Here is a 72089-nt window from a genome sequence, read left to right as displayed (position 1 = left end):
CAGCTCAAGATCGTCAAAAGAGCTATGCTGACAAGAAGCGAAGACCGATGACTTTTGAGGTTGGAGATTCGGTTTTGCTTAAAGTCTCGCCGTGGAAGGGACTTATAAGATTTGGTAAAAGGGGAAAGTTGAGTCCAAGGTTTATTGGACCGTTTAAAGTCCTTCAGAGGATTGGGAACCAAGCTTACAAGCTCGAATTACCCGAAGAACTGAATGGAATTCACAACACCTTTCATGTGTGTTATTTGAGGAAGTTCACGGGAGAAGTTCCCGATATAATTCCAATTTCTGAATTGAGAATTGATGAGAACAAAAGGTTGATTGAAGAACCAGAGGCAATTGTTGACCGAAAGACTAAGAAGTTGCGACGCAAAATGGTTGGGTTAGTGCTTGTCCGATGGAAACACACGAATGGGCCGAATCTCACCTGGGAGACGGAGAGTGACATGTTGAGTCGCTATCCGCATTTGTTTGTTGATGTGTGATTCCGGGGACGGAATCATTCTAAGGTGGAGAGAATTGTAACGCCTGTGTTTCGGGCTTGCCACTTTTAGCAATATAATAGTCTAGGTTAACCTTTGTAACCCGTTGTGAGATAATAATAATGTATTATTTGAGTATTATGTGTTTTGTGCTTAATTGCTTAATTATGTGGTTTGATTAATTAAGAATAAAAATAAGCGTCAAAATTTAAGTGTAAAATAAACTTAATATATTTGATTAATGTTGTAGTAATTGAAACGAGGTTTCCGAATATATATAGAACGCCCAAATCTGACTTCGTATGAGGAAGTTATGATTTATCGAGGTTCCGGCTTAGCGATATACAGCCTGTTTTACTCGATTTGAGATCGAGCGGTTGTTAGCCGAAGCAATCTAAATGAGAATCGAAGATCTCATTGTTGGTATTGAAACGATAAAAAGTTAGGCGAGAACGGACGTCAAACGAAGAAGTTATGAATTTATAACGAAAGTTTCTGTCCCGGCCTATTAAAAATAATTAATAAAATAAAGTCAAAATTTGCCGACGGAGTCTAAACGAAAGTCGTAGAGCGTGGTCTCACCTTCGCGTGGATATAAAGAACGTCGAAAACGGAGTTCGTATGAAGAAGTTATGAATTTCCGAAGTTTATTAATCATTTTGTATTTATATTTAAATCAAAATTCGGAAGCATTATCCGAAGGAGTCACCGATCTGATCCGAGGTACGCCCCGCGTACTCGAGTACGCCCCGCGTACTCCGAGGGATGTCGACACTCGCACTCGAGCACTTCGGATACGTAAGCAATGACGTTTTGGGCAGTACGCCCCGCGTAACGCAGTACGCCCCGCGTACTCCGAGGCTCCAGCCTCCTATAAATAGGATGCGAGGGTTCCGGGTATTTTTGCCAATTCTCTCTCGTTTTCGTGTCGAAGCTCTGTGCAAAAACCCCCGAAGCTACCCCGAAGTCCCGGTATCATACTCTAGCCCCGAGGCAAGTCCCGAGATCCCGAAGATCCCGAAAAGTGCGGTTCCCGAGTCGAAGCTCTGCCCGCGAGAAGTTCGATTTTCGAGGAGATCTTCCAGATCTGCTGTGGATTACTACTTCTATAAGCCGTAGTGCTGTCCGATCGTCTTCTGATCAAGTGAGTGTGTAGTTATTTCTTCTAATACAATAATACGAAGTATTTTATATAAAAACACGTGCTATGTGTATATATCTGGTTGTGTTATGTGTGAATGAGTATTCACTCTCTTCTATCTTATAGATCTGCTTATTTCTTTATGAGATACGTGTTATGTGTGTGTGCCTCATCTGTTATGGGATATATGTGTTGATTAAAGCATGCTATACAGGTTTTCTTTAAACTATGTATACAAATGTATATTTTTATCTACTAATATGTTGGGTAGAACATGGGTAGACCGTTGGTGTGTAATAAACAGATGAGAGGCCTCGTTGTTGTTTGATTGAGTCATCTAGCGGAGTTTAGATGACGACCACTGGCTATTCTAGACAGTCTTGTGGAAACATTAGCAGGTTCGCCACCTGTAGGTGTTAATGAACTTGGGTGTTCATTCGCTGTACTCCATCCCCCTCATGGTTGCCTTATTTGACTTATATTGCTGAGGTACCCCCGAAGCATGTGTTGTCGCCCCGATGAAATATTCTTAGACTAGGTCCCTTATGTTAGTTGTTTTAGGGACATTAAAGTGAGAATAACGGGAATGGGTAATTGGGTTATTGTTGGTTGGTGAAAATTAAATATGATTATTTATTGTGGGTTGAAAACCCTATATGCTCACCAGGCTCCCAAGCCTGACCCACTCAGTTTTAAATTGTATTACAGGTAGTGGCGGAAGGGCATGAGATGGATGAACCATCAAGTTGTTTTGTTTACAAGTCTGCATATGTTTATATTTGTTATATGACTTGTAATGTATTCGTTTATGCTTATTGGTCTGTATCGGAACATGACACCCCGAGTTTTGATTATAATGAAAATACATTTCTTTTATGAAATGCTTCGGTAAACAATGTTTTAAGTTGTTTTGTTTTTGGGAACAAATTCCGCAACTCTTTCAAATCAAAAGGATTTACTCTGAAAATATTTAAAAGCATAAATGAAAATCGGTCTTTTCTAGCCGAGATTTTGGGGATGTCACACATTTAAAACTAAATTTGTTTAAAATTTCGTTTTCATGGTGGAATTGTGTAACGACGTAATTTTCAAAACAATTTTTTTTTTCATTTTTAAAACATAGTTTCATTCAATATAAAACCCTAAAATCCAAGGTAACATGGTCATTATACAAAATATATCAAATCCCAAGATCAAAACATATCCCAATCCATCTGTATGTGTACGAGTCATGCAGGCGCCTTCCCACGGTCCTCGCTAGTACCTGAAACACATTACACATAAACACTGTACGCAAGAAGGTTAGTGAGTTCCCCAAATACCACTTACACACATACGCCTTTCCAGTCCATACTCTACACGACCTTCCGGTCCATGTGTCTCAGGGGACTTCCGTCCCAGTCCCGGTAGACCTTCCGGTCCTACTCATACCGACCTTCCGGTCCACGACTCCCTGACCTTCCGGTCCATGTCATAAAGCCTTTCGGCCCATATCATACATAGCATACATATCACATACATAACGCAAACAGAACATGCAACGCATAGCATATAGTACATGTATCTCATAGCATACAAGACCTTTCGGTCACACATAGGTACCTTTCCGGGTATAGTATAGTGAGAAGACTCACCTCGGGTAAATCTCGGACTCTGTGAGATAAGATCTAGCCTCCGCCTAATCATAACAAACACTTCTCATTAATACATTTCCCTAAGGCTAGATTCTTTCCTTTCCTATCATTCTCAGAAGGGTAGAAGACCAATTTACCCCTCTCATGGCTCAAATTCCCTAAGGTTGACCAAACCCTAAAAGTCAACAAAAGTCAACCTTCTGAGGTACGCGGCGCGTACCAGATCTATACCCTGCGTGTACCCGGAGGTTTCACAAAATCGGGGTATGCGGCCCCTTACGCCGCGCGTATTGGGATTACGCCCAGCGTAACTCCCATCTTTCTCCTCCTTTTCATTCAAGTCTTAATCGGTTAAGACTTGCGTCCAAAATCCAGACCTGACTTCTCTAATACGACTTAACCCATAAAGTTGGTGCCTTTAAGCCTTTGCATGGCTGTGGAAGTCACCAACACCCAAAACATTCCATTTCCATCCTTAAAAGGTCCATGTCTCATGCATGAACAAACTTTAACAACCAATACTGGATTTTTATCACATAAAAACACTAAATGAGCTATTATGGGATAGATCTCGGCTTCTAAGAGCTCAACTACTCAAAAAGCCATGAACTTGGGGACCAAAACCCAAAAACTTCTCTCTACCAAATATGAACAAAAAAGATGCAAAGGTTGAAGCTTTTTACCTCAAAATGAAGCTTCTTTCACTGCTAAACTCTGATCCAAAAGCTTGAGCTCCAACTCTTCCTCTTCCAAAGCTATCACTTTGCTCCAAATGGTCAAGAACACAAAACAAGGCCCTCCTAGACACTCCCTTGCTATATGAACGAGATTTAGGGTTTTGAAATGGTAAAGCTCTGGAAAAGGTGGCCACCAAAAGGGCCTTAAGGTTGCTTAAATAGGGAGGCTCAACATATTAGGGTTTCTCTTCTGGGCCGGGTACGCCCCGCGTACACATTGGTACGCCCCGTGTACCTGGCGACCCTTCCCGATCAAGACGCTGACGATTACACTGAGCGTACACCCCAGTACGCCCTGCGTACTCGCCAATCATGCATTTCCTTAACAACGGCCAAGAGTGCACATTGCTCAAAGATGAAGGTTCACAAGGTATACCTGATTTTGGGATGTTACAATTCTCCCCCACTAGAACCATACTTCACCCTCGAAGTCTCATGTTGCGAACAACTCCGGATGCTGCTCCCGCATCTCCGAATCTGGCTCCCAGGTCAGCTCGGACCCTTTCCAATGCTGCCACTGAACCTGCACCAGGGGCACTTCCTTGTTCCTCAGAATCTTGATCTTCCGATCCAAGATTGCGATCGGCTTCTCAGCATAATTCAGACTCGCGTCCACCTGGATATCCTCTAATGGTACCACTGGCGACTCGTCGGCTATACACTTCCTCGGCTGCGACACATGGAAGGTATCATGAATTTGGTCCAACTCCGCAGGTTGCTCCAAACGATATGCTACTCTGCTAACCCTTGCGATCACCTTAAACGGCCCAATATACTGGGGCCCCAGCTTGCCCCTCTTCCTGAATCAAATCACTCCTTTCCAAGGAGACACTTTCAGGAGTACAAGATCTCCGACCTGGAACTCGAGCTCGGATCGTCGCCTATCCGCATAACTCTTCTGGCGACTATGAGCGGTCAACAACCTTTTTCTGACCCGCTGTATCTGCTCTGTCGTCTGAATCGCTATCTCCGTACTACCCGTCACACGTTGCCCTACCTCACCGCAGCAAACGGGAGTCCGACACCTCCTCCCATACAACAGCTCAAAAGGTGGCATACCAATGATCTAGTGATGGCTGTTGTTATAGGAAAACTCAGCCAAGGGCAAATACCTGTCCCAACTCCCTCCGAAGTCCAATACACATGCCCGAAGCATGTCCTCGAGCGTCTGAATCGTCCGTTCACTCTGTCCATCCGTCTGTGGGTGGTATGCGGTACTAAAATGCAGCCTCGTACCCAACTCCTCGTGAAACTTCTTCCAGAATCTGGAAGTAAAACGCACATCTCGGTCTGAAACAATCGAGATCGGTACTCCATGTCGTGATACCACCTCCCTCACGTACAACTCTGCCAGCCTCTTAGCAGAAGAACTCTCACTGATAGCAAGAAAGTGAGTGCTCTTTGTCAACCTGTCCACAATCACCCAAATCGCATCGACACCTCTCGCAGTCCTTGGAAATTTGGTGATAAAATCCATGGTAATATGTTCCCACTTCCACTCGGGAATCTCCAATGGCTGCAACTTACCATGGGGACGCTGGTGTTCGGCCTTAACCTTGCGACAGGTCAAGCACCTCTCCACGAACCATGTGACGTCTCTCTTCGTACAGGGCCACCAATATTCCCTTTTCAGGTACAAAAACATCTTAGTCGCCCCGGGATGGATCGAGAACCTTGATCTATGTGCCTCCTCCATCAAGATGGTACGCGTTACGCCCATAAACGGTACCCAAATCCGACCCTGAAAAGTCATAAGTCCTCGACTATCGGTAACGAACTCCGATACCAGCCCGATCACCCGCTCCCTTTTGCGGTTCTCCGGTCTCCTGACCTCCACCTGGGCCCCTCGAATGGTGTCCAACACCAGAGTCATCATTGTCAATCTCATGCAAATGTCTCGTCTCGGGGTGTTCTCCGCCCTACGGCTCAAGGCATCGGCTACAACATTAGCCTTGCCCGGGTGGTACAAGATCTCACAATCATAATCCTTTACCACATCCAACCATCTCCTCTGGCGCATATTCAGGTTGGGCTGATCCATCAAGTACTTCAAACTCTTGTGGTCCGTGTATATGGTACACCGCACCCCATACATATTGTGACGCCAGATCTTGAAGGCGAACTCCACAGCCCCCAGCTCCAGGTGGTGGGTGGGATGCATCGTCTCATGAAGCTTCAGTTGCCTCGATGCATATGCTATCACATGCCCCCTCTGCATAAGCACTGCTCCCAACACGGATATCGATGCATCACAGTACACCATGAAATCCTCCATCCCTTCCGGGAGTGCGAGCACCGGAGCTTCGCACAACCTCTGGCGAAGTGTCTCAAATGAGGTCTGCTGCTCCAGACCCTAGGGAGAAGCGACACCCTTCCGGGTCAACTTGGTGAGTAGCACGGCGATCTTGGAGAAATCCCTGATAAATCTCCAATAATAGCCGGCCAATCCTAGAAAGCTCCTGATCTCGGTGGGCGATCTCGGCACCTCCCACCTCATGACCGCCTCAATCTAGGTCGGATCGACCAAAATCCCATTCTGGTTGACGAGATGCCCCAAGAACTGAACCTCTCGTAACCAGAACTCGCACTTGGAGAATTTGGCATAAAGCCTCTCCGATCTCAGAACCCCAAGGATCTCCCTCAAATGCTCCTCATGCTGCTCTCTAGATCTCGTATACACAAAAATATCATCAATGAACACAATCACCGACCGATCCAGCATCGGCATGCACGCCCTGTTCATGAGATCCATGAACGCTGCTAGTGCATTTGTGAGCCCAAAAGGCAACACCACGAACTTGTAATGCCCATAACGAGTTCTGAACGCCATCTTCTAGATATCTTCATCCCGAACCCTCATCTGATGATAACCCAACCTCAAGTCTATCTTGGAGAACCAAGATGCCCCCTACAACTGATCGAACAGATCATCGATCCTCAGTAACGGATAACGGTTCTTGAACGTCAACTTGTTCAACTCCCGGTAATCAATGCACATCCGGTGTAAACCATCCTTTTTATTGACAAAAAGAATGGGCTCTCCCCAAGGCGAGCTACTCGGTCGAATAAACCCCTTCCCTAGCAGCTCCTGAAGCTGCGAGGATAACTCCTACATCTCTGGCGGCGCGAGGCGATAAGGCGCCTTGGCGATAGGTGCTGCTCCCGGAACCAAATCGATACGGAACTCCACTTGCCTCTCGGGAGGCACACTCGGAAATTCCTCAGGAAAAACATATGGGAACTCGCACACTATCGGAACCTCATCAATCAAACTTGGCCTCCCAGCGGCCACTCGCGTGTCCATCACATAGGCTACGAATCCGCTGCAGCCCTGCTACAAACTCTGCCTCGCCCTGGCAGCCGAACAAAACGCTGACCCACATCGGGTTCCCTCGCCGTACACCGTAATTACTCCCCCACTAGGGTCTCATATCATCACCAACTGACGCTCGCAGTCTATAACAGCTGCAAATCGGCTCAACCAATCCATGCCCATTATAACACACACGTCCCCCATCGCAATCGGGACCAGATCTATCGGGAACTCCACACCGAAGATCTCAAGGATACATCCTCGAATCACATCCATAGCATACACCGCTCGCTCATCAGCTATAGAAACTCGCAGAGGTCGACTCAACACCTCTCGACGGATACTAATGTGCTGACTAAATGCCAAGGAAACAAATGACCTACTCGCACCCGAGTCAAATAACACCAAAGCAGGTACAGAACTCACAAGAAAAGTACCTACGCATATCATCATATAAGCACAATATCTCAACTCAAAGAAAAATAAATACGGAATACATATCAGCCATAACATCGGGCGCTACGCGGACCTCCTCCGCAGTCAACTGGAAATCTCTCCCACGAGCCTTCGGTGCCTCGGCCTTCATTGGCCGAACCTCGGTAACCCTAGCAGCAGGCGCAGATCCCTGTGCTGACCCCTGATGCAACTGCGGACACTCGGCCTTCCGATGGCCAGTCTGGTTGCAATGAAAGCAAACCATAAATCCCTTGGGGCAATCCTTGGCGATATAACCCTCCTTGCTACATTTGTAGCAAGCACCCGAGTGACAGACCCCCTCATGTCCCTTGCCGCACTTCCCGCAAGTGCGGCCCTTCTGGCCTCCTGTCCTTGAATCAACGTACTTTGTCTTCTTGGCTGTCGGCTGAGACAGAGCCGGCCGCCGATCCATCCTCGAGACTCGGCCTCCTCCCAGGCCTGAGTCTCCAACTCAATCTCCCTCTTCCAAGCATTTTCCTGGAGCTCAGCAAATGTCCGGTACGTCGAGTTCGACACGAACTCCCAAATGTCTCTCCTCAGAACGCCCAAATACCGACTCATATGTGCCTGCTCAGTAGACACCTGCTCAGGGCAGAACATCGCCCTCTCATGAAACTTCCTCGTAATCACAGTGACCGAATCAGTACCCTACTTGAGGCTCAACAACTCCTGAATGAACCGTTCCCTCTCCACCGGGGGAACATACTCATCTCTGAACATGGTGGTGAACCTCTCCCAGGTCACCTCTGAGATCTCTGCAACTGTAAAGCTTGCCGTCACGAATTTCCACCAGTCCTTCGCTCCCAAGCGAAGCTGGTTCAATGTGAACTGGACCCTCAGATGCTCCGGACATGAACACGTATAGAAGCATCCCTTAATATTAGCAATCCATCTCATCGCAGCGATCGGATCCTGCGTCCCATGAAACTCAGGTGGCTTCGTGTTGCTGAACTCCCGAAACAACAACGAGTCACCTCCCTGAGGCCTGGCAGCAGCCACAGCTACGGTAGCTGCAGCGGCTGCAGTCTCAGTCACCACGGCGTACCGCTCATCGAAAGTCTCAATCAGTGTGGTCTTGATAGACCCAAACATCTCCGGAATCTCGGCCCTGATCGCCGCCGCCACCTCATCGTGGATCATCTGACGAAGCTCCTCGTCACTCACACCGCTCGCCTCAGGTCTGTGATGTGTCCCAACCATGATGTCTCTGAAATATAACATAATAATATCAAAGACTCGTTCGAGCATGCTCACACTCGATAACTCAACCCTACTTGTTCCTTAGTACCCAAAGGATTCTTACTTAGAGTGCGCACTGCTCCCGTGTCTTTGGTAGTACGGGCCCTTATACTACCGTCTACACCGCATCAGTATTCACCCTAAGTCCTCCTCCTTGGATCCCAGATCACAAGTACTCTATATCTCACTGGCATAGGCTACCCTTTGGTAGACCTCTTATCAGCCCTTCACTACTACCTACTCGCTCTCAAGCATCACATAGCAACACACTCCTTCCTAGGCTAAGGCATCACAAAATCAGGCCACTCTAGTCCTAATATGAATACCTAGCCAACTCTAGCATGCATAACATAACATATCATATCTCATAACACATAACGTAAGGGCATTTTGGGGATTCATCATTTGGGCGCTGGCTGACCATACACACTGCTCCGCTCTGGTTGTCTCAAAATCTCTTGCTTTTTAGAAAAATTAGTTTTATCGTTTGAAAATTTTTCTCAAATCCTTAGTTTGAGTTCAAATACGCCCGTGGGTGCATCCGAGTCCCTCAAACCAAGGCTCTGATACCAACTTGTAACGACGTAATTTTCAAAACAATTTTTTTTTTCATTTTTAAAACATAGTTTCATTCAATATAAAACCCTAAAATCCAAGGTAACATGGTCATTATACAAAATATATCAAATCCCAAGATCAAAACATATCCCAATCCATATGTATGTGTACGAGTCACGCAGGCGCCTTCCCACGGTCCTCGCTAGTACCTGAAACACATTACACATAAACACTGTACGCAAGAAGGTTAGTGAGTTCTCCAAATACCACTTACACACATATGCCTTTCCAGTCCATACTCTACACGACCTTCCGGTCCATGTGTCTCAGGGGACTTCCGTCCCAGTCCCGGTAGACCTTCCGGTCCTACTCATACCGACCTTCCGGTCCACGACTCCCTGACCTTCCGGTCCATGTCATAAAGCCTTTCGGCCCATATCATACATAGCATACATATCACATACATAACGCAAACAGAACATGCAACGCATAGCATACAGTACATGCATCTCATAGCATACAAGACTTTCTGGTCACACATAGGTACCTTTTCGGGTACAGTATAGTGAGAAGACTCGCCTTGGGTAAATCTCGGAAATCTTGAACTTTGTGAGATAAGATCTAGCCTCCGTCTAATCATAACAAACACTTCTCATTAATACATTTCCCCAAGGCTAGACTCTTTCCTTTCCTATCATTCTCAGAAGGGTAGAAGACCATTTTTCCCCTCTCATTGCTCAAATTCCCTAAAGTTGACCGAACCCTAAAAGTCAACAAAAGTCAACCTTCTGAGGTACGTGGCGCGTACCAGATCTGTACGCTGAGCATACCCAGAGGCTTCACAGAATCGGGGTACGCAGCCCCTTACGCCGCGCGTACTGGGATTACACCCAACATAACTCCCAGCTTTCTCCTCCTTTTCATTCAGGTCTTAATCAGTTAAGACTTGCGTCTAAAATCCAGACCTGACTTCTCTAATACGACTTAACCCATAAAGTTGGTGACTTTAAGCCTTTGCATGGCTGTGGAAGTCACCAACACCCAAAACATTCCATTTCCATCCTTAAAAGGTCCATATCTCATGCATGAACAAACTTTAACAACCAAGACTGGATTTTTATCTCATAACAACACTAAATGAGCTATTATGGGATACATCTCGGCTTCTAAGAGCTCAACTACTCAAAATGCCATGAACTTGGTACATATTTATCAATCCACAAAAATTCATAATGTGTTGAAGGTTTCTACGCAAACAAATATAATATGAGTCAAGCAATACATAAGCCATGTGCATTTTAAAAAAATCACTATCCTAAAGACCAAGACATTAAATGAAATGTTTGCTTGGTTTCTTATTTCCTTTAGATGTCCACATATTTGTATCTTCACCATATCCAAACAATCACTTTCTACACCAATTACTTAAGTGTCAGATTGTCGCTTGAAAAAAAAAAGAGGAAGCAAAAGGTCGACTAATATGTGGAACAAAAATTATATTTAAAAATATCAAATACCCTTGAAAATATCAAAATATTATATTTACCTACCCTAAACTTTAAATATCATGTACACCTTCATAATCCTTCAATATATCAGATTTCTCAAACTCTTTTTTTTTAAGACACACACACACACATACACACACACACACACACACACACACACATATATATATATATATATATATATATACACACATATACATACACACTATCCTAAAGATCAAGACATTAAATGAAATGTTTGCTTGGTTTCTTATTGCTTTTAGAAATCGACATATTTGTATGTTCACCACATCCAAACAATGACTTTTTACACCAAATTAGTTAAGTGTCAGATTGTAACTTTAACTAAAAAAAGAAGAGGAAGCAAAAGGTTGACTGACCATTGATGGAAAATATGGCCATCTCAATTCTCACCTATGAACATATATAAGGAGAATTTCATAAATACCCTTAAAAAATATCAAAATATCATATTTACCTAACCTAAACTTTAAGTATCATGTACACCTTAATAAGCTTTCAATATATTAGTTTTCTCAAAAGAAAAATTAAACATATATATATATATATATATATATATATATATATATATATATATATATATATATATATATATATATATATATAGAGAGAGAGAGAGAGAAAGAGAGAGAGAGAGAGAGAGCTAGGTTTATAAGTTCTCACCAACTATTGTTAGAACGTGTGTAGACGGTGCTACCCTATGAGAATTGATGGGATTTTTAGGTTAAAATTAATCTGCACATGCTAAATTTCACTTAAATCTTAAGGGTACATGCAAACTAAATTGGATCTACGCTTTTTCTCAATTAATAGTAACATACTTATGAAACAAAAATTATAAACTCTATGAATGAAATTCCTGAATCGAACCACATGCTTAATTCAAAACAAGCTAATCAAATACCCTTGTAGTCTCTTTGAAAAACTAGCTACAAAAGTATGGCCGCCTCTAATGGTTCACGCCCAAAACTCAGGAAACCCTAGGTTTTAAGGAGAGAAGGGAGAGGAGGAGAATTTCGTTCTCCACCTTATATGTATGAGAATCCATGAAATTAGGTTCCCCAAGGGTCCTATTTATAGTTTAGGTAACTTGCAGACAAAGTCAGAGTTGAATAATTAAATAATAGATTTAATCCCTAATCAAATTCTATCCTTATCTGCTATCAGTAGGCTTTTAGAAACCCTAAAGAGGCTCTCAAAACCATTCAATCCTTGGTAGGTTCTAGAATTGCCTCTTTTGTTCAACTACTGAATAATTATTATTCACCCCTTACACCTTTAATAAATTCCAATTACTCATGGACTAATTGCATATTAATTTTGATTAATAATTAATCAATTATGATTATCTTTAATTAATTCATAATTAATTATTTACTATTTCTAATTAATTTATCTCTCTCTTTTAAGTTAATAAATCATTTATCTCTCTCTTTTAATAAATCCAAGCCATTTCCGAGTTGTGATGGAAACCAGCAAGGACTTTACTTTTATTCTTCAACATTACACCATTTAGTTAGGACCTTAGACACTTTAATCCAACAATATCCCACTTGAATAAGTGTGTAAGGACCTAATTTTCACATCCAAAAATTTCATTTTTGATTAAGTGATTTGCAAAACATTTGTAACAAAATATCATCCGATCATATCATTTAATAAAAACATGTATCGTATCTGAAAACCGAATCACAAAACATATTAATGTCAGAGTACAAATCCCAGAATATCTCATAGTGCGGAAAACAAAGAGCGTGTGTATGATGCGCCGCTACCGCGCCAACTCCTTCCCTTTTGCTGAAGAGGTACCTGAAACCAAAACTGAAAACTGTAAGCACGAAGCTTAGTGAATTCCCCCAACGTACCACATTCCATACAAACACATCACATACATACTGCCCGACATTTATGGGGTGCCCGACCTACCCGTTACGGCTATTCTAGGGTGTCGACCTACCCGTACGGCCATTCTGGTGTGACGACCTACCCATGCGGCCATTCTGGGGTGCCGTCCTACCTGTGTCAAGCCATTCTGGGGCGCTGACCTACCCATGTCGAGCCATTCTGGGGTACTTACTATCCTTCGGTCCTAACAACCGAACCTCGGGGACTATTTCACCGCCTACCACTACTATCACATATATCATAGCATAATCTATTGTAAGACATATCTGGGGTGTCCGACCTACCCTTCGGTCCTAAAAACCGAATCTCAGGGACTTTTCCTCCTCCTAATACCTCTATCTCATATAACATATCATGCTAGCAACTAAACATATCATAACATACTGTTAGACATATCAAGGGTGCCTAACCTACCCTTCGGTCCTAACAACCAAACTCTATCACTATCACATATCATATCATGCTAGCATATAACATATCAGGTAGTAGCAACACAGATGAATATCACAAAGACAAACATCTAACATACGATCCCTATTGGTGGGCCAACATTGTGGTCGTAGACCCACCGCTACTAGAAGGTAACTCACCTCGTAGTAGCTGCTGAACTATGCGGGAATCCTCTGACTGCTGCCGCTGCTGCTCCGGAAATCCTTCGGCTTTAATAAGCTGAAAATGGTGCACAAACTCGGATCCCTTTAGCCTCCTCTTGTTCCTTCAATCTTTTCCTTCCCTCCTTTGATCACAAAAGCACCAAAGTCACTCCAAATGCCCTAGATTGCTTCAATAACGGCTAGGGTTTGCTATGGGGGTCTTCTGGGAGCAAAATGGGACTAAGGAGGCCGAGTTAAGGTGTTTAAATAGGGTGCAAACCTTCGGATTAGGGTTTTTGTCCAAACAGGGTCTACTCGCCAAGTCCATCGCTTAAGTCCCGTGTCCCTTCTCGCTTCTACTCGGCGAGTTGGACCTTCAACTTGCCGAGTCCAAGGCCAAAATGAAAAGTATTTAACAAAAGAATACGTACCAAGAACCAGGTGCTACAAATCTCCCCACTTATTTTAGACTTCGTCCTCGAAGTCTGCTGCTCGATCCTGAAATGTTCCATCGTCTCATCCATCGGCTCCTACGAGGAAGTGTTGTGCATCTGACTGAGTTCGGCTGGCAAATCCAGCCTATATGCCACCTTGCCCACCCGGGCTATAACCCTGAACGGCCCAATGTACCTAGGGCCCAACTTGCCCCGTATCTTGAATAGGATAACGCCTTTCCATGGCGACACCTTCAGGAGAACCATATCTCCGACCTGGAACTCCAGGTCTGATTGTCGCTTATCGGCATAGCTTTTCTGCCGACTCTGAGCAGTCTGAAACCTGCTCCAGACCTACTGGATCTTCTCTGTCATCTTAAGCACTACCTCAGTGCTCCCCGTCACCCTCTGGCCAACCTCGCCCCAACATATTGGGGTCCTGCACTTCCTCCCATACAACATCTCGAAAGGAGGACGATCAATGTTCGCATGATAACTATTGTTATAGGAGAACTCTACCAATGGAAAGTAGGTATCCCAACTACCTCCGAAGTCTAATACGCATGCTCGCAGCATATCCTCCAGGGTCTGGATGGTCCGCTCGCTCTGACCATCCGTCTGCGGGTGAAAGGCGGTGCTAAAATGTAGACGAGTACCCAGCTCGTCATGAAACTTCTTCCAAAACCAGGAAGTGAACTGCACATTCCTGTCTGAAACCACTAACACTGGAATCCCGTGCCACGCCACTACCTCCCTGATATAGATATCGGCCAACCTTTCAGCTGAAATACTCTCCTGAATAGGGATAAAATGGGCGCTCTTGGTCAATCGATCGACGATGACCCAAATCGAATCCACTCCCCGTGTGGTCCTGGGAAGCTTTATGATAAAATCCATCGTGACGTCTTCCCATTTCCAAAGCGGAATATCCAACGGCTGCATCTTTTCGTGAGGTCTCTGATGCTCAGCGTTGACCTTCCTGCAGGTCAAGCACTGCTCCACAAACCATGCCACATCCTGCTTCATGCAGGGCCACCAATAGTCCAGACGAAGATCCCTATACATCTTCGTCAACCCGGGATGAATGGAAAACCGAGATTTGTGCGCCTCCTCCATCAGAACCTGGCGCACACCCCAGAGGTATGGAACCCACACCCTACGGTGTAGTGTCAATAATCCCCGGCTATCATAGTCGAAGGAGGAAACCTACACCACGATCCGCTCGTTGTTCCGATGTTCCTCCTTCATGGCCTCCTACTGGGCCTCCCGAATCCGCTCCAACAACGGAGTTACCACTGTCATCCTCAGACAGATATCCCTGATTGGCGCTGCCTTGCGGCTAAGCGTGTCGGCCACCGTATTGGCCTTACCCGGGTGATAAAGGATCTCGCAATCGTAATCCTTTACCACGTCCATCCACCGACGCTGCCTCATGTTTAGATTCGGCTGATCCATGAGGTACCTCAAAATCTTATGGTCTGTGTAGATGGTACCGCGAACCCCATAGAGGTAATGACGCCAAATCTTGAGGGCAAACACAACAGCCCCCAGCTCTAAATCATGCGTCGGGTAGTTCACCTCGTGAGGCTTCAGCTGCCTCGACGCGTAGGCGATGACATGCCCTCTCTGCATCCATACTACGCCCAAACCTGAGATGGACGCATCGCAGTACATGACAAAATCCTCCATGCCCTCTGGCAGGGCTAAGATTGGCGCCTTGCACAATCTCTGTCTCAGTGTCTCAAATGCGGCCTGCTGCTCACGCCCCCAATGAAAGACCACAACCTTCCTCGTTAGCTTGGTCAGCGATACGGCTATCTTGGAGAAATCATGAATGAATATCCGATAGTAGCCGGCTAATCCTAGGAAACTCCAAATGTCAGATGGAGACTTCTGAACCTCCCATCTCATCACGGCCTCCACTTTGGCCGGGTCCACTGAAATCCCGTTCTGGTTGACGCGATGCCCACAGAACTGCACCTCGCGCAACCAGAAATCACACTTGGAGAACTTAGCATACAAGTTCTCCCTCCTCAAAGTCTCCAGTACCTCCCGCAGGTGCTCCTTGTGCTCCTTCTGCGTCTTGGAATAAACCAAGATATCATCAATAAACACTATCAAAAAACGGTCTACACACGCGGTTCATGAGGTCCATGAACGCGGCAGGAGCATTGGTGAGCCCGAAGGGCATCACCACAAACTCGTAGTGGCCATAGCGCGTCCGAAACGCAGTCTTCTGCATATCCTCCTCTCTGACCCTAATCTGATGATATCTTGAACACAGATCAATCTTGGAAAACCAAGATGCTCCCTATAGCTGGTCAAAGAGGTCATCAATCCTTGGGAGTGGGTAACGGTTCTTCACCGTTACCTTGTTCAGCTCCCGGTAATCTATACACATCCGGTGCGACCTGTCCTTCTTGCTCACAAACAGAATCGGGGCTCCCTAGGGTGAACTACTCGATCTAATGAATCCCTTGTCTAACAGCTCCTGTAGTTGTGTAGACAACTCCTGCATCTCAGGAGGAGCCAACCGATATGGTGCCTTCGCTATCGAAGCCGCACCAGGGACTAGGTCGATCCTGAACTCCACCTGCCTCTCCGGAGGTATCCCTGGCAACTCCTCGGGGTATACATCCATAAACTCTCGCACCACGGGCACATCGCCCACTGTCGCCTTTCCCGCCTCCCGGGTATCCATAACATAAGTGACATATCCTGCGTAACCCTGTTGAAGGTAACGCCTAGCTCTTGCTGCCGAACATAAGGCTGGTCCTTGTTGTGGCCTCTCGCCCAGAGCTACCAACTCTCCCCCACTTGGGGTCCTGATCCGAACCAGCTGCTGTGTGCAATCTATCACTACCCTATTGGGGCTCAACCAATCCATGCCTATAATCACCTTGTTCCCTCTCAACGGAATAGGAACCAGGTCCACCAGATAACGCTCCTCGAATAATCTCAACACACAGTCTCGGAATACTGTCGATACTCGCACCGATCGGTCATCAGCAATCTCTAGCTCTAAAGGGCAATCCAACATGCCCGAAGACTCAGGAAACTTCTTGCTAAGAGCAAGAGAGACAAATGATTGGGTAGCACCTGAATCAAATAGTACCTGAAACGGGATACCGTTCACATGGAACGATCCTAAACAGAGCACATACATAACATATCAAAATCACAGTAGCATATCATAACAGCATAAATAAGAAGCCATACCCGTCACCACATCGGGTGCAGCGCGTGCCTCCTCGGTAGTCAACTGGAATGCCCAGCTCCTCACCACTGGATCCTCTGCCTTGCCCTGCTGGCCATCAGTGATGCGTAGGGTCGCTGGTGCTGGCGCCTTCACTAGCGTTGATGCTGCTATCAACTGGGGGCAATTGGCCTTCTTGTGGCCCCTTTGGTTGCAGTGGAAACATAGCAACTCAGACGTCTGAATAATTGGTGTAGGGGCAGTACAGTCCCTGCTGAAATGCCCCGTCTTGCCGCACTTGTAGCAGCCCAACGATCCCAGTCTACACGCCCCCTCATGTGGCCTACCGCATTTCCTGCAGCGGCCCAGTCCTGACTGGCCCTTCGGCCTACCATCTGATCCCTTGGGCTTCTTCCCTGAAGCCCCAGTCATCTGACCCTCCTCAGTCTTCCTCTTCCGGACATGCTCCAGATCAATCTCCCTCTCCCTAGCCCTGGAAATCATGGAATCTAGGGTAGGGCAAGCTGAAAAACTAACACGCTCCCGAATGTCGGCTCGCCGCATGTCATGATAGTGGTTCCTCCTCATATCCTCATCTCCTGCATACTGGGGAACCAACAATGCCCTCTCCCGAAACTTGGCGGTGATCTCTGCCACAGTCTCCGTAGTCTGTCTCATGTCCAAAAACTCTCTGGCCAGCTGTTGAAGCTCTACCGCTGGCACAAACTTTACTCGGAACCGGGTCACAAAATCCGACCAAGTCATAGCCTTAACAGCCGAGGCTCCTAATGAGTCACCAACAGACTCCCACCAGTCTCTAGCTCTGTCTCTCAAACACCCTACTGCATATCTCACCTTCGACCCCTCGGGGCAGAAGCTAGTCAGTTGTGCAGACTCAATGTCCACAATCCATCGTCTGGCAACAATGGGGTCCTTCTCCCCATGGAAATCCGGCACACCACTACCCCTGAAGTCCTTAAAGGACAGTGTGCAAGATCCTGACTGGCCAAATGCCATGTCACTCCTGAACACCCTAAGGCGGTCCTCCATCAACTCAACTATCCCATCCTTGATCGACTCGAAAATGATGGGGGTCGACTCAAGGATGCCTCTGGTGATCTCTGACGCGATGAACTTGCGTATCCTCTCATCTACTGGCTCGGAACCTGATCCCGAACCTGATCTCTCTCCTGAACTGCCAACTGCTGGCCTCGGACGTAGTACCACCATTCTGCAATACATACAGGCAACCATTAGTGATACTGATACCTCCAAAGGGATCACATCTATTACAAGTTCCCTGGTCTTGCCTCATCCCTCCTTAATTCGGGTACGGATCCTCTGCTTTCAGTAGTACGGGCCCATACTACCTTCCACATCTATCCGTACCTTCCTCAAGGACAGCTTTGACTCCACCAGATCCCTTTCACCACTACTGATCCTCTACTATTCCCATTTTAGGCTTGCCCTAGGGAAAATCTTTGACTCCACCAAAACCGGTCCTCAGCCGCTGGAGGCCTCCTTGTAATGCCAGTTAGCCATTACCGGAATACCATCACATGTGATGAGGCTCAGATATTTCTTCGAGTAACATACTCGTCCCTACAACGGTTAGACTCAAACAAAAGCTGCGCAATAGGGCCAAATCCAGCACTCTGAGATTATTCAACCCTGATCACATGTAATGTGACGTATTCACCTAATGACTAACTCCCATCACTCAGAGTCCCACAAAGCACAAAGCAAGTAGCATTCAGACGCAGGAAAACTACTCAAGCAAATCTTTCCTCATAATGAGAAGCTGAACTAGCGTATAATGCTACGCGCATACTACCAGGCACAACCTAAATTGGTTATCCTACTACTGTCTACTCAATACTAGCATGCAATTCTCATAAGCCGAAGCACATAAAGTAGGCACCTAAGGCATCATTCCTAGATCCTTAGTCCTATTCTAGCATGTTGTTCTACTAAATCTGATAAACATAGCATAACATTGTATGGGTACTTTGGGGAATACTTACTTGAGCTCGGCCGGTCGCGCACATCACACACTTGTTCTTTCTCAAAAACTCTTCTGTTTTATTCTTTAGAAAACCACTTTCTTATAAAATCTTTTAATCCCTCGGTTTGAGTCCAGACTCCCCCGAAGGTGTGTCCGAATCCCTCAAACCAGGGCTCTGATACCAACTTGTAACGACCCAATTTTCACGTCCAAAAATTTCATTTTTGATTAAGTGATTTGCAAAACATTTGTAACAAAATATCATCCGATCATATCAATTAATAAAAACATGTCTCGTATCTGAAAACCGAATCACAAAACATAATAATGTCAGAGTACAAATCTCAGAATATCTCATAGTGCAGAAAACAAAGAGCGTGTGTATGATGCGCCGCTACTGCGCCAGCTCCTTCCCCTTTGCTGAAGAGGTACCTGAAACCAAAACTGAAAACTGTAAGCATGAAGCTTAGTGAATTCCCCCATCGTACCACATTCCATACAAACATATCACATACATACTGCCAGGAATTTTTGGGGTGCCCGGCCTACCCGGTACGGCCATTCTAGGGTGTCGACCTACCCGTACGGCAATTCTGGGGTGACGACCTACCCATGCGGCCATTCTGGGGTGCCGTCCTACCCGTGTCAAACCATTCTGGGGTGTTGACCTACCCATGTCGAGCCATTCTGGGGTGCTTACTACCCTTCGGTCCTAACAACCGAACCTCGGGGACTATTTCACCGCCTACTACTACTATCACATATATCATAGCATAATCTATTGTCAGACATATCTGGGGTGTCCGACCTACCCTTCGGTCCTAAAAACCGAATCTCAGAGGCCGGCATTGTGGCCATAGACCCACTGCTACTGGAAGGTAACTCACCTCGTAGTAGCTGCTGAACTATGCGGGAATCATCTGACTGCTGCCGCTGCTGCTCCGGAAATCCTCCGGCTTCAATAAGCTGAAAATGGTGCACAAACTCGGATCCTTTTAGCCTCCTCTTATTCCCTCAAGCTTTTCCTTCCCTCCTTGGATCACAAAAGCACCAAAGTCACTCCAAATGCCCTAGATTGCTTCAATAATGGCTAGGGTTTGATATGGGGGTCTTCTGGGAGCAAAATGGGACTAAGGAGGCTGAGTTAAGGTGTTTAACTAGGGTGCAAAACTTCGGATTAGGGTTTTTTTCCAAACAGGGTCTACTCGCCGAGTCCGGGACCCGACTCGCCGAGTCCATCGCTTAAGTACCGTGTCCCTTCTCGCTTCTACTCGGTGAGTTGGACCTTCAACTCGCCGAGTCCAAGGCCAAAATGCAATACGTACCAAGAACCATGTACTACAAAGTGGCTAACTATAATTACAAGTACAAGTCCTAATAACCAGTAAAAAGTGTTTTCCAAAGACACTTCCAAACTTTGATTAGACATTGGTCCTAAGATAAGTGATTAACGATCCCTTCATTCTATAAGATGTCGTATGTAGATGAGACATGGATTAGAATCAATCGCATAGTCCAAGATTTTGTTTCTCGGTTTCCCTATTTATGATGACTAAATTCAGACTAGTAATTGAATACATCAATTTAGTCCAAGCTCGGCCAAGAACTTCAGATGGAGGAAACATATCATCGTGAGGCACAAAGATATCGGTTTTCCTGTTAAGGCAAAATGAACAAATAAACTTTGACTATATATTCATACATTTTACTCTCTAAATAATGCATGTAATTACATTTTATAATACCCAGTTATGAGATGAATTGGAGTAAACCAATGCACAACTGATATGTAAAATATGACATATATACTTGTGATTGAATCCATGAATTAATCTCTAAGCGCAAGTTTAACCAATAGTTTAAATCCCTATTTTCAAAGTACTCATTAATATTACAACAATCCCTATGAAATATCCAATCCTTATGGAAAATCTATAAACGATTCATGACAATCTTAAATCAATACATACTCTCAGAAGTATGACCGACTATGACATTTCAAATTAATTAATATTCAGGAAGTAACGTGTAAAATGAAGTACTATAATAAACTAATTGTTATATGGTATGACACTCTTTGAATATAAATAATTCCCTATTACTTAATCACCATAACAATAAAAAATTTATCTATTGTATAAATGTTTTGGGGTAATTTACTTAACAACTAAACTTGTCAACCATTCTCATGCCAATGCTCTAGGCATCCATATCATGTTTTCCTTTAGTCATCACTATTGTGAATGGATCATCAGAAATATATTCACTTCACAACTAGATCTCTATCCTCAACATTTTGTAGGATGTAGTGGAATCTCCTTATATGCATTGACCTTTCATGATCTCTAGAATCCTTAGCCAATATGACTACACTTTCACATAATATTTCTAATTTAAATTTGTTACTCAAAACAAATCCAAGATCACTTATGAAGTTTTCTAGTCCAAGTATGCTCATTGGATACTTCACTTACACTAATGTGGTCTTACCCACATTGTCAAATCTACCACCATCTCCTACATGATACTTTTAATGTTACAACTCAAAAAGAATATCCATTTAGACTATGACTCAAAGTCATCTCTAAATATCATGTCAATATAACTCTTCCCCAATCATGTTCTTTACTGTCTACAAGTAACCATTCATTAGTATCTTTCAATACTTGAGAATGTTCTTGATAGTTATCTAGCAATTCAAGCATTCCAATTTCTAACACAATCTCACGATTCTCAAAATATTTGAGGCCTCAGAATAGGAACAAGTCATTGCATTCATGATCAATCCTATATCCGAAGCATATGAGACTCGACTCATTCTATCATTTTTATGACCATAACAAATGGACTTTTGAGATTCACTAAAGTCCTTTCTATGATGCATATAAACAATACCTTTGGGATTTTCATGTTAAAACCTTCCAACACATTGTGCTTTGATGGAATCCTATTAAACATTTCAATCTAGACTTTTAGACGCAAAGACTAAGTATCAATATCGTTTCCTCATGTCCATCATAGAAAACAGTTCCTGAGTTTTTATACTTTGCAACTTAGAAACAATGTTTCCTATGAGCATTATTGTCATCAACATGCAATACTAGGAAGAGAACGACACTCACACTAGCTTTGACATGTACTCAAGACTTATCTGGACTTCTAGAAAGACAAAACTCTTTGACTTTCTCATTGAATAACAGATTCTTGCTACGTGATGCTTGTCTAAATCTACGAATAGATTTCTCAAGCATACACACCTTATTTGGATACTTAGTATGTTTAAATCTTTTTAGGATGTGTCATACATGTTGGAATAGTGTCTAAGGCTACAACTATATTAGGCAAGTATTTGAAACGGTTGAGCATGGTCCTTTTGGGTTGCCTTCACCATAGCGACTTGACAGGATGATTTATAATGAGAGAAGGAATATTATTAATATATTATAAGAATAATATAAGGAATAATAATATTATTATTTGATTAATATAAGTCATAAATTAATTAGGAATTAATTTGATGACTTAAAGAGATTAATTAAATAAAGGGGGTATAAACTGTCGTTTGTTTGATAGTTGCACTTTGGGATATATATCCTTTATGGATAAGGGTTGGACGATTTCTAGGGCTAAGGATAGCCATAAAATCGTCCAAGGCTTATCATGGAAAGGATTTGGATTGCTTAGGGCTTAAGTTATCCAATTAGGATTTAAGGGTGAAACCCTAGGAGCCTTACAAGTATAAATAGACCTCTAGGGCTAAGGGGATTCGTGACTTATGCTTTGAGTAGAAACCCTAGCCGATTTGATTCCCTCTCTTCTCTCCTAAATCATCTTCTTGCTAGTTGGTGTTTGTAAGCCATTAGAGGAGTGACAATTGTGACTCTAAAGCCTCAAGGACAAGAAGATCAAGCAAGTGATTCAAGGTAAACTTCTAATCTCTGATTTCATATTGTTGTTATTGTATATTAGTCATTAGAAGTCTTGGATTCAATGTATGATCAATTAGAGAAACCTAGATCCAAGCATTAGGGTTGCATGTGCACATAGGAATGTTCATATGGCTAAAACCCATCAGTGGTATCAGAGCCTAGATTGGTTTCTACTGAATTCATACTTTAATTGCTTCTTTGTTCCTGAAAAAATCATTTTTTTGTCCTCTGGCTGATGAACTCGGCGAGTCCCATGGTGGTACTCGGCGAGTAGCCTCAACTCGGCGAGTCCATCTGGGTACTCGGCGAGTTCGAGCGTCAGAAAATGGAAACTTCAGGATTTCTTGTTGTTTATCTTTGAGATACTTGCCTTAATCATATTAGATCAACATAAATCCGATTTTATGATATATATGAGTATATTCTTGACCTAATTGAAGATATTTATCAATTAATAAAATATTTGTTTCCTTATGTGATAATTGATTAATTATTTTACTAAATTGGTAAATTGTTTTGCAAGAAATTATTTAATAAATCAAATATGGATAATTATGGAATTAATTGTTAATTAAGATTATTTGTTATTTGATCCTCTATGTTTTTAAAAGTTTAAAACTTGCCCTCAAGTTTTGAAATTTATGTTTTGTGATTAAAAGTTTAATTTAGACAATTTAAATTTCAAACCCTAGAATTTTACAAGTTTAAAATCTAACCCTATACTAATATAATATTACAAGATTAATATAAATATATATATATATATATATATATATATATATATATATATATAATTAAAATGCTAGTCTTACCGTTAGTAGACCTCATTCACGAAGCCGGTCTATAAGGTGGGTATAAGGTTGCTGCCTATAAAATGGCGCTTAATGGGTGTACACTCACACCCACCACTTGCTTGATTGGTGGAGGGTCGTTAGCCGCACAGGTAGGATAGGTCAACCTCATCTCTTCATTAAAAGTATAATATGAAATACAAAGTAACTATATGTTTTTCAAAAATTTTCCAATCTTAGATACTTTAGGAAAAAGTGAATTGATGCAATCCCATGAAATTACACTTTCCACCCTTGCTAAGAAGTTAGTGGAGCGTGTGTGGTTTACCGGTACACTAATTGGTTCTAAGCAAAGGTGGCAAAGGGTGATTCATTGTTTATCATAGTTTGATGGAGCGTGTGTGGTTTACCGGCACATCAAATAGGTGATCGTTACAATGAAGGCACCATGTAAATTTGCATGGTAATTCACACCCACTTTGTGATCCTCGGTATCCCAATCACAAACGAGAGGGGCATATCGAGATTTAAACATGCCATTGAAAAGTTTTCAATGAATCTCATCCAAACCTAGGAATTCTCAATACATTTAGAACTTAAAGTTATGTGGTGGAGAATTAGTGAATCGTCATTCGCTTACCTTCAAATTGTTTGCATGTTAGATTACGGCATCCCTTTTCTAATATGTAAATATTGTTGTTGGATCCTAGCCCTAATTTTTCATATTGGGTGATAATTAGGGATTCATATTCTAATCTATCTTTGTCCTTTCTATTTGTAGATGTCGAACGCAAACAACGCTGCTGCTAGTTCATTCACATTGATGAGCCTTTGTCAAAAGGTTACTTTCGATGGGACAAATTTTAGCGAATGGATAAGATACATTCGCACAATTGCTCGCTATGAGGACAAGGAATATGTCCTAGATGAGAAGCTCGAGAAAATCAACCTAGAAATCGCTACTCCGGCTGAAATGACCGCTTTTGAAACTCACGAGCGTGATGCAACGAAGGTACATTGCATCATGATAGCCACCATGAATGCCGAATTCCAAAAGTCCTATGAGGACATGTATCCGTATGAAATGCACCAAGACTTGTTGGAGAGATACCACCAGAACGTGAGGCAAGAGCGTTAGGAGATTTTCACTAACATGATTTCCGCAAAAATGGGTCATAAAGAATCTCTTATCGTGCACCTGCAAAAGATGCAAAGGTATGTCGATCGTCTTCGCAAGTTGAATGTTGACTTTGTGGAAGATTTGGCGATTGACATGGTGCTTCACTCTTTGCCTCCGTGTTACAATCAATTTAGGATGACCTACCACATGAACAAGGAAGAGGTCACCCTAAGCAAGCTCCAAGGTCTCCTTAGGGTTGCTGAAAGCAACCTAAAGGACAAGTCTGTTGCACCCACTCCCAATCCACCCGTTGCTCCTGTTTTGGCCATTGGGTAAGGAAGAGGCAAGAAGAGGAAGGCTTCGTCTAAGAGCCACCGCAAGGGAAAGTCCCGAGATGGTTTCTCTTCTAGTGGGACTAAAGTTGATCCTGCTAAGCCCTGTCCTAACCCTAAGGAGGCAGAGTGCCATCATTGCCATAAAATAGGGCATTGGAAGAGAAGCTGCCCAGACTACCTGCAAGCCATAAGGGAAGGAAAGATCAAGCCATCTTTCGTAGGTATTTATACAATTAAATCTAACGATTCATCTCATGCTATTTCTTGGGTCCTTGATACCGGTTGTGGTTACCATATTTGTTCTGAATTACAGGGACTAAGAAGAAATAGGGATGTGGAGCATGGAAGAATAAATCTAATCATGGGGAACAGAAGATCGTCGCATGTGACCAAGATTGGAGTGTATTCTATAGTGCTTAGGAATGGTTTGTCTTTAGATTTGAACAATTGTTGCTATTCACCAGAAATGGCTAGAAACATCATTTCTTTTCATGGTTTGTTTAGACAAAGTTTTAGATTTTCTTTTAATAATGAGAATGGTTCTATTCTTGCTTATCTAAATGGTGTCTTATATTTTGAAGCTATACCATGTAATGGAATTTATGAAACTGTTATGATTGTAGATAACTTAGGAAATGATGTTTTATGCATGGATTCTTCTAATGGTGTGGATAGAGCATCCTTGTGGCATTGTCGTCTTGGACATGTCAACAAGAAGCGCATAGCCCAACTCCAAAAGGATGGAGTGTTGGAGTCATTCGACCTTAGGGAAGATGACACATGCGAGTCTTCTTTACTTGGAAAGATGACTAAGTCACCATTCACAAGTACATGTCAAAGGGGTGAGGGTCTATTGGACCTAATACATACCGATGTATGTGGACCGTTTAGATCAACCACGAAGGACGGAAACCGCTTCTATGTGACTTTTACCGATGACTATAGTAGATATGGGTATATTTACTTAATCAAGCAAAAGTCGGAAACTTTTGAAAAATTCAAAGAGTTCAAAAATGAAGTGGAGAATCAATTGGGCAGGAAAATCAAGATGCTTCGATCCGATCGAGGAGGACAGTACCTAAGTCTTGAATTCCACGATTATCTCAAGGAGTGTGGAATAGTTTCACAATTGACGCCACCTAGGACACCGCAGTTGAATGGTGTGGCAGAAAGGCATAATCGAACCTTGTTAGACATGGTTTGCTCTATGATGAGTCGTGCTTCACTACCTATCTCTTTTTGGGGGTATGCCTTAGAGACTGCCGCCCATATCCTTATCCGAGTCCCTACTAAGAAGGTTGCCAAAACACCTCACGAGATGTGGATAGGGAAAGCTCCCTCGTTGGCACATATCAAGGTTTGCGGTTGCGAGGATTTCGTAAGACGAGATACTCATGACAAGCTTGAACGTCGTAGTGAGCGATGTATTTTCATCGGCTACCCACAGAAATCCTTTGGATACCTCTTCTATAGACCGAAGGACAATGTTGTCTTCGTTGCGAGGAGAGGAGTTTTCTGAGATCGAGAACTCATAAGCCAAGGAGACAATGGGAGGCAAATCGAGCTTGAAGAGATTCAAGAATCGATAGATGAAGGAACCTCTACCGCTGGCACTCAACCCAAGGAGGAAACTCTGGTTGAATCAATTGACGAATCATTACCTCTTAGACGTTCCGAAAGAGTTAGAGTTCACCCCCAGTTTTATGGTTTTCATATTACTACCGAAGGGGATACGTATATTAGTGATGATACACTAATAAATTTAGATGAACATAATAGCTATAAGGAAGCTATGGCAGGCCCGAAGTCTGCGACATGGAAAGAGGCAATGGACAGCGAGATCCAGTCCATGTATGACAACTAAGTTTGGAATTTGGTTGATAATGTGTCCGGACGTAAGACCGTCGGGTGCAAATGGATCTTCAAGAAGAAGACCGACGTGGATGGAAACGTACACACATATAAGGCGCGATTGGTTGCGAAGGGCTTTACTCAAACTCCCGGAGTTGACTATGATGAGACCTTCTCACAAGTTGCGAAGATTAAGTCTATTAGAGTGATGCTAGCTATTGCCGCATTTCATGATTATGAGATTTGGCAAATGGATGTCAAAACTGCTTTCCTTAATGGGAAGTTGGCTGAGGATGTTTACATGGCTCAACCAGAAGGTTTTGTCGATCTGAAGCATCCGAATAGAGTGTGTAAGCTTCAGAAGTCCATTTATGGACTTAAGCAAGCGTCTCGCAGATGGAATCTTTGCTTCGATGAGAAAGTCAAAGAGTTTGGATTTGTACGAAGCGAAGATGAATCGTGTGTATATGTCAAAGCCAGTGGGAGTATAGTAAGCTTCCTCGTTTTGTATGTCGATGACATACTACTCATAGGAAACGACGTCCCGACTCTGCAGGAAGTTAAGTCCTGGCTCGGGAAGTGCTTCGCTATGAAGGACCTCGGAGAGGCTTCCTATATTTTGGGAATAAGGATAGTGAGAGAAAGAAGTAAGAGACTAATAGGACTTAGTCAGAACACTTACTTAGATAAGGTACTTAAACGTTTTAGTATGGAAAACTCGAAGAAGGGAGAATTACCGATACAAAGTAATGCCAACTTGAGTAAGACTCAAAGTCCAAGTACCGAAGCTGAAATAGCAGAAATGAGCCGAGTACCATACGCTTCCGCAGTTGGCTCAATCATGTATGCTATGACTTGTACTCGCCCTGATGTAGCCTTTGCTTTGAGCATGGTTAGCAGATATCAAGGGAACCCTGGCAGAGCCCATTGGATTGCAGTCAAGAATATCCTTAAGTACCTTCGGAGGACGAAGGAATGGTTCTTAGTCTTCGGAGGGAGTGATGACTTGAAGGTGCGAGGGTATAGTGACGCCAGCTTTCAGACCGACAGGGACAACTACCGTTCGCAGTCGGGTTGGGTCTTTACCCTGAATGGAGGAGCAGTAACTTGGAAAAGTTCCAAGCAGGAAACCGTAGCTGATTCAACGTGTGAATCAAAGTACATTGCAGCGAGCGAAGCGTCGAAGGAGGCAATATGGTTAAAGAACTTCATCGGTGATCTTGGAGTTGTACCCGCCATAAAGGAGCCCATGGAGATTTTCTATGATAATCAAGGAGTGGTTGCCCTGACCAAGGAACCGAGGGATCATGGTAGATCTAGACATATCGACAGAAAATATCACTTTATTAGACATCGTGTAGAAGAAGGACAACTCGTAGTGAAGAGGATATAATCAGAAGATAACCCAGCAGATCCGCTTACGAAGGGACTGAGTAGGGTTAAGCACTTGCAGCATGCTAGGAGTATTAGGCTGAAGAATGATATTAGTATAGATTAGATAATAGTAGAAACGTGTAATAGATAAATGTAATTAACATTTGATGATTAAATAAAAGAGTATTATTTATGAGTAATGTTACTGTCTTATGTTAATTGTTTAACTATTGTTTCATTTTGCATGTTTTGACTTCCAGAATAATTGAGTTTATTAAGAATAATCGAATTGTTCAAATTGTCCACAATCGTTCATATGTTGGAAGTAGGTATGAATGAAGATTGTCATGAATTGGTGTGTAGATTGTCTAAATGGTATTAGACATAGCAAAAGTTTGCCGCAACGTTCATGAGTGCTTATGAACTAGTTTTGAGCATTGGAACAAACCCGCGCTTGCTGGAATCACCTTATGGAATGTGATAAAAAGGGTGATCGCAAGACGATAATATCATATAGTCTTAAAAACAAGATATATGGTTTGTTATTTATTGATTGGTTGTACATTGATAATGCGAAACCGCATCAGTAACTTGATGTTATAAAACGCATTGTTGTGTATGGCTGATTAATGAATAAGTAAATGCATATAAGTCGAAGTTTATCTATTACTTTTATCCCAATAAGGTAAAAGCGATATCTCGGCCGCTCGATGATTTGATTTGACTTATGTGTCGGGCCCGGTCAGAACTGAATTGATGTGTTCGATTAAGTTCTATGTCAAATGAATCGGAGATCGAGAAACCACATGCTAGACAAATTTTTCCATAGAATTGTCAGCATGATATCTAAACAGAGGACTGTACGATCCCTTATCTAAAGGACAAGATTGATTAGATCAGAGTTTGACAGGGTCTTTGAGAGCTACGATTGCTAATCGGAATATACTTGTATATATAGTAACTAGACTTATCCAAGTGGGAGACTGTTGGAATAGTGTCTAAGGCTACAACTATATTAGGCAAGTATTTGACCCGGTTGAGCATGGTCCTTTTGGGTTGCCTTCACCATAGCGACTTGACAGGATGATTTATAGTGAGAGAATGAATATTATTAATATATTATAAGAATAATATAAGGAATAATAATATTATTATTTGATTAATATAAGTCATAAATTAATTAGGAATTAATTTGATGACTTAAAGAGATTAATTAAATAAAGGGGGTATAAACTGTCGTTTGTTTGATAGTTGCACTTTGGGCTATATATCCTTTATGGATAAGGGGTGGACGATTTCTAGGGCTAAGGATAGCCATAAAATCGTCCAAGGCTTATCATGGAAAGGATTTGGATTTCTTAGGGCTTAATTTATCCAATTAGGGTTTAAGGGTGAAACCCTAGGAGCCTTACAAGTATAAATAGACCTCTAGGGCTAAGGGGATTCGTGACTTATGGTTTGAGTAGAAACCCTGGCCGATTTGATTCCCTCTCTTCTCTCCTAAATCATCTTCTTGCTAGTTGGTGTTTGTAAGCCATTAGAGGAGTGATAATTGTGACTCTAAAGCCTCAAGGACAAGAATATCAAGCAAGTGATTCAAGGTAAACTTCTAATCTCTGATTTCATATTGTTGTTATTGTATATTAGTCATTAGAAGTCTTGGATTCAATGTATGATCAATTAGAGAAACCTAGATCCAAGCATTAGGGTTGCATGTGCACATAGGAATGTTCATATGGCTAAAACCCATCAATACATCCCTTGAAAGTTTCATGTTTAGGAAAGTCACTTAAACATCCACTTTACCATATCTTATACCAAAGAAGGCAACAACGGTAACAAATAACCAAATAGATCCTTTCTCAACTACTGGTAAGAATGTTTCCTCATAATCAAATTCCTGAGTCTAAGTAAAACTCTTTACCACCATACTAGCTTTGAATGTGTGTATGTTACTATATATGTTAGTCTTCACATTGAAGATCTAAACACAACCCACTGTCGTAAGACTAGGTTTAGGATCAACCAATTTTAAAATTAGTTATCCTTCATGCACAAAATTTTGCTATCCTTTGACTCTTCTAATGGAAACCATAGGGCCCACCATTTCTTCCTAGTAGTTATTAGTCTTATCCAAATTGATCAATGTTTTATCACTAATTAACGTATCTCCTTCCACAGTTAGATGATACTCATAAAACTTAGGAGGTGCTCTAACTCTACTATATCTTATGAAGAGGTACGACAATGTCATTTGACTCAACAGGTTTATCAACCTCAGGTTGAAAGCTAGTGTTAAATATAAGTCCATTTTCGGTCATATCTCGAATTTCTTCAAGATCAATATGACTCCCACTGACTTCTTGAAATGTATATGTTCTTTCTCATAAAGAAAATTCCTTTCGAGCTATAAGCATCACATAAAACAAAAGTCTTCAGTGAATACCTGACAATGTAACACTTCACATATCTCGATTCAAGTTTTTCATTGGTTTCTCGTCTAACGAACGACCTCACAACACTAAATCTGAATGTGAGGAAACTTTCTAACTCCAAATATGATGAGTTTTCATCAAACTTACTTAGTTGGATACAAGGTTCAAAAATATGATCTACTATTTTAATTGTATATTGCTAAAAATTTGTGAATGGTAGAGAAGCATGATTTATCATAGATCAAACCATATAACATTCGATTCTCCTTTTAGCGACATCACTACACTATGGTGTCCTTGGAGAAGCCAATTATGGAAACCATTCCATAATCTCTATGATGATCATAGAATCTGATACTAAGGCATTCTCCTTTCCTTTAAGATTTGAGATCCTTTATCTTCCTGCCTAACTGATTCCCTACTTTTTCCATATACTCTTTGAAATTTGTCCTGATACTCTCTGAAACTTTTCATAGTTTCAAAAGTGTTATTAATCAAATAAACATAACCATGTCTAATGAAACTATCAATAAATATGATATACTAGTATATGTCGTTTCTTGTGGCGTATTTGAAGGTTCCATATGCATTAGTCTGTACAAGATCCAATAATACTTTATCTCCATTACATGTCCCTGTGAATGTGACTAATTCGTCTTGCCAACATACAAGACTCGTATACATCATCCAACTCACATTCAAATGATTCTAAGTCCGATCCAACTGGAGCTTGGTGATGCGATTCTTACTTATATAGCCAAGGTGATTACGCCACAAGCATGATCATGTTTAAACTATTAGAGGAATCAATGTTCAAGTCATCACAACTATTATTAGAAATGCAAACTATAATTTTATGAATGCCAACTGTAAGAAGATGGCTTAAACATAAACCATCATCTTTATAAACTAGAATTGTAACCTTTCCATTATCAAATGAAAATTTAAATTCACGTTTATACAACACATAAAATGAAATTTTGATTTCTATACATCTATGAAGAATAATAACAAGTGACCAGATTTATCCTAATTCCATTACCATGATCAAAATCCTCAATCATTGAGACATGCGACATTCGTCCATTCTAATGATTGGGTTTAGCATTTGATGCTTAAACTTCCTTCCTCTATATAGATCCTAGAATTTCATCTAAATGTGATTTCCACATCGTGCATTAAGGTTCCATGAATCAGAAGTATTTGGAGTTTGATTATTGAAGTACTTGATGTAGAGGCAAACATTTGACTTTACTATCTCAGATACTTAGGGAAATCTTCATTTCCTATTATTCTTGTCATTGTATTAATTAAAACTTGCCTATATTGAATCATGGTTGCATGGAATAGAGGACATGCCAATTCCATTCCTTCACAATGGGAAGTTTTGGCTGAAACCATTCCTTTCCATTTAGGATTCAAACGGCTCCTCTTCTTTTCACCAACATTCAAAAGCAATAACTGGAATTGGATAATAAGTCTAATTCCTTTTCATTTTCCTCAATTTGGAGAAGGTATAAGAAATTCATCAATGTTTGTCTATACTATTCACATGATAAACCAAGTAGAATTTATCATAAGAACTAATGAGAGATCCAAGCACAAGATCTATAACAACACTCTTTTCAAGTGCAACATTGAGATTCTCAAGTTTATCTATGTATCCCTCATTGATTACATACAAAAGTGTTTTCTTCAATTCGAATGCAATTAGGAACTTTTGACGTTTTTCAAATCACTCTTACTTTTCCATTTGGTGAAACATTTCATATGTTCACATGTTTACAAAAAAAAAAACTTTGGAACATCGATGACATAAACATAATGATGCAAGAAACCTTTTTGACAAAACTACATGTTTGGAGAATAAAAACTTATTCAAATTTAATGCATTATTGATTTGAGAGATATGTTCGTTATGGAAATCTGTCCCAATATCAAAACCAAGGAAGATCCCATAATCAATGTGCAATTCCCCAGGGAGAACGTAGAGAAGCTAGAATTAGAAAGTGAGTGAGGAGGTGGGAGAGAATTGTAGCGCCTAGGGATTCGGGCTAGTCAATTTATAGATAATAATCATAAAAATGAATTTTGGTAGAAGGTTATTCAGGATAAATAACCTTAACGAGAGTTATAATGTATGTGACCAGTGGTTCCATACATATAAAGAATGCTAAAATCCAACTTCGTATGAAGAAGTTATGCTTCTTCGAAGTTTCACGATAAATTAATTTTTAGCCTTAGTAATCTAAACAAAAGTCACGGGAGTCATTAAACCAAGAGCATGCATATAGAGATCGTCCAAATCTGACTTCATGAGAGGAAGTTATGATTTTTCCAAGTTTCAGCATAACAGTATTTTGCTCAAAAATCAAATTTTAGATCGGTGGAATTTTTTCCAAAATAATCTATATGAGAGTTAAATATCTCGTTGTTAGAAGTCAAACGATAAAAATTTTGGCGAAAACGGACTCCGGATGAGAGAGTTATGCTTTTTATATGGGAGTTAAAAGTCTAAGCCTATGTACAAAATATAAATTCAAAATTAGCCGACGGAGTCTAAAGGAAAGTTGTAGATATAATTGAGGGATTTTCAAGGATATAAAGAAAGTCAAATACATATTTTATATGAAGGAGATACGCAATTTTGAAAATCTAAAAACTAGTCGCATGCGCGTCAGGCGCACGGCACGCCTGACAAGACCACGCAGCCCCACCCGCTTTGTGACACGTTTCAGGCCAGTATTTCGCAATGTCACTATGTCTTGACCAGGAGTGCGACACATCACCATGATGCACGACGTGCATTCCAAGAATTCAACATATAAATAATAGCCCATTCCTTCATTTCTCCCCACGCTATCCATTCAAATTCTCTTTGAAACTTTCGTTATTTAGCCCATTTTTCCTTCGTTTCTACTTTGCAACGAAGCCCTACAACACCCCTGAGTACTCATATGAGTAGTAGCTTCGAGTAGGTGATACCAAGTCAGTATTGTGCCCGCATACATCCCGGTTCTTGTCTATAGTACTTTTTAAGTGAGCTACAGTTACTTTGCCTCTGTGTAATTTATAATTATAAATATAAGTCGTTACTAGGAACGTATAAGCAAGATTTATCAATGATTCCAAGGCGTAATACTTCTTGATCTATTTATGGGAGTAATGTCTAGGTTGGATTTAGTGAGGTGTTTAAAGTGAGATTTCCAAACAGTATACTCTATATATACCAAACGGACCCTACCTTCGATATAGTCCTACCTGGTTATTCCTTATTCATATCTTGAAGTAGTATTTGGGGTTATTGAGGAATCTAAACCCTTTGGATAATAGACTAAGACTTAGTGTTATGTATATCTAGGTATTTTGGAAAATGTGTAAGGCAAAGCTCTACCCGATTCACCAATCACCACACACTTTTGTCAAGTGAGTGCATTGTTACTTTCAAACTTACACATAGATACAAGTATTCTAATTGCTTAAATGCTATGTGTATTATTTTTGTTGTGTTTAATATATTTGAACAATATGATATGATTGTTACTTGATCCAATCATATACTTAATAATATAATTGGGTAGTAAAGGGTTGTTCGTAATAATAAATGAGAGGTTGTGTTAGGGTCGTGTAAGTTAGTGGTGAATTAGTAAGTCGTGAGAGTTGTGTGAATTAGTAAGCCGTGACCTGTCGTGCCTATCCAAGTTCTTTTGTACTGTCGTGCATATCCAAGTACTATTGTACTGTCGTGCCTATCCAAGTACTATTGTATTGTCGTGCTTATCCAAGTACTTTTGTATTCTTGTGCTTATCAAAGTACTATTGTACTGTTGTGCCTATCTAAGTACTTTTGTACTGGCATGCCTATCCAAGTACTTTTGTACTGTCGTGCTTACCCAAAATGTTATCATACTGTTGTCAAAGATCCTTTAGGAAAGATCTATCGAGATCACCATACTAGGATTAGGAAGCAAGGATAACAGGAATAGGGTAACTGGGTTATTTAAATGTTGAAGAATATATAATTAAAGATTATAATATTGTGGGTTGAAAACACTATGTATCTCACCAGGTTACCCAACCTGACCTGCAGTTTCTTTGTATCACAGGAATCAATACAAAGTTACATACATGATGAGAGATTCAAGGAGATATAGACCATTAGATTATTGAGACATTATAAGTCTCCGTTTATGCTTATGTTTCTGTATTGACAACGACATCCCGAGTTTTATAAATAGAACGCATTTCTTCAAAAATGTTTTAATAATATTATTATCATGTTTTGGGGAAAAATTCCACATAATAAATCTTTTTAAGAATACTCTGATTTAGTAAGCATAAAAAACCGGTCGTTTCTAGTCGTAAAAATAATTATGTCACAAGGATTCGATCTAACCTAAAGGAAAAAGTTTAATAAGTCGGTTGAATCCTTAATTATTAACCCAATTTTAAATTAAGGCTAGGATCCATAAATACAGTTTGTAACATGAAGAGGGATGTCGTTATATCATGAAACTATTTTAGGTAGGTAAATCATTTTACCAATTTCAAACACAATGAAACTCATAGATCTTTTGAGATTCATTGAAAAATCAATGATATGTTAGTCTCGGATTATACTCTTCAATTTTGTGACTGGGATGTCGAGGATCACAAACAAGATGTGAATAACCATGCAAACCCGTGCGACACCCTCAATGTTGTTTATGATCTCACATTAACATGACAGTTAACGACACACGCTCCATCAATAATCATTAACTTCCAGAATGTACCATCATTTTTAACTTTTTAGTCCCACACTAATGTGTCGGTTACCTACACATGCTCCACTAACAACTCACAAAGAAATAATGTGCATTTTAATGTGATTATTGTCCTATCAAACCCTTTCGGCTAATGACCATCCACCACACAAAGAAGTGGTGGGTGAAAATGACACCCATTCAACTGTCATTTTATAGGCTATTTCTATATATCTCTCTTAGAGCATAACTTCGTGAATGAGGCCTACTATTGATTTGACTGACCTTTAGTAATATACAATTATACATATGTATAGGGTGTATTTTAAAGCCTTTTAAATCACAAGGTTCAAATCATATTAATTCAATTAACCTTTAATTAATATTGAACTAATTAAGCTTTTATAATTATCTTTAGTTAAATCTTTAATTAATGAATATAAATCTTATTAAGGATAATCATATTATCTAATTACCTTATAATTGGATAATTAGCTTTTTAAAAACTTCTTGATATTTAAATTAGGATTTCTAATTATCTAGTTATTATAATTTGATTTCATACATTTAAAGTGGTATTAGATAAATAATAATTATCCTATCTTTTGAATAAGGCAAAAAAAATCCTAAAATCAGATTTCAGGAAATTGTTACGTCGTGGCAGAGGATTGCGCACGATGTGGTCAAAACATATTTCAATTTTATTTGTTTTTTTGGTTTCATCTTTTATGCACTACTAATAGAAAAGGCATGGCTCTGATATCACGAATGAGGATTTATAGGTTCCAATTAATTTGTACATGTAGAATTTCACTTAACGTTTAAGGGTACATCTAACCTAAATTGGATCTACGTCTTTTCTCAATTAATAGCAACAAACTTATGAAACAAAAAGTATAAACCCTATGAATAAAATTCATGAATAGAACCGCATACCTCTTGCTTGATTATAAACAAGCTAATCAAATACCCTTTGTAGTCTCCTTGACAAACTAGCTCCAAAAGTATGGTCACCTCTAATGGTTCACACCAAAAACTTAGGAAACCCTAGGATTAAAGGAGAGAGGGGAGAGGAGGAGCATAATTTCATTCTCTACCTTATATGTATGAGAAGCAATGAAATTAGGTGTCCTAGGGTCTTATTTGTAGTTTAGGTAACTTGCACACAAAACCATATTTGAATAATTAAATAATAGATTTAATCCCTAATTCAAATCTTTTCTTTATCAGCTATTGGAAGGCTTCTGGAAACCCTAAAGAGGCTCCCAAAACTGTCCATGCATTGGTAGGTTCTAGAATTTCCTCTTTTGTTCAACTATTAAACAATTACAATTCAACTATTGTTAACGAGAGCTATTCTCGGATCTGATAAATGTTTGTTACCTAGAATTAAGCTTAATTTCCTGTAATTCAGGCTGTAATTTAGATATTAGCTGTATAAATGTATGTGATCTGTACATATTGATTCAATGAAAAATACAGAAAACTTCTTCCCCCTGTACTCGTACCTTTTGAACATGGTATCAGAGCATCACTGATTACCTCGAGAAAAAAACCCACTCGAAATTTCTGAAATCAAAACGCACCGATGGGAGAAAAAACCTCATCCTCCACAAACCCTGCGCATGTAATCGTTCAACATGAAGTGTCGTTCACCTCAGGGGGAATTACTCTTGATGACATAAACTATCCTCTGTGGTCCCAACTTATGGAGATGCGAATAGGGGCCCGAAACAAATCGGGATACCTAACCGGAAAAACGCCGAAACCTACTAAAGGGGAGAAGGAGATCGAAACATGGTTGATTGAAAACAACAAGGTGAAGAGTTGGCTTATTGATTCTATGAGCCAATCACTGATCAAGCGCTTCATCAGACTCTCAACAGCAGCCGAGATCTGGGAGGCGGTCGGAAAAACATTCTATGATGGCACAGATGAGACACAATTGTTCGAATTAAACCGGCGATCGTTTAATACAAAGCAAAATGGACGAAGTCTGCCTACGTATTACAACGAATTGATCTCCATCTTCCAAGAAATTGACACCCGATTGGAGTCACAAGAAGAAACAGTGACAGGAGCGGTCACAGCAAACAAAACAATGGCAAGATTAAGGGTACACATCTTCTTGGCAGGTTTGGATTCATCCTTCAATCAAGCCCGGTCAGAGGTCCTTAGAAAAGATCCACCACTTAGTTTGGAGTCTTGTTATGCATATATTAGAAAGGACCTCAGCCAACGGCAGACCATGGAGGAACCAAAACAGGAACCAGATAGTATGGTCCATTTGACCACCCGAAATCGCCCTCAAAAAGAAAAAAACTCAAAAAAAACAACTCATTTGTGTGCAATCACTGTGGAGAAGAGGGGCATACAAAACTCCGCTGCTATGAAGTGATTGGATACCCCGAATGGTGGGACTTTAACAAGAAACCTCGAAAGAAGATAAATCAAGCAGCTGTGGCTACCTCTTCCCCAACTGACAAAGCAAACAACCCCATGGCAGCACACACCTCTACTCCTCCAGGTACGTCACGAAATAATACTACCTTTATTGATACTTGGATAATAGATACAGGGGCTACCGATCACATGGTTAGTGATCCTTCGAAATTACTAAGCACACATACTCCAACTCAAAAAAGTATACACACTGCAAATGGGGGAGTATCTCCGGTTACCTGTGAAGGGCCAATGAAAGTAACGAGTTCCATGGAACTTGACAATGTCCTTGTAGTTCCATCACTCTCATCGAATTTATTGTATGTAAGCCAAATCACAGAGGCATTAAATTGCTATGTAATTTTTTGGCCAAATGATTGTGTATTTCAGGACATAGCGAGACATCGGATTCTTGGCTATGGTACTAGGTGGGGACGGTTGTACTATCTTGAAGAAAATCAGCAAAGTCAAGCTCTCCATACAAGTATTTCGCAAGCAAATAAGTTCGTAGCTTGGTTGTGGCACCGAAGACTAGGACATTTATCATTTAATTATCTTAGAAAGTTGAAGCCTAACTTGTTCTTAAATGTAAAGGACAATGATTTCAAATGTGGGGTGTGTGAGTTAGCAAAAAGCAAAAAAATTTCATACATTCCAAGTAGTAATAAAACAGTTGTTCCTTTCATGGTAATTCACTCGGACATATGGGGACCGGCTAAAGTAGCTACCCCAAATAGGGCTCGATATTTTATAACTTTCATAGACGAATGTACTCGAATGATTTGGATTTCTCTGTTGAAAAGTAAGGATGAAGCCTATGAGGCGTTTAAGGAACTATGTCATACTGTAGGTGCTCAGTATCGAACACAGATCCAAACACTACAATCTGACAATGGAGGAGAATATATTAATGCAAAGATGAAACAATTCTGCAAAGAGAATGCCATTGAACATCAGACCTCATGTGCGAAGTCACCCCAACAAAACGGATTGACCGAAAGAAGGAATAGACAGATTTTAGAAATAGTACGGGCCTCACTATTCGACATGAGTGTACCACGAGAATACTGGGGAGAAGCCGTGCGATCTGCAGCTTACCTAATGAACAGAACTCCTTCAAGTGTCATAGAATTCAAAACCCCATTACAAAAAATGCATGAGCTTACAAATCTTCATGAAAAAAGTAGCCTTGAACCAAGGGTATTTGGATGTAATGCATATGTACATCAAAGTGTTGGGAAGCTAGAACCTCGAGCCATTAGATGCATGTTTATCGGGTATGCCGATCATAAAAAAGGGTACCGGTGTTATGACCTGAAGGAAGATAAATTGTATGTTACTCGTGATGTAGCCTTTCACGAGAGTGTTCCATACTTTGGCGATGCTACTCCGCCTCAGGGGGAGACTAAAATAAATGATGCGAATACACATCACCAAAGTCAGGGGGAGTGGGTTTCACATAACCCTGAAATATCATAAAATTTGCAAAACAATTTGCAAGATGAAACTGTGACAGTTCAAACAGAAGATGATGAAAATGTTGTTGATTTCCACGGGGCAGATTTACACTTGGAAGATGATGATGAGGAAGTGACACAAGAAATAAATCAAGATAGTACAACCGAGCATATACCAAACCAAGAACAAGAAGCAGGGGTATCACAAACTTTAACTGACAACCCAAAGATCACCTATGTTCCTATTTTGCAGGATATTGAAGCTGAACCAGAGCCGAGACTGCCACCAAGAGTGAACCGTGGAGTGCCGAAAAAACAATACTCACCGGATCTCAAAGCAAAATCAAAGTACCCAATCAGCAATTTTGTATCAAATCATCGGTTATGAAATTCACATGCATCACTAGTAGAAGAGCTGTCTACCGTGACCATTCCCAACAACGTACACGAAGCCATGAATAACACAAAGTGGAAGAAGGCAATGAACGAGGAGATGGAAGCTCTACAGAAAAACAATATGTGGGAGATAGTCAAGCTTCCAAATGGAAAAAAACGTGGGGTGTAGATGGATCTACACAGTAAAACTGAATGAAAGAGGAAGCGTGGATCGGTATAAAGCAAGACTCGTAGCGAAAGGATACACTCAAAAATATGGAATAGACTATGGAGACACATTTGCACCGGTTGCAAAAATGAACACCATTCGAGTCTTGATCTCAATTGCAGCAAATAAAGATTGGCCTCTAAAACAATTCGATGTAAAAAACGCTTTCTTGAATGTGTACTTAGAGGAAGAAGTGTATATAGATCCTCCTCCGGGAATTGATTGTGGTGAAAGTGTATGTAAACTTAAAAGGGCATTGTATGGTCTGAAACAGTCCCCCCGAGCTTGGTTTGGACGATTCTCGAACTTTATGAAACAAATAGGATACAAGCAAAGCGATGCAGATCATACCCTGTTTGTAAGAAACAATGGTGGAAGGATAACAGCCTTGATTGTGTATGTAGACGACATGGTTGTCACCGGAAATGACCATGATGAAATAGCGAAACTCTAATTGTTATTGGCGAAAGAGTTTGAACTTAAAGACCTTGGACAATTGAAGTATTTTCTGGGCATTGAAGTGGAAAGGTCTAAGGCTGGAATTTCTATGAGTCAGAGGAAATACGTACTTGATCTACTTGCAGAAACCGGAATGATGGATTGTAAGCCGGTACAAACACCAATAGAAGTCAACCACAAACTGATGATGCACTCTGACCAAGTTCCCACGAATAAAGAAAGGTATCAAAGACTGGTTGGGAAGTTAATTTATCTATCACATACTAGGCCTGATATCGCTTACGCGGTAAGTGTGGTTAGTAGATTCATGCAGTCACCCAGTGAAGATCATATGAATGCAGTGTACCGGATTCTGAGGTATCTCAAGTCTTCCCCGGGTAAAGGAATATTCTTTGGGAAGAATGAAAGTAAGCAGGTAATTGGATACACAGATGCGGATTGGGGTGGAGATCATACGGATGGAACATCCACCTCTGGGTATTTTACCTTTGTAGGAGGAAATCTGGTTACTTGGAGAAGCAAGAAACAGAAGGTGGTTGCACGCTCAAGCACAGAGGCTGAATTTAGGGGAATGGTGCATGGAATTTGTGAGTTGTTGTGGATCAGACGGATTCTTAAGGATTTGGATATTGAACTGAAGACCCCAATGAAGTTATACTGTGACAATGAAGCGGCAGTTAAAATAGCAAACAACCCAGTTCAACATGATCGTACCAAGCACGTGTAGATAGATAGGCATTTTATTAAAGACCATCTCGAGAAGAAGACGGTAGAATTTCCACATGTAACATCGAAGGAGCAACTCGCAGATATGCTAACAAAGGCAGTATGTGGAAATGTATTTAATAACTCTCTTGGCAAGTTGGGAATGTTGGACATACATTCTCCACCTTGAGGGGGAGTGTTAACGAGAGCTATTCTCGGATCTGATAAATGTTTGTTACCTAGAATTAAGCTTAATTTCCTATAATTCAGGCTGTAATTTAGATATTAGCTGTATAAATGTATGTGATCTGTACATATTGATTCAATGAAAAATACAGAAAACTTCTTCCCCCCTGTACTCGTACCTTTTGAACAACTATTGCATCTTTAATTAATTCAAATTAACCCATAACTAATTCCAGATTAATAATTAATCAATTCTGACTATTTATAATTAATTCATAACTAATTATTAACTATCTCTAATTAACTTATTAATCATAGAACAAAATTAAAAAAAAAAAAACATTTATTTCTCTCCTTTAATCGATCCAAGTCATTTCATCGTTATAAGAATAACCCAAAAAAGACTTTACTTTTATTCATTAATATTATACCAATTTAGTTAAGATCTTAGACACTTTAATACAACAACAATGACAAAGAAAATAAGTTGTTTGGTATTGTGAGTACATTCAACATCACATAACTATTGTTATTATTACATATTTTCAGAAATTAAATGGTTTATAAGGGTAATATGATTTTTTTTATATTATTCTTATTTTGTCAGAATGTGTATAAAATACAAGTATTAAGAACACATTCTAACTGAATGACAACCATATAAAAAGTTTGTACTACCTTTATAAAGAATTTAATTAGTGAAAATGCATGCTAATGACAATAGTTATATGATGTTGAACATGTGCACATTACTAAACAACTTATTCTCTTAGTTATTATCATAGAATAACGTTGTTCACATACGTCCACACAATAGATGTCATCTAGATTTGAAGTTAGCCACACACACACACATGTATATATATATATATATATATATATATATATATATATATATATATATATATATATATATATATATATATATATATATATATTAGAATAATTATAATTATAAAAAAAAAAAAAAAAAAAAAAAGGAATGACCAGTTGACTACAATACTCCTACTTTCTAAACAGCCTTACAGCGACAACTAATTTCCATTATGATAAGGCTTATGTGGTTGTTGGGAAGTCGATGGAAAAGGTAATGTCTTTGTTTCACTAAACATATTTGAGGTTTAGAGGCTCAGAGATTCGTATAATTTATGTTCATTAACATTCTCCCTTTGTTTCAACACTCAGTGAGTTACATTTGAAATCCTTTGTCCTGAATGCAAACTTAGTTTTAATTTTGATATAAATTGAAGGGTAATTATGTCCATTATCGGCTTTTAATTTTGATTTTTTTTTCGTAGTTGTATGTGTTCATGTTTTGAATAGCTTGATTGGTTTTAGAGGATAGTGACCCCGTGCTTCAACCCCAAATAATATTTGGTTTTATAGGATAGTTACCATGCTTACATAATAAACCCAACCCCAAATAATAATTCTACGTAGATGCAAATAATAGTTTGGGTTTTTTAGGTAAAATGTACTATTTTACAAACACAAAATTGATATGATGTAATTGAATATTTAATCCAAAATTTTTCTTAATGCATACAACTCTTTTGTACTTGTCTTTTTAATTATTATAATTAAATAAAATAATTATTTGGGTAAATATGATATTTTAAATATTTATAAAAGATATAAATGAGAATTTTAACTTAGCTTTATAATAGGATATAACATTTATATGATAAAAAAGTACATATTTAAAATGCTTATAAAATGTTTAAGAAAATGATTTGTATAAATATCATATTTTGAAAGCTTTTGAAGAATAAATATATGAAATCTAGATATTAAGTTGGACAAACATAATATTTTGTTATAGATTACACCATTTAAGATATGTAAGATTGTTAATGTAAGATTATTAAAGCTTTATTGGGAACTTTGAGATCTTGCGATCGAGCCTTATCATCTCCATAATGAAAGATTATTAAAGCTTTATTGTAATTTCCAAGCAAATTACAATTTTTCTAAAAATTATTAACGCTGTGCGTGCACCAAAAACATACAAAAATATTGGTTTTAATAGATATAAAGAAATAATATAATAATTTAATTTTAACATAAACCTATAATATGCTAGTTTTTTACTTAAAAACATATCAATTATGCACATATACGATATGTTGTATAAATATGTAATATAATGTAGTTTAAATCGTTAATATGCCATTAATTATAAATTTGAATTTTCAAATATTTGAATTATTACAAAGAAGCTTCATTTAATCAAATTCTTAATAGACAACGTTAATTAATCAAATATTCATAATATAATAAAACAAATTGCATGATTTTTTTTAAAAAAATATAATTCTCTCTCTCTCTCTCTCTCTCTCTCTCTCTCTCTATATATATATATATATATATATATATATATATATATATATATATATATATATATATATATATATATTTTGAAACCCCCTTATGAATAGTGTTTTGGACCCATTTTTTGTTTTAGCCCCTGAACTTTTTCTGTTTGTGGGCTTTAAAACTTAAGTTTTTCCATTTGCTTTTGGGCCCCCTTTTTGAACAGTATTGATCAATGTACGTGCCTCTCACCGTCATTCATCTCCAATCAAAAGCTTACAGACCACGGTCCACCGACTGTCTAAGCTAACATAATTTTTGTTCCACTTTCTTCAGTTTCATTTGTTCTGCTTCATCTCACATCACTCTTCCTGATCTAGACAAGCCCATGATCGGACCTCCCCTCTATGCCGATTGTCTTCAAGGCACCAACATTACCCTCCACCGGCCCTGCACCTCTTCTACCACCTCGTTATTTCAATTTGATGTATCCTCCACAGATTTTGTCCGATGTTGGCAGGTGGGACTTGAAGACGGCACCATCGCTCAACACCTTTACCTACATCACGGTCATCCTCCACCTTCCTCCCTCTCTTTCTTCGTTCGACTATTGCCTAAAATTATCGGTGTTCGCCTCCTTTTTTTGGCCTATCGAAAATCGCACCACCGTCGGCCCACCGCTTATCCATCGTTCCTCTTTCGTTCTTCTTCTTCCACCGGCCGCCCAAATTCTCGGCCGTTTTCATTATTATCACTTTTAAACAAATGAAACACCATTTTGTTTCTCTATTCCGATCAACGAGCCCTAAAAACAATCTACTAAACCACTCTAGCGATTGGCGTTTGAACATGCAGAAGGAATTAACCAACTACTGTGTACTGTCAATCGCACCAATCCTTGGTCTTCCTTGTTTTTTTCTTTTGAGACTTTTCCGGTGCACCGACCTATATAAAATAATATAGGTTTGTGAAGTTGTGTATTTCTGATTTGAAGCATACAAAGCTTGATATTTCAGTTTGTTCTTAAAGCGATGCCAGATGTAAGTTTGGTCATCACCGATATCTCGTTGCTCTTCATATGTACATACTACGATGTAGGGTTCGGTATTCTAAAGCATTGAGTGGTTTCCTTCAATCTTTCAGTTAATGGAGGTCATTGCATCAAGAACATGGCCGATTGGGGTGTGTGTGTGTGTGTGTGTGTGTGTGTATATATATATATATATATATATATTAAAATTTCTAATATCCGTTTTCCTCAATCAAAGTAATCGAATGTGTCATTGATTTAGGGTTTTGTAACTTCTTTGTAGCTTGGAGGAGATTTCAAGCTACATAATGGCTTCACAGTTTCATGGGTTGATTACCAGGGTCAGCTCCAAAGGAACAAATTATACTACTTATTGTACAACTAACTACTTTGTTCTTCTACACACTTTCTAGATTACTGGTTCATTTCTTATTTTTGATTTCTGCATATGATACAAGGATTCTATTATTCCTATTGTGATGTACCTGAATTTTTCTGTTCTCAAATTTGTTTTTTTCTACTTATGTAGAAAACCTACACTTGTATTGAAGGAGTAGTTTCAGAGCATTCTTATTGTATAAAATTTGTAAGATATAACATTTAATGTTTTATATTTGTGAATGAGATTCAGGTTCCAATTAAGTCTGTTTCTTGAAACAAGTTGAATAACTATTGGTTGTTTTTAATGGTGTAAACAACAATCTAGATTTAATCTTAACGGTGACGTGCCAATGAAAATTTTGCCTTGCTGTATTGGTTCTTCCATTTCGATATCACACAGTGAAGAAGATGTTCATATGAGAATGAGTTATAATATATTCGATTCCAATTCATATTAATAAATAGGGTTATTGTCACTGTAGCCCAACCAACTTATGTGTTTTGGTTTAAAAGATCCCTCATGTTTTTTTCCTTCATTTTAAGGTTACAAATTCATGTTTTTAGAGTTTATAATATCCTTTTGATAAAAGTGATGGGATCACCCGGTGAACCCCTTCCTAATCAACAGGTTTAATATGCCATGTCAACTCCATCTCTTCTAAGCTCTCTAGAGGTCTTCATCTCTTTCAATCTATTATTCTCTTTCAACACAAAAAAAAACATTTTTAAAATGCCTTCATACATCTTCACGATCTGCCTTGAAAGAAAAACCCAAATCTCTAATAAAAGGGGAAATAGTTTATGGTGGTTACGATAATTGAAATAATCGGATTCATTGAGCTCCATGAATACAGATATAGAAACCAAGATACTCAAATAAGCAAATTCTGACCAAGCTTCGATGGTTAACAACAGACTCCCAAGGTCCGGCATCCCCCCACACACACTCCAATTCGTCAATTTTGACTGACATCTTTGACTTTCTTTCATTCAATTGATTGATCTTCAGCAAGTTCCGAACAACATCAACTTATTTATTGATTAAATTGGAACCACAAAGAAACGCCTAGTACTTTAGCGCCTCCTCTTTTAGGATACTTAATTCCAAACCCGTATGAATTTCACAATCCACTTCGGTATCACAATCAAAGGAACATAAATTTGGACCAATAATGTTTGACTTTCATTTAAATTAACTATCAACAATACAAAAATTGACTTTCAAATCATTCCGATCCCGCTGGCCCATTTGTAATCACACAAACATATCGAAAACAATAATATCCAATTTTGGAATTAATCCTTTTCAGTTCTTCAACAAACATCAAAATTTTCACATCCAAAACCTTTTCAGATCAAATCGACATTATTCAACAAAAACTGATTTCCAATTGAATGATGTCACAATATATGAACTCTACAAGAACAAAGGAAAGAAAACCAGGACCGAATCAATATTATGACGTATGACAATCACACAACATGAAAGCATAATCAATCGATCGATTACTGTTATTCCAAAAATTGATTTGTAAACTTTATTCGTTGTTTCCAACTTTATAAGCTGATGGGTTTTGAGCAAAACATCATTCATATGGTGTACATGCAAACCCTAATAGCTTTTGGATCTAGTTTGTCTAATGAACATTCAATTGAATATCCAAAGATATAAACCCTAGATCTAGTATATGATAATCAATCTAACATATGAATTAGGGTTTAGATCATACCTTGATTGTTATGTAGCAATAACAATCTCAAATCCTCCTTGTATTGACTTTAGAAAGCTTAGAGTCACAAATGTCACTCCTCTAATGGTTCACAAACACCAAGAGCAAGAGGATGAATAGGAGAAGAGAAGAAACACCCAAAAACGTGTAGAAACCCAAAGTATTCAGTTGCCCACGTTTTTGGTGCCCAAGGGGTCCTTAAATAGTGAGGCTATTAGGGTTATCTAACAAGGAAACTCTAATTTGGATGCTTAAGCCCTAAGCAACCCATGGACTCCTTCCTTAACAAGCCTTGGACGATTTCTAATGGGTTTCCCCATAGAATTCGTCCAACCTTATATTATAAAGTAATCCATGGCCCAATTGCAATTATCTTATAATTACAATTCCAGTCCCTTAAGTTTAATTAATCTCTTTTAGCCAAAAACTTAATTCTTATTAATTCTTGACTAATATTAATTAAACAATATGATTTCTCCTTTAATATATTATTCTCATAATATATTAATAAATCATAATTAATCCTTTCTCTCCATAATTCATCCTATCAAGTTGCTTTGGTGAAGGCAACCCAAAAGGACCATGCACCATCGGGTCAAGTACATACCAAAATAGTTATGGACTTAGACATTAATCCAACAGTCTTCCACTTGGATAAGTCTAATAACTATTCTGCGTATAACTTCAGATCCTGATCTGCAATCGTAGCTTTCTAAAGCCGCTATCAACTCTGATCTTATCAAATACGTGTGTCCTTTAGATATCGTATAGACTGAGACATGGATCTAAATCATTCTCTCTGTCTATGTGTTGTTTCCCGAATTCAGATTTATGACGACTGACAACAGACTACAATTGAACACATCAATTTAGTCTCGGCTTGGCCAAGCACTTAGGTTCCATCAATAAATCATCGAGGGGCCCACAGATATCGCTTTCACCCTACTTTGGATAAAAGGAACGGATAAACTTTGAATCAATGGTTGCTTGCACTTACTCACCGAATCACACACAACAATATGTTTTATAACACCAAGTTACTGGTGCGTTTACATATTATCAATATGCAACCGATTCGCAAGATACAACTCACACATCTCGGTTTCAAGAATATAAGATATTATCGTCTCACCAATCACTCGTGATAAAATCCATGAAGTGATCCAAGTAAGCGTGGGTTTAATCCAATGCTCAAATCATATTCATAAGCACTCATGAACGTTGTAGCAAACATTTGCTTATGTCTAATACACTTTAGACAATCCACACACCAATTCACGACAGTCTTCATTGATACCTACTTCCAACATATGAACGACTATGGTCCGTTTGACTATTGCCAATAAAATTACAAAGTTCTCTATCGGGGATTGTTACAAGACAATTCTATAGATGTGATGTCTCTCACTCAAAGTACATTCCTTTGAACATCCTTTCTTGCATAAAAGTTTCTAATCCAGACATAGACTCTCAATATCCAACTCCCACTATAGAAACATTTCCATATTTGCCATATGACAACACATTCTTAATAGAATCTTATCTATTCATAATAATGTCGATATGGTCCATCCAATATCATACTTCCAACTACTCACAAGCGACCAATCCTTGGCGAACTTTGGATTGTCCTTTGATAGTTGTTTAATTATCTTAGTCAAAAACCGATTCTTGTCCTTTTCCCTCTAAACGCACTAGACATTTGGAAAATTTTAGAATGATCAAATATTATAGATTTTGCAATCGATCCTATATCCAAAGCGTATGGGACACGATGCATAATGTCTTACATAAAGATTTGATACTTTATCAATCTTCTGCCATAATATTTTATGTGCTACGTTCTCACAATTCGAACTATGAAAAGGAATGTCGTAATCAAAATCGAAATTTAAGAACGCACTATGTATCATTGACTAATTTATTAACATTTCACAACCTAAACCTTTAGATTAGAAATGAAGCATAATATTCTCTCCCTTAATTATAGAAAAACAACTATTCAACCCTTACAACTTTGCAAAGTATGACTCTTGTTTTCTATAATTAATATTGCTAACTTGCAATACTTGCCTTATTAATCATACAATCATAACATTTATGCTCCCATTATGATGATTATTATAAACATAACACTTATGCTCCCACTAGCTTTGACATGTATTCAGAAACCAGCTTAACTTCTAGAAAAACAATACTTATTGAATTTCTTAAGTTCATGTTTCTAATACCTAATGCTTTGATAATCTTTTATCAAGGCTTCTTGAACTTATACACCTTTGTCTTAGATAGCTCATATGTGTGTCTAAACAATTCAGACTAATTGCCAAATCTCACAATTCGAATCATGGAAAGAGATACCGTAACCATAATTGTAACACCTGTGTTTCCGGGCTTGCCGTTTTTAGCAATATAATAGTCTAGGTTAACCTTTGTAACCCGTTTTGAAATAATAAGATTGTATTATTTGAGTATTATGTGTTTTGTGCTTAATTGCTTAATTATGTGGTTTGATTAATTAAGAATAAAAATAAGCGTCAAAATTTAAGTGTAAAATAAACTTAATATCTTTGGTTAAGGTTGTAGTAGTTGAAACAAGGTTTCCGAATATATATAGAACGCCCAAATCTGACTTCGTATGAGGAAGTTATGATTTATCGAAGTTCCGGCTTAGCGGTATACAGCCTGAAATACTCGAATTGAGATCGAGCGGTTGTTAGCCGAAGCAATCTAAATGAGAATCGAAGATCTCATTGTTGGTATCGAAGCGATAAAAAGTTAGGCGAGAACGGACGTCAAACGAAGAAGTTATGAATTTATAACGAAAGTTTCTGTCGCGGCCTATTAAAAATAATTAATAAAAATAAAGTCAAAATTAGCCGACGGAGTCTAAACGAAAGTCGTAGAGCATGGTCTCACCTTTCCGTGGATATAAAGAACGTCGAAAACGGAGTTCGTATGAAGAAGATATGAATTTCCGAAGTTTATTTAATATTTTATATTTAAATTTAATTGGAAATTCGGAAGCATTATCCGAAGGAGTCACCGATCTGATCCGAGGTACGCCCTGCGTACTCGAGTACGCCCCGCGTACTCCGAGGGATGTCGACACTCGCACTCGAGCACTTCGGATACGTAAGCAATGACGTTTTGGGCAGTACGCCCCGCGTAACGCAGTACGCCCCGCGTACTCCGAGGTTCCAGCCTCTATATAAAGGATCCGAGGACAGCCTCATTTCTTGTTCATTTTCTTCTCTTCTCTCTAGTCTTTTGCATCATTTTTCGTGCCGAAGCTACCCCGAAGCCCCGGTATCATACTCTAGCCCCGAGGCAAGTCCCGAGACCCCGAAGATCCCGAGAAGCGCGGTTCCCGAGTCGAAGCTCTGCCCGCGAGAAGTTCGATTTTCGAGGAGATCTTCCAGATCTGCTGAGGAATACTACTTCTATAAGCCGTAGTGCTGTCGGATCGTCTTCTGATCAAGTGAGTGTGTAGTTATTTCTTCTAATACGATAATACGAAGTATTTTATATAAAAATACGTGCTATGTGTATATATTTGGTTGTGTTATGTGTGAATGAGTATTCACTCTCTTCTATCTTATAGATCTGCTTATTTCTTTATGAGATATGTGTTATGTGTGTGTGCCTCATCTGTTATGTGACATATGTGTTGATTAAAGCATGCTATACAGGTTTTCTTTAAACTACGTATGAAAATATATATTTTTATCTACTAATATGTTGGGTAGAACATGGGTAGATAGTTGGTGTGTAATAAACAGATGAGAGGCCTCGTTGTTGTTGTTGTTGTTGTTGTTGATCTAGTTATTCAGCGGAGTATGGATAACGACCACGGACTCTTTCTAGACAGTCCAGTGGAACGCTAGCAGGTTCATAACCTGTAGGTGTTGTGAACGATGTGTTCACCGGTGTACTCTATCCCCCTCATGGTTGCCTTTAGGATATCTATTGTTGAGGAAACCCCTTCGCAGTGATGTCCGTCCCGATGAAAATCCTAGATTAGGTCCCTTGAGATAGTTGTTTTAGGGACGTAAAGTGAGGATAACGGGAATGGGTAATCGGGATAGTGATTGGTTGGTGAAATTAAATATAACTTATTTATTGTGGGTTGAAAACCCTATATGCTCACCAGGCTCCCAAGCCTGACCCACTCAGTTTTATTTGTATTACAGGAAGTGGCACAAGGGCGTAAGATGGATGGATCATCTTGTTGTTTTGTTTACAAGTCTGTATATGTATATATTTGTTGAATGACTTGTAATGTTTATCGTTTATGCTTTATGGTCTGTATCGGAACATGACATCCCGAGTTTTGATTATATAATGAAATGCATCTCTTGATGAAATGCTTTGATAAATATTATTTTATCATGTTTTGTTTTGGGAACAAATTCCGCAACTCTTTCAAATAAAAAGGATTTACTCTGAAAATATTTAAAAGCATAAATGAAAATCGGTCTTTTCTGGCCGAGATTTTGGGGATGTCACAGTTGGTATCAGAGCATTAGTTTAAGCGAACTAGGAATTTGTAGGATTTCTAGACTTAAACTTAGAATGCTAAATGGAATGATGAGATGTGTGTCTATTGGATTTTAGACACGAGCACTAGTTTATTTTAGGAAAGTTGCCTAAAATGCTTTATGTGCTAAATGTTATATGTTGCCATATATGATATTATTTGTTTGGATCTACGGTCTGTTGCCGACCGGATCTGGAAACCTTATGTGTGTAGGATTCTAAGCGTATGTCTACGTTATTAGAACTAGCATGTAAACGTTTCGGAGTGATAAGGATGATTTGAATATCTATCGTGAATGAGGATCTAATTTCACCTTATTCGGTGTGTAGATCAAAAATGGTGAGAACAAGGAGTGGCATTGGAAACGCAGATGAAAACAGGAATCAACCGCCAGTGATTGAGCAAATACCTGTTGTAGCAGCAGCACCAGAACCAATAACAATGGCTGCGGTGCAAGCCATGATTCGGGCTATGCTAGCCGAACAAAGGGAGGAGATGCGACAAATGTTGCATAATAATAGGGATGAACCTATCATACCTATTGAGGAACCGGAATTGATTCCCGAGCAATCGGAGGAAGGGAACAATAGTCGCATGGTGAGTCAAGTTGGGACTCAAGAGGAACGAAGGAACGATCCGGAAAGGAGAAACAACAAGGATGGGCGTATGTACAAGAATTTCTTGGGCGCCAAACCGCCAAGTCTTTCTGGGAGCCCAAAGCCTGTTGAGATAATGGATTGGATCTCCAAAATGGAGATGGTATTTGAAAGTTGCGACTGTAGCAACAAACAGAAGACCGTATTTGCGGTTAGACAACTGAAGACTGGAGTCTTGAGTTGGTGGAAGTTGTTGGCAGATACTATGCCACGAGGAGAAGCCCTGAAAATGTCATGGGAGGAGTTCTTGGAACAGTTAAGGGTGCAGTATTGTTCAGAGATAGATCTGATTGATCTGAACAATGAGTTCCAAAACTTAAAGAAGGGGAAGATGAGCATAGATGACTATGCTACTGCATTTACTGAGAAGATGAAGTTGTTTCCGTACCTAGTGCCAACGGAACTCTCCAAGATTGAGAGGTTTGCTAACGGACTGCCTGCTGACTTTGGTCCGACAGTCAAAATGGCAACCACTCTGAAAACGGCTGTTCGTGCAGCTAAGAATGTGGAGGCCCAGCAGAAGGAAAAGGGTCTGGAAAGAATAGATGTTGGAGAAAAGAGGAAGTTCGATGGAACTTCAGGGTCCAACAAGAAAAACAAGTTCTCGAAGTCTGGTTCGAGGGGAGGTGGAGGTGAAGCGAAATGGTGCGACAAATGTAAGAAGAAGCATCATGGAAGATGTGAGGTGGCGAACACATGCTACAAGTGTGGAAAGCCAGGGCACTATGCCAATGAGTGTACCCTCACAAAGAAAGTTTGCTATGGTTGTGGTGAGGAGGGTCATATGTCGAGAGACTGCCCGAAGAAGAAGGAGGCAGCTAGACCCAACATTCCGCCAAAGCCAAAGGCGAGAGCATTCCAGATGACACTGGAAGCTGCTAAAGATGAAGCTGATGTCGCTTCAGGTACCTTTCTCGTTAACGAATTGCCTGCCCAAATTTTATTTGATTCTGGAGCCAACTACTCCTTTATATCGCATGAATTTGGTAGAAAGCTAGCTTTGCCTGTTGTTAGACTAGATAATGCTTTATTAGTCGAAGTTGCTAGTGGCAAGTTTGTACCTGTTAGCTATCGCATGAAAAACATCTTAATTGATCTGAATGGGAATAAGTTCCACGAGGAATTATTGCCTATCGAACTTAATGGTTTCGACATCGTATTGGGAATGGATTGGCTTAGCGCCAACGACGCCGAAATTTTATGCAAGAAGAAAATAGTCAAAGTAAACCCGCCTGGGAAAGATTCGTTTATGGTGTATGGAGATAAACGCAGAGTGAATTCTGGAATCATTTCATTGATGAAAGCCAGAAAATGTTTGACCAAGGGGTGTACATCGTATTTAGCATTCGTGATTGATGCTAAGAAGGAAAAGAAGGTGATGCAGAATATTCCAGTTGTGTGTGATTATCCGGAAGTATTTCCCGAAGATCTTCCTGGATTACCGCCTGATCGACAAGTGGAATTTCGTATTGACTTGTTGCCAGGAACAACGCCAATTGCGAAAGCACCTTATCGATTAGCACCGACGGAGATGAAGGAGCTAATGATGCAACTTCAGGAGTTATTGGACAACGGTTTCATTAGACCTAGTTCATCACCCTGGGGAGCTCCGGTGTTATTTGTAAAGAAGAAAGATGGAAGTATGAGAATGTGCATCGATTACAGAGAGCTGAACAAGGCAACAATAAAGAATAGATATCCGTTGCCGAGGATTGATGACCTGTTCGATCAATTGCAAGGTTCGAGTTATTTCTCGAAGATCGATCTTAGGTCAGGATATCATCAGCTGAAAGTAAGAGAGCAAGATATCGAGAAGACTGCGTTCAGAACAAGATATGGACACTACGAGTTCTTGGTTATGTCGTTTGGACTAACCAATGCTCCAGCAGCGTTCATGGATTTGATGAATAGGGTTTGTAACCCGTTCCTTGATAAATCCGTGATAGTGTTCATAGACGACATTCTAATTTACTCGAAAAGCCAGGAGGAGCATGGCAGACACTTGCGAGAAGTGTTGGAAGTTCTGAAGAAGGAGAAGCTGTATGCTAAGTTCTCCAAATGTGATTTTTGGATTCGTGAAGTCCAATTCTTGGGTCACGTGGTCAACCAAGAAGGGATAATGGTTGATCCAGCGAAGATTGAAGCTGTGACGAAGTGGGAACAACCGAAAAGTCCCACGGAGATTCGAAGCTTTTTAGGATTAGCCGGATATTACCGAAGGTTTATCCAAGGCTTTTCTTCGATCGCTAGTCCATTGTCAGCTTTGACCCACAAAGGAGCTACTTATGCTTGGGGTGAGAAGCATCAGGAAGCATTTGAGAAGCTAAAGAAGAAGCTATGCGAGGCACCGATACTTTCTCTACCCGATGGAGTTGAAGACTTCGCTGTCTATAGCGATGCGTCTGGTGTTGGTTTGGGTTGTGTTTTGACCCAAAGAGAAAAGGTGATAGCATATGCGTCTCGACAGCTGAAAGAGCATGAAAAGAACTACCCAACTCATGATTTGGAGTTGGCAGCGGTAGTTTTCGCTCTGAAAATATGGAGGCATTACCTCTATGGCACGAAGTGCAAACTTTTCACTGATCATAAGAGTCTCCAATACCTCTTTAATCAGAAAGAATTGAATATGAGGCAACGACGCTGGCTAGAATTACTTAAAGACTATGACTGCGAGATACTTTACCACCCCGGTAAAGCTAATGTTGTTGCTGATGCTCTCAGTCGGAAAGTCAATCCCGAAAGGAAAAGGCCAAGAGCGTTGAGAATTGAAGTTGTCTCAACTATTTTGGAAAGTATAAAGAAAGCTCAGAGCGAAGCTTCTGAGAAGAATGACAGAAAGGAGGAACGTTTGGGCAAAACGTTGGTGTTCGGTGTAAACAGTCATGGACTGAAGGTGTTCCAAGATCGGATTTGGATACCTAAGACAGGAGGAGTCAGAGATCTTCTGATGGAAGAAACTCACAAGACCATGTACTCGATTCATCCGGGTAGCACTAAAATGTATAGGGACCTGAAACCCTACTACTGGTGGCCGACGATGAAGCTTGATGTTGCAAAGTATGTGGCCGAGTGTGTGACTTGTGCGAGAGTCAAGACACAACATCAGAAACCGTACGGGAGTTTAGAACCTTTGCCTGTGCCTATGGGTAAGTGGGAAGACATTGCTATGGATTTTGTCACTAAACTGCCCAAAACAAAGAATGGTCACGACATGATTTGGGTGGTCGTTGATCGATTCACTAAGAGTGCGCATTTCATAGCGGCCAGGGAGAAATGGTCTATGGAGAAGCTTGCGAATTCTTACGTGAAGGAAATTGTGAGGCTTCACGGTGTTCCGTTAACGATTGTGTCGGATCGTGATAGCCGTTTCACATCGAGGTTTTGGAAAAGTCTACAAGAGGAATTGGGTACCAAGTTATGTTTAAGTACAGCTTACCATCCGCAGACTGATGGTCAGAGCGAACGAACGATACAAACACTTGAAGATATGCTGAGAGCATGTACTCTGGAATTCCTAGGTAATTGGGATGAACATTTACCGTTGGTAGAATTTTCCTATAATAATAGTTTCCACTCGAGCATTAAGATGGCACCTTACCAAGCTTTGTATGGACAGAAGTGTCGTACGCCGTCTTGTTGGCTTGAGGCTGGGGAAAAGCAGTTTATGGGTCCGGAGTTGGTTCATCAAACTGCTGAAAAGTTGAAAATAATTAGGGAAAGAATGTTAGCGGCTCAGGATCGTCAAAAGAGCTATGCTGACAAAAAGCGAAGACCGATGACTTTTGAAGTTGGAGATTCGGTTTTGCTTAAAGTCTCGCCGTGGAAGGGACTTATAAGATTTGGTAAAAGGGGAAAGTTAAGTCCAAGGTTTATTGGACCGTTTAAAGTTCTTCAGAGGATTGGGAACCAAGCTTACAAGCTCGAACTACCAGAAGAACTGAATGGAATTCATAACACTTTTCATGTGTGTTATTTGAGGAAGTTCACGGGAGAAGTTCCCGACATAATTCCAATTTCTGAATTGAGAATTGATGAGAACAAAAGGTTGATTGAAGAACCAGAGGCAATTGTTGACCGAAAGACTAAGAAATTGCGACGCAAGATGGTTGGGTTAGTGCTTGTCCGATGGAAACACACGAATGGGCCGAATCTCACCTGGGAGACGGAGAGTGACATGATGGGTCGCTATCCGCATTTGTTTGTTGATGTGTGATTCCGGGGACGGAATCATTCTAAGGTGGAGAGAATTGTAACGCCTGTGTTTCCGGGCTTGCCGTTTTTAGCAATATAATAGTCTAGGTTAACCTTTGTAACCCGTTTTGAAATAATAAGATTGTATTATTTGAGTATTATGTGTTTTGTGCTTAATTGCTTAATTATGTGGTTTGATTAATTAAGAATAAAAATAAGCGTCAAAATTTAAGTGTAAAATAAACTTAATATCTTTGGTTAAGGTTGTAGTAGTTGAAACAAGGTTTCCGAATATATATAGAACGCCCAAATCTGACTTCGTATGAGGAAGTTATGATTTATCGAAGTTCCGGCTTAGCGGTATACAGCCTGAAATACTCGAATTGAGATCGAGCGGTTGTTAGCCGAAGCAATCTAAATGAGAATCGAAGATCTCATTGTTGGTATCGAAGCGATAAAAAGTTAGGCGAGAACGGACGTCAAACGAAGAAGTTATGAATTTATAACGAAAGTTTCTGTCGCGGCCTATTAAAAATAATTAATAAAAATAAAGTCAAAATTAGCCGACGGAGTCTAAACGAAAGTCGTAGAGCATGGTCTCACCTTTCCGTGGATATAAAGAACGTCGAAAACGGAGTTCGTATGAAGAAGATATGAATTTCCGAAGTTTATTTAATATTTTGTATTTAAATTTAATTGGAAATTCGGAAGCATTATCCGAAGGAGTCACCGATCTGATCCGAGGTACGCCCTGCGTACTCGAGTACGCCCCGCGTACTCCGAGGGATGTCGACACTCGCACTCGAGCACTTCGGATACGTAAGCAATGACGTTTTGGGCAGTACGCCCCGCGTAACGCAGTACGCCCCGCGTACTCCGAGGTTCCAGCCTCTATATAAAGGATCCGAGGACAGCCTCATTTCTTGTTCATTTTCTTCTCTTCTCTCTAGTCTTTTGCATCATTTTTCGTGCCGAAGCTACCCCGAAGCCCCGGTATCATACTCTAGCCCCGAGGCAAGTCCCGAGACCCCGAAGATCCCGAGAAGCGCGGTTCCCGAGTCGAAGCTCTGCCCGCGAGAAGTTCGATTTTCGAGGAGATCTTCCAGATCTGCTGAGGAATACTACTTCTATAAGCCGTAGTGCTGTCGGATCGTCTTCTGATCAAGTGAGTGTGTAGTTATTTCTTCTAATACGATAATACGAAGTATTTTATATAAAAATACGTGCTATGTGTATATATTTGGTTGTGTTATGTGTGAATGAGTATTCACTCTCTTCTATCTTATAGATCTGCTTATTTCTTTATGAGATATGTGTTATGTGTGTGTGCCTCATCTGTTATGTGACATATGTGTTGATTAAAGCATGCTATACAGGTTTTCTTTAAACTACGTATGAAAATATATATTTTTATCTACTAATATGTTGGGTAGAACATGGGTAGATAGTTGGTGTGTAATAAACAGATGAGAGGCCTCGTTGTTGTTGTTGTTGTTGTTGTTGATCTAGTTATTCAGCGGAGTATGGATAACGACCACGGACTCTTTCTAGACAGTCCAGTGGAACGCTAGCAGGTTCATAACCTGTAGGTGTTGTGAACGATGTGTTCACCGGTGTACTCTATCCCCCTCATGGTTGCCTTTAGGATATCTATTGTTGAGGAAACCCCTTCGCAGTGATGTCCGTCCCGATGAAAATCCTAGATTAGGTCCCTTGAGATAGTTGTTTTAGGGACGTAAAGTGAGGATAACGGGAATGGGTAATCGGGATAGTGATTGGTTGGTGAAATTAAATATAACTTATTTATTGTGGGTTGAAAACCCTATATGCTCACCAGGCTCCCAAGCCTGACCCACTCAGTTTTATTTGTATTACAGGAAGTGGCACAAGGGCGTAAGATGGATGGATCATCTTGTTGTTTTGTTTACAAGTCTGTATATGTATATATTTGTTGAATGACTTGTAATGTTTATCGTTTATGCTTTATGGTCTGTATCGGAACATGACATCCCGAGTTTTGATTATATAATGAAATGCATCTCTTGATGAAATGCTTTGATAAATATTATTTTATCATGTTTTGTTTTGGGAACAAATTCCGCAACTCTTTCAAATAAAAAGGATTTACTCTGAAAATATTTAAAAGCATAAATGAAAATCGGTCTTTTCTGGCCGAGATTTTGGGGATGTCACAATAATCGAATTCGAGAATCCAATTTTCACAATCACTATCTTCTTAAATCTCTCTTAGTGAAAGCATTTCCTCACAGTCATTTCCATGAAGGAGGAAATCTTATGACACTTAGATTTTAATGGTGTATGTGTTGCTATCCATGTGAATTTGTTAAAACCAAAGTTTATGACAAATTGAAACTCATATGGACCGAACTCTTAATCTTGATTTCTTGCCTTATGGTAACACGGCTGCCCACCATGTCTTCCAAGTAGTTAAGCAGCTCACTATTTCCTATCAATGTACTTTTCATTGATCAAGGTGCTTGCCATTTATGTGTTCAAATGAGAACTCATAGAACTCACATGCATAATTAACTCAATTGGAATGGCACAGAAACAAAATAGTGTCAATACGATAGGTTATAAACCTCAAGTCGTGTGCTCATGATGATCGATAAGGTTTATTCTTGATTTGTTCTTGAAACCTTTCAAGACCATTAAGACTCCCACTGACTCCTTGACATATAAGATTCTCTTGTCAATAAACATTTCTCGACAAACAAATATTCAAGAGCTAGTGTAGCTTTTATCAAGACAAAAACACCTCATAAAATTGGTCCTCGTTGGTCTTTGTCTAATCTAAGACATCACAACTTACCAATTTCAAATGTTATAAACCTTCTTAAGACTTGTCACTCAATGTCACAATCTTAACTCTAAGACTTGTTTTTGGAACGAAGTATGATTGACTTCTTGATTTAACCATTTCTTCAATTCTTGATTCCTCTTCTCAGACATACAATTGTACTAAGACTCACTTAGAGGATCAATTGAGATATGGTTCTTAATCATTAAGACCTATCATAAAACATAATAAAAGGTACTCTCCCTTCTTCCTAGAATAGAGAAACTTTTATCTTTCTGCCTACTTGATTCTTCTTATTCGTTCTGCTATTGATTTAAACTCTTTCAGTCAATTCATAATTACACTTAATCTTATAAGTATAATCATATTTACTAAACCTTTAGTAAATCATGAGGAATATCTTTGTTACTCATGTGGTGGACTTGATCAACACACAACTTTGTGTACTTGATCTCCTAGTCCTTCACTTGACATTTTGTCAACGAATTAGTCTAATTTCCAAATATGAAATTTCTCATTCATCGCGCAACCAAGTTGCATGATTCCAAGTTTCTGTACAATTGAAACTTGGGCGATGAGAAACTCTCCCTATTTGGTAAAACCTCGACATTTTCACAAATAACATAATTAAGAATCAAATCCATTATTGCTAATAATAGAAACATTCAAACATCAATTTTTCATACACGCCATTACAAGGATAAATAAATAATATAAAATCAAAAATTATTTTATTGCGGAAAAATTTGTCCTTACAATGCAATTCATTGAAAAACTATGCTAATACATACTCCCTCCGTCCCAATATTATTGTCCACAGACAAAAAACACACAGATTAAGAAAAACATTAATTACCACTAACTTTATTTAATAAAATGATAGTTTTGTCCTTACTTTGTATTTAATGTTCCATTAAATGCTTAGTTGGTTAAGTAATAATGAGTGAGTATTTTGGTAAAAATGTTATTTATTTTTAGAAGTAGACTATTATTTTGGGACAAACCAAAAAGGAAATATGGACTATAATTTTGGGACGGAGGGAGTATTTCTTAGCAATCATATTCTAACTCCAAGTAGTAGCTCAAGAATCTAATCTTCAAGTAATGCGATTGAAATCCATTTCTTCACGATTAGATTCCGCTCACTTCTTCCCTTAAGCTTCCTCTCTTTTCTTTGATCCTACAAAACATCGAAATGTAATCTTATCACATCATGTATTAAGAATCTAGAATAGGAACTTAAAAGAGTTAGCTAATGGATTTTACCTAAAGTAGAGTCATACGTTTTGACCCTCCCATATCTTAGATCTCTTAGGTAAATAGGGCGGCTTTGTCTCCAATGCCCCTTCTCTTGGCAATAAAAGCAAATTGACTCTTTTGGAACAGCACATGGAACTACTTCAGACTTTGCCTTTCTCTTATGATCAAACTCTTCGATCATGGCATGCCTTTCATTGCCATTGCCTATATCCATAGATGTCTGGAAGGCAGATTCACCAATCAACTTTGCTTTTCCAGCGCGCCAAACCATTGCTGATTCGGCAGCAATAAGCATGTAGGTGAGATCTATAAGGGTTACATCGTGTTTCATCATATAGTACTCTCTTACGAACTCACTATATGAGTTAGGAAGTGACTGAAGAACCTAGTCAACAGCCAGCTCCTCACAGACAACGGATCCCAACATTCTTAACCTATCAATATGTGACTTCATCTCTAGGACATGTGCACACACTGAATTTCCTTCTTCATGTTTACTTGCCAAAAGGGCTTGAGTGAGCTTGAACTTTTCAAGCCTTCGAACTTGTGGGTTAGGGAGAATATTTGGAGGAGGTGGAGGAAGTGAAACATGATCTCTTGTTCCTTGATCGAATCGTGGAATATCATCTTCATGTGGAAAGCTTGTTCCACGGGATTTGGGAAGACCATAGTTGTTGTACTTTGACATCTACAAAACGGGAGAACATAAATTCAAGTTAGTTGATTGATTGAGTCCTTAATAAATCATCCAAATGAGATATTAAGGCTAGAACCCAATACAATACTCTAAAACCTAGAAAAGGGATGTCGTAATCTAGTTGCGGAATATTTGAAGGTAGGTAAATGACGATTTACCAATTTACACCACGAAAAACGAAAAGGAAATTTAAGTTCTAAATCTATGAAAATTCCTAGATCCTTTGAGATTCATTGAACTTTTTCAATGGCATGTTTAAATCTCGATATGCCCCTCTAGTTTGTGACTGGGATACCGATGATCACAAAGCGGGTGTGAATAACCATGCAGGCTTACATGGTACCCCCACATGTTACATTCACCTATTCGATGTGCCGGTTAACCACACACGCTCCACCGAACTATGGCAAACATTGAGTCACCCTTTGCTACCTTTTCTTAGAACCATTTAGTGTGTCGGTTAACCACACACGCTCCACTAACGTCTTCGCAAGTGTACAAAGTGTAATTTCATGGAACTGCATCAATTCACTTTTGCCTAAAGTAACTAAGATTGTGAATTTGTAAAAGCATTTAGTTACTTTTGTACTTCATTATACTTATAATGGAAGGTTTCTGTCCTATCCTACCTGTTCGGCTAACGACCCTCAACTAGTCAAGAGTGCGGTGGGTAAGAGTGGATACTCATTCAATCGTCATTTTATAGGCAATTTCCTTAAACACCCCTTATAGACCAACTTCGTGAATGAGGCCTACTAACGATAAGACTGACATTTACTCATACATATATATATATATATATATATATATATATATATATATATATATATATATATATATATATATATATATATATATAATATTAGACTTTTAATGTTATATATAGTATAGGGTGTATTTTACACTTTTAAAATACTAGGTGGTCAAATTTAATAATTATACATTTTAATTAAATTAAATTGTAAACCAAAACTTTATGGATTTATTAAATCTCTTTTAATTATACACTTTAATTAATTAATAAAACCATAAGGGTGTGATTTGAACTTTTCAAAACAATATACTAGGGTTTTAGAATTTAACATTTCTAAATTAACTTTTAATCAACTTTTAAATTCAAAAAAAAAATTTGAGGGCAAGTTTTGAAACATTTCAAAACATTAGGGTTTCAACTACTTAAATTTCAAAAACAAAACTTTTGAGTTCAAATTTAAACTATAAAACCTAAAGGGGTTTATTTGAAACTTTTCCAAACTTTGTCAAGAATATTCTAGATCACAAAATTCAAATAAGGCAATTAACAATTAATTGGTGATTATCTAATTTGACCTAGTCCAAATTCTTGAAAGATAATTCACCAAATAATTCAAATAAATAAATCTAATCATATAAGGTAACAAATATTTGATTAATTGGTAATTATCTTCTATTTTGGTAAGGATATTCACCCAAAATCAATAAAAATCAGATTTTATTCATTAAAAACGTTTTTGGTAATAATCCTAAGCCAAAATAGCACAAAATCCCAATTTTCCCTCTTTCTGACCAGCTGACTCGTCGAGTCAGGCATGGACTCGACAAGTTCATCTATGGACTTGGCGAGTTCAGCCCCCAGAAACCTTAAATTTCGAATTTTAAGCAAGGATAATTCACAATAGCATCAAATACATCAAACAAACAGGTATGGCTCTGATACAACTGATGGTTTTGAGCAAAACATCATTCCTATGGTGTACATGCAAACCCTAATAGCTTTTGGATCTAGTTTGTCTAATGAACATTCAATTGAATATCCAAAGATATAAACCCTAGATCTAGTATATGATAATCAATCTAACATATGAATTAGGGTTTAGATCATACCTTGATTGTTATGTAGCAATAACAATCTCAAATCCTCCTTGTATTGACTTTAGAAAGCTTAGAGTCACAAATGTCACTCCTCTAATGGTTCACAAACACCAAGAGCAAGAGGATGAATAGGAGAAGAGAAGAAACACCCAAAAACGTGTAGAAACCCAAAGTATTCAGTTGCCCACGTTTTTGGTGCCCAAGGGGTCCTTAAATAGTGAGGCTATTAGGGTTATCTAACAAGGAAACTCTAATTTGGATGCTTAAGCCCTAAGCAACCCATGGACTCCTTCCTTAACAAGCCTTGGACGATTTCTAATGGGTTTCCCCATAGAATTCGTCCAACCTTATATTATAAAGTAATCCATGGCCCAATTGCAATTATCTTATAATTACAATTCCAGTCCCTTAAGTTTAATTAATCTCTTTTAGCCAAAAACTTAATTCTTATTAATTCTTGACTAATATTAATTAAACAATATGATTTCTCCTTTAATATATTATTCTCATAATATATTAATAAATCATAATTAATCCTTTCTCTCCATAATTCATCCTATCAAGTTGCTTTGGTGAAGGCAACCCAAAAGGACCATGCACCATCGGGTCAAGTACATACCAAAATAGTTATGGACTTAGACACTAATCCAAGATAAGCGTATTAAGAAAACTAGACCACACAAACTTCAATTCACTTTAGTTACGAATCTAACTCCTAAGAATGTTTCTTTTGCAAACAAAGAACACATATTTAGTCACCTATGTCTCAAAAAACCTGCTCTTATTGTTGTTGCTGCTTAGGGCATTTCCTCTTCTTCTTCTTATAGCCGATACCCCTCAACTGGGCTTGAAACTTACGAACCTCCATTGAAAATTGCCTAACTTTCGTTGCCACTACCGAGTTCGGTTCTCTCCATGGGGCAGTAACGTTGACGATTAACCCATTCGCAGTCACCATAGCCGCAATTGCATACTTGTTTATCCACCAAGGTTAAGAGACATAAGTGGAATCCAAATCGGGTGGAGAGAGATAGAGAAATATGGAACGCTAGATGTGGAGTAGGCAACAGGACTACCAATTGTATCCCTAAATTGGTAATGGAAATAAAGCCCTAATCCTAATCCTAATCATATGTGGCAGCCATATCATTTAATGAAAATGAATTTATTTATTAATTTGGAACAAAAACCGACTACAATGGGTCAAAGTGACTAAATAAACAGGTTAATATCAACTTTATGCCCTAAGAATGTAAACAAGAAAGATTAGGGACCTTTTAAACCAAAACAAAATTTGGTTGGGCCATAGTGACAATAACCCTAATAAATATATTGTTGTTATAGTTTATGAAGAAGGTGATACAGAAACAGCCCATCAAAACATGACCTAGGTCACCATAGTCCTACTATTGTGATTAAACTATGTATACTTTTTTACTTTTGCATTATATAAAAATATTTCGTCATGATATTATTTTATTATATGATTTGTAGGATTTTCTACAGTTATATTCTAGAAAACAAAATCAAGAAAATTTAGCTGCACAATATCGTCCATGTAGGTTTATTCCACAACAAGATGGATCTGGAGACATTGTAGCTGATGAATTTGGGGTGACTTTTTTTTTGTTTTATCTTTTTTAATGTTTAAGATTTAAACATATGTTTGGGTATGTGATTAGTTGATTTCTTATGGAATTGAATATATACTACTACCAAGAGGTTATGAATGAAGACTAAAATGTTGCTAATACACATGGTCCACTTGGTAAAGGAATAGTCTATAACTCTTTTGTTGTTTATGTTTGGGTTGATTTTAAAAACAACAGGAGGTAGCAACGAACCAGTCAACTCCAATCATAAATCGATAGGAAAACAGGCGATTTGGGGTTCAATAGGTGGTGTCATTGACGATCGTAGTGGCAGAGCAAAGCAGGTGTAACACCGTAAATTTTCATACAAATTTTTCATTTTTAAAATCACATAAATATCATCAACACATATCACAAGATCTCAATATATCAATTATCAAATACACATGTTCATAATTATTTAAATAAAATCCAGGATCCTCTAACACAACTCCATCTCGTGTGTACAATCAAGCCGATGCCTTCCCGTGATCCTAAGAAGTACCTGAAACACATAACACATAACACGGTAAGCACGAAGCTTAGTGAGTTCCCCAAGATACCACATACATCACATTAGCCACTCGAGGCTATAACTCGGTAAGACCCTCTAGTCTATGTGTCTCAGTAGGACCCTCAAGTCCCATAGCTCGTTGGAACCTCTGGTCCGGTCTTAGTGAGGACCCTCCAGTCTCATAGCTCGTTGGACCCTCCGGTCCGGTCTCACAGCTCGTTGGACCCTTCGGTCCGATCTCAGTGAGGACCCTCCGGTCTCACAACTCGTTGGACCCTCCAGTCCGGTCTCAGTATCCCATAATATAGCATACATATATCACACAAACAAGTGCACAACTCAAGTAAGCACATAAGATCAACATATACACATATTACTATAACAACATAAGTCACAAAGACAGTATGCACGATAACACATAACACTTTATAAACAAATAAGACCCTCCGGTCTACAATGTACTAAGACCCTCCGGTCAATAATGTAATTAAGACCCTCCGGTCAATAACACGAATAAGACCCTCCGGTCACACATAAATTACCACACGGGTAAGTATAGTGAGAAGACTCACCTCGGATGGCAGACAGATCCTATAAATGCTGCTGTTGTACTCCGACTTCTAACACTGAGTCAAACCCACAATTAACCCCATAAGAATCTAAGACCAAACCTTCACACATTAGGTCCAGATATGGTCCATCAATCCGGTCCAGAATAACCCAAGCCCAATGGGCCCACCAAGGCCCAATACCAAATGGGTTCACAAAAAGTCCTCTAATGGCCCAACTATGGCCTGATTTTCCAAATTGGGCCCAAACCCTCACATGGGCCTTACCCTAAATCCCATGAACTTATTCTAGTCCACATGACTGCTCTTGGATGGCTCACTAATGGCCCAAACACCAAAGCCCAATAAAAAGGCCCAACTTAAGGCCTAAGCAAAATTAGGGTTTTCACATAAAATGACAATTAGGGTTAAGTGTTTCTTACTTAACCCATTAAGGACTTAAAGCATTAAGTCCGTTATTCCATTAAGCCATCATATAATAGAATTGTCATGAGTTATATCTTCAGTCCACTGGCCCAAATGCAGGTCCTAATAGGCCCAAACCAACAAACCCAAAATTGGGGTTTTCTAAACCCTAATTAGGGTTTCTAGCCCAATAACGAACCAGCCCAGTCCAATAATAAACAATTGGGCCAATTAGGGTTTCACTAGGCCAGGCACCACCCACTGCCACCTCGGAAAATGGTGGTCGGCGGCGGCTTACGGCGGCAACCACCACCTCACGGCGACGGTGGTGGTTTTTCCCTCAAACCCTCCTCCAGAATGCTAGAACAAATCTCAAACCACTAGACATATTCAAAACATCACAATGTATATACACAACCACCTCCACACGGCGGTTGGTGGTGGCGAAGCTGTGGCAGGAGGCGATAGCCACCACCTCATGCTAGTGGCAGTGGATTTTCGGACACATATACACATATACCACGCCTTAAATACCAAAACAACCATCACACACTAGCATGCGCCCAAACAGCCACCTCTTAGGCAGTGGGCGTCGCCGGAAAAACTGTAAGTCCTTAATTTGTCTGTGTATCAGTCAGATCCGTTTGATGGTGCGAAATCCCAATCAAATGGATGATTTCATATCAAATATAAGAGAATGAGAAGAAGAATAATATGAATCTCTGTATGAATTGACTAGAATTAAAGTTCCAGATACAAAAGATTCACACACACATATAAGCTCCTATGTTCTCTTCTGTTCATCAATCTGTTCTTCACACCCTAACACCTATATTTATACAAGGGGAACATGGGCTTCGTGGACATGGGTCGTAAATGGGTTTATGGCCGTAAATGGGTTTACGGCCGTAAACCTGTTTACGGCCGTAAACTCAACCGTAAACCCCACCTGACCGTTAACTAGACTGAAAGCTCATAAAATATTACATAAAAATATAATTGCCCAGAAAAGCAAAGTATAAACCATATTTTGACCCAACAATCTCCCCCTTGGTTTATAACTTTCTTTTCTTAATTGACCCAACAAGCTCCCCCTAAAAAGTAGCTGGCTTTTCTTGTCAATCTTCACCGAGAGCTTGGCTTCAGCATTTATCTTCAATGAATTACTTCATCTTGAGCACTTGGGAAATTCTTCAAGATTTGGAATTGAACGCACATTGGGTGAGGATGCTTAATGTACTGATTCTTGAAAGATGACACCTTCAGCTTGAGAATCTTCAGAGAGAACTTCAGAGAGAAATAATTTTCTGGATCACTTCAGCAGGTTTATAGATAGCAGCAGACTGATTGAGGAGGCTTCAATGCAATCCGTCACATAATCTTCAATTTCTTCTTCACCTTGCTTCTGGGGTTGAAGGATTGAATGTTGAAAGAATAATCTTTATTTCTTGCTCCTTCGAATAAGAGTTCTTCGATGCTCACGGATGAAGCCTTGGCTCAGAAATCTTCGACACAATCTTCATGGGTCTTATCTATACCTGAAATCACTTTTCAAGACAAAACAAAAAATAAAAGAAAACTTAAAATAGAAATAACACTTTTTTCTTCAATTTTTTTAATTCTCCCCCTAATATTTAAATTAGAAGAAACTATGAACAAATTTAACAAAAATAAAATGATGTCTAACTTTAAGAGTGATTTGGGATCAAAGTTTTTAGACAGCCTTTATCCGTTTATCAATACCTCTCCCTTCATGAATAGATCTGGTCAATCACCAGTGTTGTGGTCCACTTAAACACGAGAGATTGTGACAAAATTAGGACATACTATAAGTGACAAGACAATGAGATCCTAAGTTCCTAGATAATATTCCTTAAGGACCATTCAGCTAACGACGACCAAAGATATTGTTGTCCACCTAAATTGAGCAGTGAGATCTACAGACAATCTATATGTGTTCAAATTTTAATTGTACTAGAACGTGTTTCCCGCTTCCTGGCATGCTCCAGCCATCAAGGACTTCCAAAATACTCCTTACACCGGGTGAGCAGACAATTATTAAGAGAGAAGATAGATTTAGAATGCATATGATGTACATCCAAGTCGGATCTCTTCCAATCACGCAAAGGATGAAACATATGACTAACTGAGGTTTTTAGAGGGATTGAGAAGAGAATGGTGCATATACTGTGTACCAGGTCGGATTTTGAGTCACGTAGAGGAGACAGTATATGGATAACAGATGGAAAGAATTGAATAGATAGAAGATGCAGAGAAATAGAATTGCATATGTTACAGTCCAGGTCGGATCTCTCGATCACGCAGAGGAGGCAACATATGACTAACAGAAAGAAAGAAAGAAAATAACCTTCTACATACCTAGTTTATCGGAATTCCCCAGTCACCCCATCAAACCCAGAATTAAGGACAGAATCTGCACATCAAGGAAAAGTTAATCCACAGTTCTAGATACGAGTTCTTTTAATGTGATCGGTAGATTTTCATGTATATCTCCCTGCTCAACCTATACGAGCGTCGTACTGTCAGGCTAAACGGATCTAACTAGGTCAATGTTAGTCAAGTCCTTGAATTACTTAAGTTTTAAATCTTCCTAGTCAAGTCCATTTAAAATCTTTCGTGCCTACCAGCGCATCGAACACAGAGCCTAGACAATTCAGATCCAGTCCCTTACACAGATTTAGATTGCCTGTTATCACATGTTTATATCACTTCCCAAAACATCTCCTGCAAGCACATTCCATTAACACCATAATTTTTTGATTTTCTGATTTTGTAATGTTTTTGGATTTTTTTTAAAAAAATTTCTAATTTTTGTTTTGTTTTTATTTCTCCCACTAAATTTGTGCATATGAGAGAAACGAAAGTAAATGCACAAATTTAAACTATCCTAAAACAAAAATTAATCTTTAAAGCGAACCAGCTTAAGAAAAACTCAGGAGTATAGAGAAGAAAACTCAAACCGTAAGTCACTGATTGAATTTGCATCCAGAAATTCTGAGAACAGCACCCGTAATCTCAGGATAGATCCGAAAATTCTTCATGCCGTTAAGCACTAACCCCATGAGTGATCTCTTCCTTTCTTCCTTTCCCACAAAAGGACACATGCTCTCAAACAAATGTCTGAGTGTTGTATAGTTGAGAGATGTCTCCTATCATGTGCCAGGAACAGCCACTACCAACAAACCGAAGTCTTATGATATGCCTCCATAGCTGCTCCGACACAGAGCGGGATCAGTTGGTCTTTGGAACCCAGTCCATTTTGAAACCGGGTCGACCTTTGTCATCCTTGCACGGTACTCTCTCCCATGACATATCCTGTTTATCACAAACAGAAGATGAAGAAATATTAGAGTCATTAGTTGATTTGGGAGAGTGAGCCTTTGGAACCCATTTGTAGTTGGGTTTAACCCATTTCTTTTTCGATCTGATGGGTGGCTCAGTACTTGCTTTGGAACTTGATGTCGGCCGTTGAGATGACTTTGATTTTGGCTTCACGGGAGCATCTCTTGGATTGGACTTCTTGGCCGACATTCCCTTCTTGCCCTTGGGAGTTGGATTCCTTGCCTTGTGCGCGTTCCAATCACCATTGCCTGGACGTGACCTGGAAGGGTTTCTTTTGAAGTATCTCCCACTTGGTGAGTTTTGCCATCCTTGTGCGTAGTAGGGAACATACACACGATTAGGACAATTTCTGGCAATGTGTCCAGGTGTTCCACGGTGAAAACATGTCCTTTTGTTCACTGTGAAGTTGTTTCTTCCTGCCCCTGGTGGCGTATCCTTGCCTTGTCTCTTATTGATCCCAGATGCACACTTACAGTAGACACTCGGTTGCGCTAGAATTGGAGGCCTATATTTATCAACGGCAGGTTTGTTAAGAGTAACAGAATTTGAAGCGACAGATTCTGAGTTCAAAGAGTCATTGGTTTGTTCAGTAGTGCTCTCCTTGTTCTCATCTTCTGCTACTTTACCTGCACATGAAGTAGAAACATTAGTATTTTCTACCTGAATACCTCCTGACACAAACCCAACTGGTTTGTCATATCGAAGATGTACCTCCCTGTCAATTTCTTCCTGGGTCATAGGGATGGATGTGTAGTTATGATTGAAAGGTGGATGAACATTATCATACCCTAGACCTTTGTTTTGATTATCTTTAAATTTTAATTAGGTTTCAAATAAGGACTCGATTGCCTGACTTGATGCAGTATAATTTTTGAAACTAGCGTCTGTTTTTCCACACTTACTTTTCAAAGTTTCAAGTTCTTCAGTTAAAGCAACAAGTTGTCTCTTAATATAGTCATAATTTTCACACTTGTTGCTATACTCTTCCTGAAGCTTCCTAAAGTCTTTGGTTTTTGCTTCTAATTCAGCCTTCAGGGGTTTCTGTCCTTTCCTAAGTTGATATCCTTCATATCTCAGGTCCTCAACTTCTCTTTTTAATAAATCAATTTGTTCCCGAAGAAATTTAATTGTAGTTTCACAAGCTGGAGTACATGTAACTTCAGTGACCGGAATGTTTTCATAACTCATTGTTTTTCTACACTTCAAAGCATCAAGTTCTTCAATTACATCAGCAAGACTAAGATGATTGAGATCTTTTGTCTTCTTGATGATAGACACGTTCATATCCCACGATTTTGGAAGTGAATTCAGTAGCTTTTTGTTTATCTCAAACTTAGACAAGAAGATCCCAGCTATATTCATCTCAATAGTAAGTGTAGTAAATCGTTGCACCTGAGTTTCGAGGGTTTCTCCAGGGATATAATCGAAAATGTTGAAATTTTGTCTTAACATATCCTGACGACTATCTTTCATGTTTTCAACTCCCTCGTAGACCTTAAAATCAATTAAAAAGCACAACTAGAAGTTAAACTAAAACTTAAATGTCAAACTTAAATTTAAAAATGCCCTTTGACTATAAACCTCAAAAGTCAACCATAAAAGTCAAATTTAAAAAGTTAAACTCAAAAGTCAAACAAAAAACTAAATTTGAAAATTTAAAAGTTAAACGAAAAAGTCAAAGTTTAAAGTCAAAGGTCAAACTTGAAAGTCAAAGTCAAAATTTAAGGTCAAAAGTTAAAAAATAAAAGACAAAAATCAAAATATAATTTATTTATTAAATTTTTTTTATTTTATTATAATGATTATATATATATATATATATATATATATATATATATATATATATATATATATATTATTTTGGATGAAAAGGAATTTTAAAAAAAAAAAACTAAATGAAATTGAATTTTGGGTTAAAAGTGTCAAATCTTGAAAGTTTAAACCGAGAATAACGAGTGTTTAAGAATTAAAAGTTGGAGGAAAAGAACATCCAGCAGGTTGGATCAGATGGAATAGGCGTTGGCTTATGAGTTGAAGGTCACGAGTTTGATTCCTAGGAACTCCAAAATCGCTTTCCCTTTTTAATATGAAGCTGCGATGCGAAGAGGAAGTTCGAGTTGCGAGGCCGTAAACCACCGAGGCCGAGGCCGCAAACTCCGAGCCGTGAACCTCGGACAGCAAACTCCGGGCCGTGAACTCTGAAACCCTAGCCGCCGGCCGTAAACTCCGCCACATCCTCGCAGGTTTCGACCAAAAACACCGATTTTTCGACTTTGAAGCTCCAAAACTCGATCAAAAACCTTTTTTTTTTAAAAAAAAACACGAAGAACAAACCCCCCTATTTTTCAGAGATCTATTCGAAAACGCAAAAAATTATTTCGAAAATAAGATCAAATAATGCTCCAAATCTGACAAAATTGATTGATACAACCAAGCTCTGATACCAATTGTAAGTCCCTAA

This window comes from Lactuca sativa, chromosome 4 (genome assembly GCF_002870075.4).
Source record: "Lactuca sativa cultivar Salinas chromosome 4, Lsat_Salinas_v11, whole genome shotgun sequence".
NCBI classification, from domain to species: Eukaryota; Viridiplantae; Streptophyta; class Magnoliopsida; order Asterales; family Asteraceae; genus Lactuca; species Lactuca sativa.
Note: the sequence above shows the minus strand (reverse complement) of the source record.